The sequence below is a fragment of the Haliotis rufescens genome, unplaced genomic scaffold (assembly GCF_023055435.1).
Source record: "Haliotis rufescens isolate VD_foot unplaced genomic scaffold, xgHalRufe1.0.p SCAF_4, whole genome shotgun sequence".
NCBI classification, from domain to species: Eukaryota; Metazoa; Mollusca; class Gastropoda; order Lepetellida; family Haliotidae; genus Haliotis; species Haliotis rufescens.
In genome coordinates this window covers 40597214-40658161 of record NW_025964112.1, presented here as the reverse complement: position 1 = coordinate 40658161, position 60948 = coordinate 40597214, and the positions used below count along the sequence as shown (strand labels likewise).

At 39.2% G+C, this 60948-nt stretch overlaps 4 protein-coding genes across 4 annotated transcripts; all 4 read right to left on the bottom strand.

Annotated features, from left to right (window-relative positions):
• Window positions 1–15666: 15666 nt before the first annotated feature.
• On the bottom strand, window positions 15667–23748 carry LOC124126643 (procathepsin L-like). The gene is made up of 8 exons (XM_048382310.1): window positions 23534–23748; window positions 22490–22623; window positions 21752–21857; window positions 20825–20977; window positions 19411–19531; window positions 18541–18641; window positions 16879–17150; window positions 15667–15853 (listed from the first exon to the last, which is right to left on the bottom strand). Exons 2-8 carry the CDS (start codon window positions 22621–22623, stop codon window positions 15754–15756), a joined length of 987 nt encoding a protein of 328 aa, XP_048238267.1. The 5' UTR covers window positions 23534–23748; the 3' UTR covers window positions 15667–15753.
• A 2273-nt stretch (window positions 23749–26021) lies between these two features.
• Window positions 26022–36791, bottom strand: LOC124126647 (procathepsin L-like). Its single transcript, XM_046490146.2, has 8 exons — window positions 36704–36791; window positions 32737–32867; window positions 32426–32531; window positions 30445–30588; window positions 28906–29026; window positions 27839–27939; window positions 26966–27237; window positions 26022–26289 (listed from the first exon to the last, which is right to left on the bottom strand). Exons 2-8 carry the CDS (start codon window positions 32865–32867, stop codon window positions 26190–26192), a joined length of 975 nt encoding a protein of 324 aa, XP_046346102.2. The 5' UTR covers window positions 36704–36791; the 3' UTR covers window positions 26022–26189.
• A 15905-nt stretch (window positions 36792–52696) lies between these two features.
• LOC124126645 (serine-enriched protein-like) lies at window positions 52697–54181 on the bottom strand. The gene is made up of 4 exons (XM_046490144.1): window positions 54097–54181; window positions 53601–53853; window positions 53128–53339; window positions 52697–52960 (listed from the first exon to the last, which is right to left on the bottom strand). Exons 1-4 carry the CDS (start codon window positions 54179–54181, stop codon window positions 52788–52790), a joined length of 723 nt encoding a protein of 240 aa, XP_046346100.1. The 3' UTR covers window positions 52697–52787.
• Window positions 54182–57493: 3312 nt separating this feature from the next.
• Window positions 57494–59025, bottom strand: LOC124126644 (serine-enriched protein-like). The gene is made up of 4 exons (XM_046490142.2): window positions 58941–59025; window positions 58451–58703; window positions 57978–58189; window positions 57494–57810 (listed from the first exon to the last, which is right to left on the bottom strand). The coding sequence occupies exons 1-4, from the start codon at window positions 59023–59025 to the stop codon at window positions 57638–57640; spliced, it is 723 nt and encodes a 240-aa protein (XP_046346098.2). The 3' UTR covers window positions 57494–57637.
• Between the last annotated feature and the right edge of the window lie 1923 nt (window positions 59026–60948).

Below are 60948 nucleotides of genomic sequence, written 5' to 3'. Positions count from 1 at the left end.
TTTATAGACAACCGTCATATAACTGGAATATTGCTACGTGCGGCGTTACACAAAGAACAACAAAAACGAAAAAACCCGGATCCTACTTATTTTGTTGATACAATAACAATAAATCAAACCAATAGATCGTTTGAGCTAGCTAAATATAAAAAAAATACTCGATAGTCATATTTCCCTCTGTTGGTCCCACGTGAAATGTTCTTCGTGAATACTGTAAATCATGAAATTAACGCAATAATAAGTCAGCACATTAATGCGAGTATAGAAGAACCCTGGCCTCAAATGCGTCATGACATTTATGAGAGTAGCCTTGCAAAAATCACTGTAGTCTCACAATTTAATAATGTAGTATTGGCTGATAGATGTTCGACCGAATAATATCATTTGTTCAATCAACTGTTCATCTAATTTCCATTAATGTATGTTACATTGATAATATGTTCATGGGTTTCTTCTCTGAATAGATGGAGGACTACTTCAGTTGAGGATAAGTAACATAAATAATGATGATATTATTTTGAAATTATTGTCATTATTATTCCTTCAGATCATTAAAAAGAGTTATTATGTTTCACATTAAACATAGAGAAAGAGGTATGGATATTGTGGAGATTATCTTTTAGCATCGACATTATTAACATAATTCTTAAGGATATTATGTTTTGTTTATGGTCTCATGCCGCACTCAGCAACTTAAGGATATTACAACATACATTTAGGTTCAGTTGTATTATTAAATTTGTTTTATTTTGCATATGTTACAGAGACCTTATAAGTAATATAAAAATGTATAGTCGCTATTCTTAAAAGTAAGCATATGTTAGATTTATTGCACACCAAAGGATAATTATATATCATGACACTATTCTATGTCGAAGTCAACTATATTTGTGTTTGCTATTGCTACATGATTGGTTATGACACGGATACGTCATGATAAAGCAATGAGAAATTGACATTTGATGATATAAGACAGCTGCGCGATAAATCGAAAAGAACAAAGAAGGAAGCGATATTTATTTCACGATAAAACCTTGTTCTATCATTTATGGAGATTCGAACATGCACTCGCAACTTGAGGACGTCGTAACTTTGATGTTATTTGTGAGAGGGAAGTGTCCAGTGAGTTGTTCCTTATAGATGTAGCAGGGGAAGGTAGATAAATGCAATGCCCGAACAATCGCATCAGAAAGTGAGAGCGAAATGTTAATCTGTATTGGGAGAAAAGGTACAGACGAGAAAATTGTGAGAATATGCGGGAAAGACCGAATTCAAACCCTCCTGTTCATAAAATGGATTTATCTGGCATTGCCGCGGTCGTACGTAATGTTGATATCTCATATAAGAAATAAACGAGTCGTGGTCGTTGTTTATCGTACAATAAACAACTCCCACTCGCGGTTTGTTTCTTAATTACATGACCATATACCCTGACATTATATCACAGTTGATTATATCAGTTGACAAAAACAACATAAGCCGTTCCATCATCACAAGAAACCCTTGCAAAAAAAAGCGTCAACTGCACGATTCCGACAACACCAGGAGCATGCATGTTTCATTATTCACCTTATAAAATGATGACACTGGGTGCTCGCAAAAAGGCGAGCTCATCCCGATCCACTAGTGGCACCCGCTACAAACACATGTAAAGGCAAGCCAATTGTTCACCCGAAAAGGCACGGAAACACACGGTACAACTCAAAATAGAGAATTGCATCAGACATCATTTTGGTCATTGATACGTCAAACCTGGATTTGCCAGCTACACGTCCTATACAAAGACCAAGCCAGGACCCGAATCCTCTAAACCCGCCCAAACAACCCCCTGAGCACGAAGCTTGCTTACATTTTCCCTTACCTAAATTAATCTATACTAGTTCTGAAGTAAATCGTATTTACCCGCATGAATCGCCTTATGTCATTTATTCCCGATAAACAGAGCATGCACACTTTCTGACAGTAATGTGGGGTAAGTCACGCACCAAACCTATACTCTCGATTGCTTAAAACACTATTGGGCTAACAAGATACGTATAATAAAGTGCCATGCTTTTCTGATGTGCTATCATTCTAATTCGAAATAATGACATAAATAGTTACCACTCACCCTTCAATATTTTTCAAGGTCGGGTTAATCACAAACATATTTGAATATATACCACATCTATACTTACATGTACTTATCTGTATACTTTAAAGAATAAGTGTGTCTGTCATACAGACCCCGAAACAAATTTGTCCAATACAGCCAAAAATTTGGCAAAATGAAGAAAGTGTCTTGGCTCCTTTTTTGTTATATTTTATAACTATTGTTTAACAACTGTTTTTTTTCTGTAAAATATGCTCATTTCAGAGAATAGATGTTATTCTAGCATCAGGTCTGTGGTACGTTCACTGCATCAGCGTTGACATAAAAACGATTTTTACATATATAAATACATACAGAGGAAATGCTTAGCATTTATCTTTTAAGGAAGAATGTGGGACTTGCTTAATACATATGTATGTGGACATATATGTATGTACATTTGAATGAATATAGATATACCTCCTTATAGATAGTGATCGTAGATGACTGTAGAACGTGCGCGAAGAAAATGGAATAATTATGTGAGTAATCGGGTAAATACCACGTTTAGCAATATTCAGCCATGTTGCGATATTGGTTTCCAACATACAAGACGGACCATGAAATTATGACTTGAATTTGGACCTGGCTTTCTGGTGTGATGTAACACCCCATAATATAATGTAGAAAAAAAAGCTAAACGCACGAATAAAGATCACGAGATGAAACTTATGTATACATCTGGGCATATATTTGCGAAGTGTTACTACGTTAATTCATCAGTATATATGTATTTTGCGCAAAGGATATTGTAGATCGACGCTTACATGCGCATATAAACTATTCACCAGTGCTGTAATATTTAATTCATTTGTCTTTTGATACATATAGATATGAACATGGAGAGTCTGTCTGAAGAAATATAGACATGCATGGGATCTTTTGGATAGTTGTACTTCACGGTTAGACAAACGCTTAGTCTCTGAAAATACATTATTTTAGATAAAACGAGAAACTATATTTAAATTTATAAGGAGCCTGTTACGACGTAAATTGTAATAAAAAGGTAAATTGTAATACTTGCAGCAAATTGTAATAATTTTGACGTTAATTGTAATAACAACGTAAATTGTAATAAAATTTGACGTAACTTGTAATACGCAAATTGTAATAAAAATTGACGTAAATTGTAATAATCTCTACTTGCGGTAAAATGTAATAACTTTTTACGTAAATTGTAATAACATTATAAGTGTAGTGTCAAAGGCGTTAAATGACTAGAACCTATCCTTGTCAGGGTTGGTACAGGGTTTATCGTACAATCGTCATTAAAGTATGGGTGTGGGGGAAGGATTGAGATCGTTATCGTACATTGTTGTATAATTATATGTATATATAAACGCATTGGAATTTCATTTCTATGGTTGTCCAGAAGAGGATTAATTACTAGAATGAACTTAGTTTTCTTATTTATTTGAGAAATACTCTGTGTTTTTTGTACTTAATTGTAACATATCCTATTGACGATTTTCATCATAATTGTTCATATTTAACCTTATGGAATCATATTTCAATTGGTAAAGTAGGTAGTAATATACACATTGGAATAATCATAACGTAACAAACTTACACAAATATATTGATGTGTAAATGTGGAAAGTCTGACTTTTACTGACTGAAGCAAATTTATTTATTTTGCAACTGTATATTTGTACATATTTTATGCGGAGAGGGGTTTACTAAGTTGCAAGAACTTGTCCCCAATACAATTCTCATTTTGTTCTGTGAATAAAAAATGTTTAAACTAAACTACACCAGCAAATGGATGACACATGATGTCATTCTGCAGTAGTCTGTGTGCAAGCTGATTTAAACATGTTCATATACATAATATCAATTTATTATTATTCAAGTTTCAATTTTTTAACGTTGCTCGGAGGATGTAAATCAAATAATGACAATGTCCTGGGCGATGTACATGTGGGTATGTGAACCCGCAAGGACTACCTTTATCAATTATTTTACGTGCAGCTTGTGTCATGTCTGTATTGTTAGAATGATACTCTAGCAACTGTACACAAATTTATGACTGAAAGATCCATCCTCGGGTACGTCTGTACGACAAATATGTTAATTGATTTATCATCCAATAGTAGCTTAGTTAGGAGTCCATTGCAATAACATTGAGTTACGCGTTACCGAAAAGAGCTCTGTGCACCTGGACCCTGAAATTATGTCGATTTGCATTGGAGGTTTACTTAATTTGATAAGGAGCACATGACCGTTTCCTTGAAACAAACGAGACAATTCAATCGTATTTATACATTATATTTTGACGAAGAATTCAAATACAACAAATGAGTGACAGATGTCAAAGGAAAAAAAAACAGTCGTCAGCAAATGCAGCATAGATTCCCCATGCATGGGAAAGGAGAATACTTAATACATAACATTATATACAATGTTTTTATTAATATCAAAAGAGGGGCGTGGATATTCTTTACCTACATTGCATATACTATTAGATATTGTGTATTCTCGATCTGTGATATATATATATATATAATATATATATATATATATATATATATATATATATATTATATATATATATATCGAGCTATATTCGTACCGAAAAATTATATATATCGAGCTATATTCGTACCGAAAAATTATATATACTTCTTCCAATGACAGGAAATATTTTACGTTATATTAATGAACAATATGTTAATTATACATTGCTACAAATATTGAATAAGTTAACATGGTTTGCATTTATTTATTATTATTTCTTTATCTGTGAGAAGTTCACAGAGATCGAAAATACACAATATCTAATAGCATATGCAATGTAGGTAAAGAATATCCATCTTTTGATATTAATAAAAACATTGTATATAATGTTATGTATTAAGTATTCTCCTTTCCCATGCATGGGAAATCTATGCTGCATTTGCTGGCGACTGTTTGTTTTCCTTTGACATTGCACAGGAGATCTGTCACTCATTTGTTGTATTTGAATTCTTCGTCAAAATATAATGTATAAATACGATTGAATTGTCTCGTTTGTTTCAAGGAAACGGTCATGTGCTCCTTATCAAATTAAGTAAACCTCCAATTCAAATCGACATAATTTCAGGGTCCGGTTGCACAGAGCTCTCTTCGGTAACTCGTAACTCAATGTTATTGCAATGGACTCCTAGCTAAGCTACTATTGGATGATAAATCAATTAACCTATTTGTCGAATAGACGTACCTAATGTAATCCATCATTTTTAACCCGAGGATGGATCTTTCAGTCATAAATTTCGATGTGTACAGTTGCTAGAGTATCATTCTAACAATACAGACATGAAACAAGCTGCACGTAAAATAATTGACAAATTTAAAGGTAGTCCTTGCGGGTTCACATACCTACATGTACATCGCCCAGGACATTGTCATTATTTGCTAGAATAATAACTAGAATAATAATAAATAGATATTATGTATATGAACATGTATAAATCGGCTTGTACACAGACTACTGAAGAATGACATGTCATCCATTTGCTAGTTTAGTTTAGTTTAAACATATTTTATTCACAGAACAAAATGAGAATTGTATTGGGGACAAGTTTTTTCAACTTAGTAAACCCCTCTCCGCATAAAATATGTACAAATATACAGTTGCAAAATAAATAAATTTGCTTCAGTCAGTAAAAGTCAGTCTTTCCACATTTACACATCAATATATTTGTGTAAGTTTGTTACGTTATAATTATTCCATTGTGTATATTACTACCTACTTTACCAATTGAAATATGATTCTATTAGGTTAAATATGAACAATTATGATGAAAATCGTCAATAGGATATATTACAATTAAGTACAAAACACACAGAGTATTTCTCAAATAAATAAGAAAACTAAGTTCATTCTAGTAATTAATCCTCTTCTGGACAACCATAGAAATGAAATTCCAATGCGTTTATATATACATATAATAATACAACACCCATACTTTAATGATTATTGTACGATGAACCCTGTACCAACCCTGACAAGGATAGGTTCTAGTCATTCAACGCCTTTGACACTACACTTATAATGTTATTACAATTTACGTAAAAAGTTATTACATTTTACCGCAAGTTGAGATTATTACAATTTACGTCAATTTTTATTACAATTTGCGTATTACAATTAACGTCAAATTTTATTACAATTTACGTTGTTATTACAATTTACGTCAAAAAATTTACAATTTGCTGCAAGTATTACAATTCACCTTTTTATTACAATTTACGTCGTAACAGACGTCAATGCGACAATGCGACAACGCGACAATGTCCCTTCCATAGTGATCCGTGCAAATAAAACTGAGTTATGAAATAGAAGTCTGACATGCCAATTAAAAGATAAGGTGTTGCAGCTTCTGATTTCATAGATCTTCAAGAAGGATTATCAATAATGGGATGGGTGATGAGTTCAACTGCATGCCGAGTCTATACGTTGTGATTTACAATAATGCTCCGAGTCAATACATTTTGTCAAAATGTATGACATGTATTACGTGAATGAACATATTGTTTATACTCGTCCATGTTTTTGACGGACAATATAATTTACATGCTCGGTAAAAGTGAGGACGGGCATCATTGTGTGTTTCCGTGCTTTGTTCAGGTGAACAATTGACTTGTCCTTGCATGTGTTTGTGACGGGTGCCACTTGTGTGGCAGGATACGCTCACCTTTTCCCGAACACCCTTTTCCTGAACCAATTCGGATTTTAATCCAACATCAGTCTGTACACCGTGATATAACTGAAATACTGAAATACTGTAGAGTTGAAAATGGTGTTTAATGCGATTACCGTATTATATACGCGTAGTGTGTTACTGCAACTGTTCAAATGTTGTGCAGTTCTGTTATGTAATATGTAAAAGAAAGCATATTCAATTATCCAATTGATTTGAATAGAATATTCTTGCGTCAATGTATTTTATTAACGCCCCAAACCGTTATTTAAACACATATAATAACAGATCATACAGGTTCTACTACACCAAATCAGTACCAGTTTGGAGAGTGCGGTTTTCGTAGGGAGCCTTCAGTGCAGATCGAGAGATATCTGCAGGCTGTGATTGGAGGATATTCTGTAAGATTTTTATGTCTTTCAAATGTACATCCATCCAGTTATTAAAACTGACCATGTTCTTCTATATTTAGTACTGTCTTTTTCAACATGATGACTTATGCTGAATGTGACCACAGCTATTTTCAAGTAGGTGACATTTGGTGCGAAACTGGGGGTGGTGTGTTTAGCTTCCGGTACTCGGAAAAGGAGCTGGGTAAGCTAGTCATTTTTTTTTTTTTTATTGCTGCTCTAAGGCCAAACTGTGCACACACGTACAGGTAATAGCTGTTGAATGCTTAGTTATTTAAAAAAAAATCATAACGTTACTATAGAAGTCTATGGGAAAACATTTGGTTGTGTGTAACCTGTAGGGTGAGTGCACATTTCAGTAATTCATACTTTACATGCTTTTCTGTTTATATTTCACCATGGATACACCATGGAGGCAAATTTAAAAATAATGACAGTGAAGTTGGGGACATTTTGGGTTGAATGGAGCATTTGGATGGGCTGGAAATGAATGTTGCTTCGTATTGTGGTCGAACTCAGCACGAACCCCCCAGGGTACCTCTGTCCAACAAGCCCTCCTCCTGCCTTCTGAATTTGTTGAAACTGATGAATTTGACAACAAATTAGGATAAAGTCACCACTGCCACAACAATTTCTGCCTTGTGTCAATCGCTTGCCAGTCAAGTTACGCGATGCCGTTATCTTGAATATGAAGCATGTACACTGCTGACAGCAGAATATGTCAAACATCCCCTTATTTATAGTAAACAATGTAGCATACCAATATGTCTTTCTGTTAGGTGCTCTTGTGTGAATGAATGATGCTATTTTTCTATTAAGTTTCTTAAAACAGACTTATTTTTCACTCATATAACTTTCAAATAATTATTTTGTCCCCTCAAGAACTGACTCCTGGCTGTTATATCCAAACTGGTTTGCCATTTGATATTGTCTGAACACTTTTTTCAGCTTTTCACATGCCTGATGTTGACTGGGGAGGTATATGTGCACTCATGCAGAAGAAGTAGGAGTTTCGACATCGAATTTGGCATTTGGAGAAGCTGATCCGAAGTCCGGTGTTGGCAGTGTGTGATCGACAACCCTTGTTTTGCCTCGCTGCGCTTCATTACCTTGTAGAAGTTGTGGAACTTGGACATGTAGGTACAGTAAGTACATTTAAAAACCCCAGTCCACTTGAGGCCCCTCTGTTGCTCACTATCAAGTGCCATAATAAGATCACCCTCATGCACTAGACATTTCTGACAGTGCTCCCTTAATGCCTCACTGTGCAGTTTTTTAGTTTGCAAACATGAAGTAAGGGCTATACACCAGTCCCAGAACCTGCTTAGATGAAAATAATATCCACTGGCTCTTTTGGAATGTAACATTATGGTTCTGAAATCATCTGTAAAGAATGTGATAGTGTTCGACAAAACTAAATTATCTCCCCTGTTTAGTAAAATGCATTGTATCTTTCATTCCCCTATAAACCCATAAATTATTGGAGAGAAACACTATTTTAAGCTGGTATTGCATGACACTGTTAGTTGTGAATAAAAAGAATTACATTTATGTCAGGATAAGCTGTACATTTTCATAATTATATGGAATTTTAACTTTGTTTCATTGAAACTGGCAAATAACTGAAATAAGCAAGTTTAGCCACCTTGAAACATTAAACAGTAAGAATGTTTGATGTCCTGTGAGTATTTTAAAGTCTTAACTAAATAAATCAATAGAGTTAAGTGTAATTTCCTTCCATGTTGTGGTTTCAAAAAGCTTTTTTCTACTTGAGGGTCCATTTCAATTTCTCGGCTTTAATAGGCGGTATGGTTCACTGGTCAGCATTTGAGATTGCTGTTAACAATGCACCCCTTTACTTCCTATTTTCTGGTAAAGTTCATTATCCAGCCTTACATATATGATGACTTTAAAGCTGCTTAATGTGTCCCTTGCTTATTGTTGGCCTGAATTCCATGCTCTCTGTCCAATTTTGAGATTTTTTTCTGATTCCTTTCCATGTGTACTTATGTCATCAGCCTATATCATAGAGGATTATACTTTTGATTTTTGGAGTATATGAAAGCACAAACATTTGTGATAGCCCCTCCATAGATGATTTACCAAATGCTGACAGCCATTTGAGTGTTTAATTATATAAACAATGGATGGTGTAAGTTCGAGCAATCTCAAACAATATCAATCGCATCATGTCATGAGTGTCAAAACCATATTCCATGAATGTAGCAGACTCTGCTATGTTCTGATGATGTCAGCAAAGGAAGGCAAACAACAGACCACTACTCAATTTTAAATATGTATTGTAACTGGTTTTGAGGTTTAAAGATTTGTTCAATTTTTTTAGTCGAAAAAATATTTTAGGGTGATATGATCTATGCAGCCTCAATCATTTATAGAATTGACCCCTGACCACCATCTTTTATGAAATATAAATGAACTTCCATGGTCAGTGCATGAAGGTAAAAACTTCTTTATTAATACAGAAATACCTTTTGTAAAACATTGATGAAGTGTACACCATTAAACTCTCACAACTCTTTCTGTGCATCAAAACTATGTATTCTGGTGCCATATAGACATGCTGGATAGGAACAAGTAGTGAAGTTTAATCCAATTTCCATTTTTTTTCTGAGAAGCTACATATATATACAATATATAAATCACAGATTTGACAAGTGCAAATATATTCTGATTTGTCTACAGGTTCTACTACACCAAATCAGTACCAGTTTGGAGAGTGCGGTTTTCGTAGGGAGCCTTCAGTGCAGATCGAGAGATATCTGCAGGCTGTGATTGGAGGATATTCTGTAAGATTTTTATGTCTTTCAAATGTACATCCATCCAGTTATTAAAACTGACCATGTTCTTCTATATTTAGTACTGTCTTTTTTAACATGATGACTTATGCTGAATGTGACCACAGCTATTTTCAAGTAGGTGACATTTGGTGCGAAACTGGGGGTGGTGTGTTTAGCTTCCGGTACTCGGAAAAGGAGCTGGGTAAGCTAGTCATTTTTTTTTTTTTTATTGCTGCTCTAAGGCCAAACTGTGCACACACGTACAGGTAATAGCTGTTGAATGCTTAGTTATTTAAAAAAAAATCATAACGTTACTATAGAAGTCTATGGGAAAACATTTGGTTGTGTGTAACCTGTAGGGTGAGTGCACATTTCAGTAATTCATACTTTACATGCTTTTCTGTTTATATTTCACCATGGATACACCATGGAGGCAAATTTAAAAATAATGACAGTGAAGTTGGGGACATTTTGGGTTGAATGGAGCATTTGGATGGGCTGGAAATGAATGTTGCTTCGTATTGTGGTCGAACTCAGCACGAACCCCCCAGGGTACCTCTGTCCAACAAGCCCTCCTCCTGCCTTCTGAATTTGTTGAAACTGATGAATTTGACAACAAATTAGGATAAAGTCACCACTGCCACAACAATTTCTGCCTTGTGTCAATCGCTTGCCAGTCAAGTTACGCGATGCCGTTATCTTGAATATGAAGCATGTACACTGCTGACAGCAGAATATGTCAAACATCCCCTTATTTATAGTAAACAATGTAGCATACCAATATGTCTTTCTGTTAGGTGCTCTTGTGTGAATGAATGATGCTATTTTTCTATTAAGTTTCTTAAAACAGACTTATTTTTCACTCATATAACTTTCAAATAATTATTTTGTCCCCTCAAGAACTGACTCCTGGCTGTTATATCCAAACTGGTTTGCCATTTGATATTGTCTGAACACTTTTTTCAGCTTTTCACATGCCTGATGTTGACTGGGGAGGTATATGTGCACTCATGCAGAAGAAGTAGGAGTTTCGACATCGAATTTGGCATTTGGAGAAGCTGATCCGAAGTCCGGTGTTGGCAGTGTGTGATCGACAACCCTTGTTTTGCCTCGCTGCGCTTCATTACCTTGTAGAAGTTGTGGAACTTGGACATGTAGGTACAGTAAGTACATTTAAAAACCCCAGTCCACTTGAGGCCCCTCTGTTGCTCACTATCAAGTGCCATAATAAGATCACCCTCATGCACTAGACATTTCTGACAGTGCTCCCTTAATGCCTCACTGTGCAGTTTTTTAGTTTGCAAACATGAAGTAAGGGCTATACACCAGTCCCAGAACCTGCTTAGATGAAAATAATATCCACTGGCTCTTTTGGAATGTAACATTATGGTTCTGAAATCATCTGTAAAGAATGTGATAGTGTTCGACAAAACTAAATTATCTCCCCTGTTTAGTAAAATGCATTGTATCTTTCATTCCCCTTTAAACCCATAAATTATTGGAGAGAAACACTATTTTAAGCTGGTATTGCATGACACTGTTAGTTGTGAATAAAGAGAATTACATTTATGTCAGGATAAGCTGTACATTTTCATAATTATATGGAATTTTAACTTTGTTTCATTGAAACTGGCAAATAACTGAAATAAGCAAGTTTAGCCACCTTGAAACATTAAACAGTAAGAATGTTTGATGTCCTGTGAGTATTTTAAAGTCTTAACTAAATAAATCAATAGAGTTAAGTGTAATTTCCTTCCATGTTGTGGTTTCAAAAAGCTTTTTTCTACTTGAGGGTCCATTTCAATTTCTCGGCTTTAATAGGCGGTATGGTTCACTGGTCAGCATTTGAGATTGCTGTTAACAATGCACCCCTTTACTTCCTATTTTCTGGTAAAGTTCATTATCCAGCCTTACATATATGATGACTTTAAAGCTGCTTAATGTGTCCCTTGCTTATTGTTGGCCTGAATTCCATGCTCTCTGTCCAATTTTGAGATTTTTTTCTGATTCCTTTCCATGTGTACTTATGTCATCAGCCTATATCATAGAGGATTATACTTTTGATTTTTGGAGTATATGAAAGCACAAACATTTGTGATAGCCCCTCCATAGATGATTTACCAAATGCTGACAGCCATTTGAGTGTTTAATTATATAAACAATGGATGGTGTAAGTTCGAGCAATCTCAAACAATATCAATCGCATCATGTCATGAGTGTCAAAACCATATTCCATGAATGTAGCAGACTCTGCTATGTTCTGATGATGTCAGCAAAGGAAGGCAAACAACAGACCACTACTCAATTTTAAATATGTATTGTAACTGGTTTTGAGGTTTAAAGATTTGTTCAATTTTTTTAGTCGAAAAAATATTTTAGGGTGATATGATCTATGCAGCCTCAATCATTTATAGAATTGACCCCTGACCACCATCTTTTATGAAATATAAATGAACTTCCATGGTCAGTGCATGAAGGTAAAAACTTCTTTATTAATACAGAAATACCTTTTGTAAAACATTGATGAAGTGTACACCATTAAACTCTCACAACTCTTTCTGTGCATCAAAACTATGTATTCTGGTGCCATATAGACATGCTGGATAGGAACAAGTAGTGAAGTTTAATCCAATTTCCATTTTTTTTCTGAGAAGCTACATATATATACAATATATAAATCACAGATTTGACAAGTGCAAATATATTCTGATTTGTCTACAGGTTCTACTACACCAAATCAGTACCAGTTTGGAGAGTGCGGTTTTCGTAGGGAGCCTTCAGTGCAGATCGAGAGATATCTGCAGGCTGTGATTGGAGGATATTCTGTAAGATTTTTATGTCTTTCAAATGTACATCCATCCAGTTATTAAAACTGACCATGTTCTTCTATATTTAGTACTGTCTTTTTTAACATGATGACTTATGCTGAATGTGACCACAGCTATTTTCAAGTAGGTGACATTTGGTGCGAAACTGGGGGTGGTGTGTTTAGCTTCCGGTACTCGGAAAAGGAGCTGGGTAAGCTAGTCATTTTTTTTTTTTTTATTGCTGCTCTAAGGCCAAACTGTGCACACACGTACAGGTAATAGCTGTTGAATGCTTAGTTATTTAAAAAAAAATCATAACGTTACTATAGAAGTATATGGGAAAACATTTGGTTGTGTGTAACCTGTACACGCATGGTGCCTTGACTTACTGCTAACTTTAATAGGCCATCCCGGAATAAAATAGTCCCCCCCCCCCCATGTTTTAGTATGTTTACAAGAAATATATTCCAAACAATATCCTCATTAGATGAGAAGATTCAGAATTACCTCAGTAAGTCAATTACAATGACAGAGCGTCGTATTACATTTACATCAAGTACAATACGTCAAAATGGCCCCCATGTTTTAGTATGTTTACAAGAAATATATTCCAAACAATATCCTCATTAGATGAGAAGATTCAGAATTACCTCAGTAAGTCAATTACAATGACAGAGCGTCGTATTACATTTACATCAAGTACAATACGTCAAAATGGCCGACACGATAAACGTGACGGGAGATATTCCCGAAGTTGTTAATTAACCTGTGGCTATTTCAAGCCTTTGTCATCACTGATCAATTGGCCGATCGTTGAAAGGTGATTGTAAAGATGTGTCAAATAGATACTAAGGTAAATTTTAAAGATTGCTGTAGATTGTCACTACGATAGTTTGAATGTTTTTTTCGTTTGTTTTTTCTCTGGGATGGGTTGTAGCGAGGGTATCCTTAAACGGGCATGCAACCACGCTTCTGTATGAATTCGTACCAGGGAATTCCAAGGGTTACCCCCAGGAATGTGGAAGTAGTCAGTGTTTACGCCATTTCAAGAATACAGTCACGTGAAGAACGTCATTGTAACCAACCTCTCGTCCTAGCCGTATATCTTGTAAACTTCACATTAAAAAATTAGTTATTATTATAACCAAATGAAACACAACCCATTATCCGATAGGGGTAACTGTTCATAGCCGAGGGATATGTTACCACAATAAACTTGGTAACATTGTATGGTTTGACTTCTTGGCGCGTGCCTGAATTCCATTAACATGTTACATATCCTAAAACTGGCTTATCAGCAAATCTCGCTGCACTCCGCGCGACAGATACTAGAGCAAGGCATGCCAGAAATACGAAACCTAAAGCTTTCGAAAGGAAGCCTTAGGAATCACGTGCGTCGGGGGACCAGCGCCATCTGATTGGCCGTTAACAGTTGTACAAGGCGGAGCAAGAAGCATCGTTTTTCCGTCCATTTTACGCTTGACAAACTCGACCCTTTTCTGCACACTTTCTAGAAGCGCACCAATTAATCAATTTTAATGAACTTTTAGTCGTTTTTCCGTCCAATGACCATATACGAAAAAAAACAAGTTTTCGTGTTTGCAGTGTCCTGCCAACCATTACATATAAGTGTAACATAAGTATTTCCCTTTTATCAAAATCAAGTTCACATGGGAGTTGTTTAGGTTGCATATTTCATATAATTAAACTTAAAGGTAGTTAGTATGAAGCACTGTATTCCACCAAACGAATGCATTAAACAAATGACAAATGCATCGACAAATGACAAATCACTCTTTACTGTCACTATCAATAATGAGTGATGTCTATTTTGTCATATCTTTCATTATTGAGAAAAATGTGTTCAATTAAGAGTTTTCAATGACCAGTTTGACCCATGAAGATCCGGATTAGAATAGGTCTTAAGCAACCCATGCTTGCCGTAAAAGACGACTATGCTTGTCGTAAGAGGCGACTAACGGGATCGGGTAGTCAGGCTCGTTGACTTGGTTGATACATGTCATCGTATCCCAGTTGTGTAGTTCGATGTTCATGCTATCAATCACTGGATTGTCTGGTTCAGACTCGATTATTTACAGACCGCCGTCGCAAAGTTGGAATTAAACAACAAACAAAACAAACAAACAAACAAACAGTGACCCCTTACACATGTTCGGTTTTAAAGTATGATGTACAGGTTATGAGTTTTCTTAATATTGCCTTTTTACGAAAAGTAACATGATCTACTCGAAAGCGCATTGTGCATACCCAGCAAGCTTTCTAGTGATTAGGTCCCCAGCAACATACCTATCCTGGTCGGGTTGATTGCGCGTTAGCGTAACCCGACTGGGTGCTAAGTGGCAAATAATATCAGTCACTGGTTTGTCTGGTCCAGACTAGATATTTACAGGCGGGCAACATATAATTGGAATATTACTGAGTGTCATTATCCGGGTTAAAATTGGTTTTCAGCAACCCATGCTTGTTGTAAGAGGCCACGAACGGGATTGGGTGGTAAGGATCGATGACATCGATGACATCGTATCCCAATTGCGTAGATCGATGCTCATGATGTCAATCACTGGACTGTCTGATCCAGTCTCGATTATTTACGGGCGGTCGGGTAGCCTAGTGGTTAAAGCATTCGCTCGTCACGCCAAAGACCCGGGTTCGATTCCCGACATGGGTACAGTGTGTGAAGCCCATTTCTGGTGTCCCCCGCCGTGATATTGCTGGAATATTGCTAAAAGCGGCGTAAAACCGTACTCACTCACTCACTCATTCGATTATTTACAGTCACACAACCACAAACAAACAAAAGCTAGTGAGTACGTTTACGAATAGTATTTCATAACATACATGAGACCGTCAGTTGAAACATTACATGACAACACCGTTTCACGACGTCAGATGTCGTCACAGTATCTACACAAGAGGCAGGATTCCCTCGGTGGCAATCCCACACATGTTGCCATCGTTACGGGCCATGAACACATATCCGTCCTCGCCCCAAGTGGTGCTCCAGCTGGAAGACAGATATGTTGATGTGGTCACATTTTATGCTAAAAGAACTAGAGTGTCCAGTGAGTAAATCAGTTGGATTAACCTATGGTGTCTGCTTACACGTAAGTTAAAAAAAGAGTATAGCTTTCGTACTTACAGATAAGAGATCGTTGTAGAGGCAACTGATGACAGTTGGAGGAAGACCTTCCACGCGAAACCTACTTTGTTATGTGTCATCATGGTACCTTTCTTCATACGATCTTGATCAGGTTTCCATCTCTCCTTTCACCTCACACAAAGGTGTACCTGCAGTTTACCTGCGTAATGCATTTACTCACATATCTTCCCTAACGCGTTCACTCAATTACCTTATCACACAATCATCTTACCTGGTGCGTGCACACCAACATAACCTGATTCACTCACCCACCTTGCCAAATGTGTTTTCTCACTAAACCACATCTCCCCGGGACAAGGGACCGACTGTTAAAACCCTTTTTTCACCCTTGCCGAACTAGGCTGGAATTTCTGGGTTCGTTCGTTGCGCCATCAGTGACCATAACGGTTATGTCCCTTCTATGTCCCTCCTATTGATCAATCAGGTTCGACGTCTCATATCACTTGCATTTCCTTCAAACAAAATGGCGTTGCCCAGGCAGCACGATCTGATCGACAAGCAAGATCTATATTGTAATAAAACGGGTCTTACTTCGCAAAGTGCATCAAATCACGTGCGATCCTTGATTAAAACGTGAAAGATTTTGAAAATATCTCTTGAGGCCGAGTTGTCGGTACACATGCTTTGCAAATCCTGCAATCGACCGAAATCTGCACGGCATTTAACGAACCGGATGTCGATTTCGTTACGCAATTTTGATGGACCATGCATAGACTCGTTAGTCCAGCCAAAATGTAACTCCATAATTCCAGCCTTAGTTCGGCAAGGAAGGAAACTGGACTTTAATAGTCAGTTAACCCCCTTGCCTCAGGAAGATTACTAAAGCAGTACTGCAACAGCTAGCCTGTGACCAATGTGTACATGTGTACCTGTTCTTAAGCAGCCAGTACTCTTGTTTTTTCTGTGCGCCGTAGCCCACCACAGTCACAGCATGGTTGAGTTTGGTGCTGCTGCATTTAGAGGAGCTGAAGATGCCGCTCTTGTACAGCATAAAGGATCTTGAGGAGGCGTCGATACCCACAGAGATGGGTCCCTCTAAGGCCACCGCACTCTTAAGGGCATCTTCAGACTCGGATATGACAACAGCAAAGCCGGCATCGGTCGCGCCTACATTCTCCTGGCTGAAGTTGCAATCTTTTTGCTGTGGGTGGGACGATATTTGGTTATTACATTATTTGGTAATTTATTGCCGTGACCTCATAATTTCAGGATGAGTGAGTTAATATTTAGCGTCACATCGGCAATATTTCAGCCATACCGTGACTAAATTTCAGGATGAAATGATGCTACGTAAATTGCTCGCCTCGAGAAGTTACTTTCGTATTCCAATTGATGCAAACAAAAGTATGACGTCATGGGGATACATATCGAACTAAGCCAGAAACTGTTTTGTTAGTAGCGATGAAGCGTCTTTGCCACGAAGATGTGACCCGCAAATGTGACTGAACGTACGTTTTTATTCAAAAGAAAGGGATATATTTCGTAAAAAATAAATTTAATTTGTTCCCGAAAATCATTCAAAAGAATCGGGTTATACAAAATAATCAGCAATTAATTACTGGACGTGGTTGATGTCCTGACACAAGTTGGTTGTGCTTCCTCATAATTGGTCCTGGTTCCTCCTTTTAGAGAGGACCCGTGAAGATCCGGGGTAGAATAGGGCTTCAGCAACCCATGCTTGCCCTTAAAGGCGAAGATGCTTGTCGTAAGGGGCGGCTAACGGGATCGGTTGGTCAGGCTCGCTGACTTGACTTAGATGGAATATTGCTAAGTGCGGCGTAAAACATCGAACCAACCAACCTTTTTAGAAAGTGAGTGAGTGAGTGAGTTAAAATTTATTGTCGCATCTGCATTATTTCAACCACACAGCTACCTTCTTTTAGAGAAAAAAGCAGTCACAGAAAGAAGCTACAAATTCTCAGGCCTCCCAGAATATTAATCGGCGGGATTTGGCGTATCTAAAGCATACAATTTATCTCTTCCCGAGGCAAGGGGGCTAACCGACAGTAAAAGTCCAGTTTCTGAAAACCGGACTTTTATAGCCAGTTAACTCCCTTGCCTCGGAGAAGATGACTGTTTGTTCATTGTTAAATCTTTACAGTTCATTTAGTTGTTAAAATCTTGACCCAGATATTAAATTCAAATTTTATTTAGTAAATATCCGGCAGCAATGAAGACTCTACCCTGGATAAGGCTGTAAGGCTTGATACTGAAATACATCACAATAGTTGAGGAAATGAACATTGTTACTTTAACTCCTGCTTATATATAACTAAATATTTGCAAATATGTGTAAAGGATATCTCCAATACACTACTCAGTCTCGGCGCGATGAGGTAGCCTAGTGGATAAAGCGTTCGTTCGTCACGCAGAAAGCCCGGGTTGATTCCCCAAATGGTTTCAATGTGTGAAGCCCATTTCTGGCGTCCCCCGCTGTGATATTGATGGACTATTGCTAAAAGCGGCGTTAAACAAAACTCACTCACCTCACCTTCGGCTCAATTATCCCGATTCTATCAATTGCCTCTCACCTTGGCTACGTACGGGTAGGACTCCTCTGTGTCTATGCCTTTATTTTGACGAATGTAATCGAATGCCAACTCCATGTATCCTCCTTCACATCCGTAATTACCTTAATTAATATAGATGGTTGTTAGTCGTTGAATGTTGTGGAGGAAAATATTATACTTTGTCCTTTATAATGAAACAAAAGGATGATGTTAATGTAGGCGACTGCGCTTGTCGTAAGGAGCAACTAACGGGATCGGGTGGTTAGGCTTGCTGACTTGGTTGGTGCATTCATCGTATCACAGTCGCGTTGATCGATGCTCATGACGTCAATCACGTCAAAACAACAAACAAACAAAACAAACAAATAATGTAGGTTTTGGGACAGGTCCACAAGAGTTGTTGTCATGTGTCCCAAATGTGTTGCTTTCCTGTGCTTCCTAGGTAACCTTTTTTGTGTGTTACGTCACACTCAGCAATGTTCCATCTATATGACGGCGGTCTGTAAATAATCGAGTCTGGACCAGATAATCCAGTGATTGATATCATGAGAATCAATCCACGCAATGGGGATCGATGACATGCATCAACCAAGTCAGCGAGCCTGACCACCCGATCCCGTTGGTCGCCTCTTACGACAAGCATAGTTGCCTTGCATGGCAAGTATGACTTTCTGAAGACCTATTCTACCCCGGATCTTCACGGGTCGTTTCGACAACTATCAAGACTGTTTTTTCTCTGTCGTTGATGTTATATTTGATAACACTGTTTTTTCAAAGAATGATTTCATATGAAACATTTTCGGTCACTGACATATAAGATAAGAGTGTATATAAACTATAAGACGTTACAAGATTTGGTACACTGCGTGAGTGGCACTGCATAGTACCCACCATTCCGTGCACAGTCCACAAGGTTCTGTTCCGATAGGGACACGAGTCGCCCTGTCTTCCGGTAGTGCTGTCCTTCTAGAGAACAGGCGGCAGAGAACGCCCAGCACGACCCACACGCACCCTATTACACACACACGGAGTCTATATACACTGACACACATGTAATCTATATACACCGTCACACATGTAATCTTTATACACCGTCACACAGTTAATCTTTATACACCGTCACACATGTCAGCTATATACACCGTCACACATGTCATCTATATACACCGTCACACAGTTAATCTATATACACCGTCACAAATGTCATCTATATACACCGTCACACATGTCATCTATATACACCGACACACATGTAATCTGTATATACAGTTAGACGTGGTCTGTATACACATATACACATGGAGTATGTATACATCGAGCTATATACAGAAATATAACACAGCTATGCGATATATCGCAAAGAACAATGAAGAACGAATCGTGGTTTATTTCACGATAAGACATTGTTCTGTCATGACGTCATTCCTGGAGATTCGTACGTGCGCTCGCAACTTGATGACGTCGTATATTGGACGACGTTATGTTTGAGAGCAAAGTGTCTAGTGAGTTGTTCACATTTGATAGAGCTGAGCAACGCAGATAAACGCTGTGGCCGAACGATCGCATCCAAAAGATGGAGATATTTATATTAGGAAAAAAGGTACAAATAATTGACGTGAGGATTGCGAAAATGTGCGGGAAAGAGCCAATACCAAACCCACCTGTGCATAAAATGGACTTGTCATACATTGCCGAGGTCGGATTTTATTGAGGGAGTCATCATTAAAAAAAGGGTAAATATATTTTAAAGCTTTTACATTTTACCATCATCCTTAAAGTACAATAAAACACTGCAGGGAAAACAAACCATGAGGGACGCGCGCCGAGTGGTTTATTCTCCCTGCAGTGTTTTATTGTACAATAAACAAATCCCACTCGTCGTGTATTTCTTAAATACAGTGTACCCCGTGCTATACCGCACCCCACAGTGGTGTTTTTAACTGTATCCAGACACAGTAACAAGCATATCTTGATAACATGATACTCACGATTTATATGGATTCAAAATTAAGCCACTATTCAGGTTCTGACTGACTTGAGGGGCGGTCGGGTAGCCTAGTGGTTAAAGCGTTCGCTCATCACCCCGAAGACCCGGGCTCGATTCCCGACATGGGTACAATGTGTGAAGCCCATTTCAAGTGTCCTCCGCTGTGATATTGCTGGAATATTGCTAAAAGCGGCGTTAAACCATACTCACTCACTCACTCACTCACTCTATCACTCACTCACTCACCCACCCACCCACCCACCAATCCACCCTCCCACTCACTCACTCACTCACTCCCTCACTCATTCACACACTCACCTGATCCTTGACATCCGTGACGTATCCATCTTTCCGCCAGTCCACTGTGTCCGGTAGATCCGCGGAGCTTACATTCAGGACAAGCGGCGACGGATCGTCTCGAGTTCCCAACTGCTTATAACCGGTCATCAGTTGTAGAAACTCCTCGTGAGACTGCAACAGAAGTTTGTTGTGGACATATATATATGGTGCCTTGTTTTATAACACCACATTGACAGGAGGTTGTAAGAAAAGTTCGCTGTGAAGAGTAACCTCCCTTCGGCGTGTCAGAATCCTTTGATCGCGGGTTTCACAATTCACAATTATTATGATTTTTTGAATGTGCAGCACTATACAACATGCATGAACGTCTCGGACTTTCCCCTCACATGATGAAGCTGACAAGCCGTGTTATCGCACCTCCATGTCAGAATGATGAGATCTGATTGGTCCATGTGATCTTGATAAAGTCAGGTTGCACGTGGATGCCTGAGAGGCAGAATAAATCCCTTATACACCGCTTCGAAGCAAAAAGCCACCCTCATTTTCCGAGTCAATGAAGTCCCTTGACACAGCACAAGCTAACCTCTGCTCTATATCGAACAGTTTTTTTCTTTAACTTGAATTTGTTTTTAATATCCTTTTACCGTGTCATATTAAAACATTTCGGTAAGACAAATTCGGGGTACATGGGATTTTATGCGTCCCGCGTCAGGTTTTATTCCACTAGCCGGATACTGCTACATCTTAACTTCACAATGTAACCGAAATACTGTTCAAAGCGGTGTTAAAACAACCCACTCACTGGTTGTGAGTTCTATTGGTAAATGTGTACCACCACATGGCTGTATCCTAGTCATATATATCATTCTGTATAATATTTTTCCAATCTTACAATTATCTTAGTTCAAACAGTATGCACTTTGAGCTTGAGATCGTGAATCTTACCATGTCAGTATATCTGTTTTGTCCGAGTCTGTAGGTGTGCTGCCCCAGGTCCGCCTCCAGGTTGTGGCTTTCTATCACTCCAACGTTGTCTTCCCATAAGGCTCGTCTGAAACCAGCATACACATACGACACATGGTTGCTTGAAACACACATACACACGACATGTGGAACGTACAGAATCCAGGAAGGGACAGTGTCGCGTTGTCGCATTGTTGCATCGCCGCCCTTCCAAAAACAAGCAAAAAGTGTCAAAATTAACCAAAGCGCGACAATGCGTTGTCACATTGTCGCGCTTTGAACAATCTTTTTTATTTTACCAAAGCGCGACAATGCGGCGTTATCAAAATGCCGCACTGCCGCGTTGTCGCGCATTTTAACGCCATTTTTTCACATTTTTGATGGGGCGACAATGCGACAAATGGCAAATTTGGTTAATTTAGACACTTTTTGCGTGTTTTTGGAAGGGCGACAATGCGACAAGGATTCCATAGTAGGAACACGTGTTCGCCTGAAGCACGCACTCGCAAAACATATTATGTTGCTAAGATGGTTGGGTTTAAAACTAATACGTAAAGAATAATTTTAAAAGATATATGCATATTTTGAATCCTGGGAATGATATATCAGCAATAGTCAGAGGCTTTATCCCCGACTAAGAGGACAACATGGATGTTAGGTCGTTTGGAACGTGCAAGTATGTCCACTCGAAGATGTATCAAACTGATGGCTAGTGCTCACCTATTGGCGGCGTCCACGTCACTGATGTACGCTTTCTGGTGTTGCGACTTAAAGCGTTCCCAGTCCTGGTCGAGATCGATCCGCGAACAGCTGATGGACACCAAAAGTGAGAGCAGCACGCCCAAACGCAACATCTGTAAAATACCAGAGTAAATGAATGAGTATAATTTTACGCCACACTTAGCAATATTCCAGCAATATTACGGCGGGGGATACCAGAAATGGGCTTCACAAATTATACCCATGTCTTGAATCGAACGCTTTAACCACTAACCACTCCGAACGCCCCAAAGAGTCCAGAGCCGATCAGTGTTGTCAGATGAGGCTAGATATAATAATTAAATCATTCATTGAATTAATAAGTTAAATAGCCATAAAACCAAACCGTTCATAAACTGCCAATACCCAAAAAGGTCATTTTCAAATCAAACCAATCAGAAGCATGATGCATCTTAGCACGTAAGTTATTGAAATGACTACTGCCGCTCGGCTGTTGTTGACGTCCTGATATCCACCAGTCAAGTACGTGATTAGAGAAGCATATAACCATTTGATCATTAGTTTTTGAGTAAACACGTCCGTTGTGCTTCAGCTTTTTGTTAACAAGGGGCGAAGTGGGGTCTGAATTTGGGTTTAACGTCGCGTTATTGCACTTAACGGTCATGCCCGGTGTGTGTGTGTGCGTGGCTGCTTGTACAAGTTCGGACTAAGGCCGATTCTATAGGGCTAGCCCATTGAGATACCAAGCCGCAGTTTAACTTGAATAACCCACTCAGACACAGTATACTGAACCCTTGTCCTTGTTTTAGCCCCTGAATGCCGAGCGCCAGACAGGGTAAAAACAAGTACCATCTTTTGGTATGACGTGGCCGGGGATCGATCCCCCGACCTTCCCAACCAACTTATAAAGAGAATACGTCAAATCAACCTTTGATTGAGAAAATACAAAATGTTTCAGACTGAAATCTTTTTTAGAAACCAAATCAATATTTTGATTGTCATAAATTTACAAAAATAATATGGTTGCCTGTGTGGTCTACTCACCAGGTATTTGGATAGAGAACAAACAACAGAAGTTCTCAGTGTATGGATCCAACCCACACCGACGATGGTATTAGAGTTTGTAGTTTTGTTCCCCGTCCTCTTCTGTCGTGGTAATGGTATCTGAAGAACATCAACGAATAACTATTGTCCCGGAACGACCGTTGGCATGTAGTGACAACTGTATCACCTGGTGTCAGCCACACTCCGCCGTGTTCACTGGACACGAAACCTTAACTGATTGTGCGGAGGAACAGATGTTTACTAATCTCTTATCCATAAAATATGTAGATCATGTATAAATCTCGTGCTTCTTTCATAGAAGTTGGAAATACATCAACTGTAAGTACTGTTTGTGGATTGAAATATCGGGTAACAAAGCAATACAATGGACAATGTGTACCGGAGCAAACTCTCCATCAATTGTATATTCTTTCTTGTTTGTTTGTTTGTTTGTTGTTAAATGCCGCACTGTAGTATTTGATTTAGTATTACAGTTAGGGCAGGGCGGAAGGGGGCCCTGGTTTAAGACGTCTAGAAGTTGTAATTTGTGCATATATTTTGTGTTTTGTTTGATTGTTGTTTAACGCTGCACTCAGCAATATTCCAGCTATATGACGGCGGTCTGTAAATAATCGGGTCTGGACCTGACAATCCAGTGATTGACAAATCTTCATGAGCATCGATCTACGCAATTGGGATACGATGACATGCATCAACCAAGTTAACGACCCTGACCACACGATCCCGTTAGTCACCTCTTACGGCAAGCATGGGTTGCTGAAGATTAATTCTAACCCGGATCTTCTCGGGATTATGTATATTGTTTCCAGTTTTCATTCAAACCTACAGATGTTTTTCGGGTATATACCAGTACCAGGTATAAACAGGATGCATCAGGATGGAGGTAGACAGGTAGGGTTTGTGTCAGATACATCGTAGTTCTCAATGTTTGGAACTAGATGGAGAAGATATGTAATAAAAGTAGCATTACTTTAGAACGCTAGAATCTATATAGTGGCTGTTTGTATTGAAATGTACTCAGTTTGTAATTTGAGAACGGTATATTGCCGAAGAGAAGTAACGCTCATCGAATATATTTTTTCTACAATCAACCACGAAGTACTTACTTGGGTATTTGACTGCGTCGAGAATATTAAAAATATACAACAAAATCGATACATATCAATCTTTCCAAGCGTGACAATAAAACAGCATCAACGTAGGTTGCCATATTGTTTTGTATGGACCACGTACATGGACGTCAAAGTAAATCTCATATTCGCACTTGATTTGTCTGCACTTGGTTTATCAGACGGAACACACCTGCAATGTGTGCCATGTGGGCTTTCCACTAATATGGAATAGACAGTCCGTTATATACTACTCAAAAGAAGTTAAAGAAATCCAAATTCTCCATTCCATGTCGATCACTGGATTGTCTGGTCCAGACTCGACTATTTACAGACCGCCGTCATATAGCTGGAATATTGCTGAGTGTGGCGTTAAACAACAAACCAACCAACCAACCATTCTATAATTATTAATTATTGTTATACGAAAGAATCAGGTGTTCTTTAGCTTCTATTGAGTAGTATATATGCTGTCTCACTCACAATAACTCACGCAATGACAATGTTGAATACGTTATGTGCATCCTAATAAATGTCATCAGGTGATCAAAAAGTAGAAGGGTCATATTATTTTTGTAGATGTGTTTTACGTTTAATGCCTCGAAGTGTAATGTTTAAGTTCGCCTGTATTGTGAAATCAACCGCCCCTCCCCTGAACACGTCTTACAAAGTGGACACGGATGGCCGTGTCATTTAACACGAGTTGTGATCATGACTTTTGGCTCCACCAGAAACCTATGATCGTGCATTTGAATTCCAGTTCGCCCCGAATATGTTTCTGGCTATGTCAGCCCCATGCTCGTGGGTTTCACCACAGTGGTAAACGTCTAAGACCTGCATCACTTTGGGCTTTCCTCCAACATGAAGCTGACTCGCCGCGTTAAACCCAACTCGCTCACTCACCAATCGTCTAGAGATTTTCAGGTTGTCTCCCTTCTCCTTGTGTTTTTCATTCTTGTCAAGGCCTAGGGGGACATTGTGATAGTTCCGTTTCCTGTAAGGTTCTTGCTTCTCTTGATGAACCCGTGAAGATCCGAGTTAGAATTGATCTTCAGCAACCCATGGCCATGCTTCCCTTAACAGGCGACTATGCTTGTCGTAAGAGGCGTCTAACGGGATCGGGTGGTCTGACTCGCTCATCGTGTCTCAATTGCGTAGATCGATGCTCATGATGTCGATCACTGGATTGTCTGGTCCAGACTCGATTATTTACAGACCACCGTCATATAGCTGGAATATTGCTGAGTGCAGCGTTAAACAATAAACAAACAAATTTCACGATGATGTTTCACGAACAACACAAATTAACAATGCACGCTCTAATGTGACAGTTACGTACTGTACGCAAACACTGCTTATTATCACGTCTCAGATATACTTTATTGGCACCAGTCTATATACACTTTAGTTACTTGTCATTCAACTTAGATGTACATTTTCAAAATTGTATTACATAAACGCATTGTACAGTTGTAACGTCATGGAATATCGACGCCGTCTCATAACGTTGGATGTCGTCACGGTATCTACACAATGGGTAGGGTTCCATCCGTGGCCACCCCGCACATGTTGCCATCGTTACGGGCCATGAGCACATATCCCTCCTCTCCCCACGTGGTGCTCCAACTGGAAGACAGATATGTTGACCCAGTCATATGTCATTCTGACCACATTTGCGTTTTGAATTAATGCAGAATGACACTGTAACGTCGAAAGATCAGCGTTCAGGTCTACAATGTACATATAGTTTACTATTCGTCAAACAGTCCTTACTTGAGGGGATACGGGTGGCCCAGTCGTCTAGTTGCATACTCTTGGCACGCCATAAACATTTGATCAAATCCCAATGTTCCCCAATTTTATTTCTAGGTTTGTCAGCACCATATCCGTGTTCGTGGGTTTCACCAAAGTGGTAAATGTCTAAGACCTGTATAATTTCGTGTTTTTCCTCACATTAAGGTGAGAGGGTGTGATGTAACTGGAACACTGTTCAAAGCGACGTTTAAGCCAACTCACTCACTCACTGATGTTTAAACTGACAAATTTCACGTTAAGCGGTCAGATATCTTATCTGGTGCGTTATTCGCACATCTTACCTGACGCCCTGGCTAAAACAAAATTCATCAACGCACCTAACCTGATGCGTTCACCCAAACATCATACCGGATGCGTTTGTCAGCACCATACGCTCGTGGGAGTCACCAAAGTGGTAAACGCCTGAGACCTGCATCACTTCGGGCTTTCCTCCCACATTAAACTGACACGCCATGCTATAACTGGAATACTGTTAAAATGTGTGTACCTGTTCTTCAGGAGCCAGTACTCTTGGTTGTCCTGTGTGCCGTAGCCCACGACAGTGACAGCGTGGTTGAGGATGTTGCTGCTGCATTCAGGGGAGCTGTAGACGCCGCTCTTGTACAGCATGAAGGTCATTGGTGCTGAGTCCAGGCCTATAGAGATGGGCCCCTCTAAGGCCACTGCACTCTTCAGGGCATCCTCAGACTCCGATATAACAGCAGCAAAACCGGTATCAGTTGCTCCCACATTGTCTCGGCTGAACTTGCAGGTTCCTTGCTGTTAATGAAGTGGGAAGTGTATTAGACCTGAACAACTTGAAAATTGTATAATATAGTTTGTTGGGGTGACCTGGTCATTCCTTTGATGAAATCTGTAAGACACACAAATGAAAATTACTTGGATTGACGTTTTACTACAAGGAATAAGTATGGGAGAAAACAGTGTGTGAGTGAGGGAGTTGGGTTTAACGCCACATTGAATAGTATTCCAATATATAACGGCGTGTCAGCTTAATGTGCGGGGAAAACTCCGAAGGGAAGCATCCCTTGGACATTTAGCACTTTGGTGAAACCCCCGAGCACGGCTAGATGTTGACAAATCTAGAAACATAATCGCAGCGAACACGAATTCGATTTCACAAACGTAGGAGTGCCAAAGGGGCGCAACCCTGCACAGCGAATAGTAGCGCCTTAGACGACTTTGCCTCTCGTGCCAAGGGAGAAAACAGGGGTGATGCGGGGTTATAAAACTTCTAAATGATAACGAGGAATACAATGCACACATCAGCTTGTACAGCATCAATTCCTTGAACTGTTCTATGACACATATAATTTAAAATTGAACTTTTATTATCACGATCATATCAACTGCCTCTCACCTTGGCTACGTACGGGTAGGACTCCTCCGTGTCTATGCCATCATTCTGACGAATGTAATCGTATGCCAACGCCATGTGCCCTCCATCACATCCAAGATTACCTTAATTAGTAATACAGACTGCTTGTCAGTGGTGTGATCAACTGATTATTTAAATGCTTATTACTGAAGTCGATTAATCGTATGTTATGGATATGAAATTATGCTTTTTCTGCTTACTCTCTTTGTGTCACTTTCTTCAAGGTTTTTTTTAGTATTTTACAAAACTATAGTCAGCATAATTATGGTGAAATAACTCTCACTCAGTTACGATACGAATATTGGAATGCCAGTGATTTTCACGGGCAAAAAGATGTGATTACTTTCTGAACCTACCATACATGGAACAATCGACCAGGTTGCGTTCTGACACGCACCATTCCTGGAACATTCGACCAGATTGTGTTCTGACACGCACCATTCCTGGAAAATTCGACCAGATTGTGTTCTGACACGCACCATTCCTGGAACAGTCGACCAGGTTCAGTTCTGACACCTACCATTCCTGGACAGGCGACCAGATTGTGTTTTGTGACCTACCATTCTTGGAACAATCGATCAGATTGTGTTCTGGCACCTACCATGCCTGGAACAGTCGACCAGATTGTGTTCTCGCATCTACCATACCTGGAACAGTCGACCAGGTTCAGTTCTGACACCTACCATACCTGGACAGGCGACCAGATTGTGTTCTGACACGCACCATTCCTGGAACATTCGACCAGATTGTGTTCTGACACGCACCATTCCTGGAACAGTCGACCAGGTTCAGTTCTGACACCTACCATTCCTGGACAGGCGACCAGATTGTGTTTTGTGGCCTACCATTCTTGGAACAATCGATCAGATTGTGTTCTGGCACCTACCATGCCTCGAACAGTCGACCAGATTGTGTTGTGGCATCTACCATTCTTGGAACAGTGGACTAGGTTGTGTTCTGACACCTACCATTCCCAGACAGGCGACCAGGTTCTGTTCTGGCACCTACCATCCCTCGAACAGTCGACCAGATTGTATTCTGGCACCTACCATTCCTGGAACAGTCGACCAGGTTCTGTTCTGAGAGAGACACGAGTTTCCCCGTCTTCCGGAAGTGCTGTCCTTCCAGGGAACCGGTGGCAGCGAACGCCCAGCACGCTCCACACGCAGCCTGCGTACAGAAATGATGAAATTAACCTTTCAAGATCACGTGGCATTTTGTTAGAGATTGAACATTTTTTTATCGGTCACTGCTTCAAGACATACAACGAAATTATCATATAATGGACAGTGTTATCGATGCGATAAACCGATCCAATAAATATGCAAATGAGGTCACTCGGCAAAAACTACTTTCAAGCGCCATACATAGGTGCAATAAATGCTTGATCATTAAATTATTTCGTGACGTGCCCGTTAAGTTTAGGCAGAGCTTTCCCGATGTGTTGGAGTTCCTGTAGGCAAACGTGGTTGTAACTATGGTTGGCACTATATGATACATGGGGCATCTTTCAGAGGCAAGGGAATTAAGTGAATATAAAAGTCCAATTTTCCCTCTTGCCGAACTAGACTGAAATTTCTGGGCTCGATTGTAGGGCCACCAGTGGCTATTACGAGTTATGTCCCTTCTATGTCCCTCCTATTGACCAATCTGATTCCAACTATCAAATCACTTGCATTTGCTGTAAGTAAAATGGAGACGCCCAGTGAAGACGATCTGATCGATAATCAAGATCTATTTTGCAATAAAACGGGCCTTAATTTGCGAAGTGAATCAAATCACGTGAGCACCTTGATTAAGAACATGGATTTGAAAAAAATATCTGTTGAAGCTAAGTTGAGGGTAAACATGCATTGCAATTCCTGCAATCGACCGAAATATGAACTCATTGTACGAACCGGATGTCGATATTCGTTACGCGAATTTGATTGGACTATGAATAGACTCATTAGTCCGGCCAAGATAAAATTTCTCCATAATTCAAGCCTAGTTCGGCAAGGGCGGAAAGAGTGGAATATTATAATCAGTTAACTCCCTTGCCCCGGGAAGATGACTTGGGGCGGTTCACTCAAACATAGTATTCATACACAGTTCCTAAAGATACTCCATTGAGAACAAATACATCTTAATCATTGTGACCGCCTCAGTAGTCTAGTGGTAGAGCGTCCGCCCGGAGAGCGGAAGGCCCGGGGTCGATCCCCGGTCGCGTCATACCAAAAGACGTTAAAATATGGTACTTGTTGTTACCCTGTCTGGCGCTCGGCATTAAGGGGCTAAAACAAGGACTGTATACTATGTCTGAGTGGGGTATTCATGTTAAACTGCGCCATGGTATCTCAGTGGGCTAGCACTATAGAATCGGCATCAGTCTGGACTAGTACAAGCAGCCACACATACATGTGCATGCGAGTCGCTATATAAGTGCAATTATCTTTGACGCGACGTTAAACCCCATTTCTCCTCACCTCATCTTAATCATTGATCATTAAAAGAGTGACAGTGCAGTCTCATGACCATCCATTGAGTAATGTTTCCTAAAGAGTGACGTCCTGCCCCATTTGCTCGAACAGAGACTCGTCCTGACTGACCTGATCCTTGACGCGCGTGACGTATCCGTCTGTCCGCCAGTCCACTGTGTCCGGCAAGTCCGAGAAGCTGACATTCAGGACACGCGGAGACGGACCGTTCCGAATCTTGTAACCTGTCATCAGTTGTAGAAACTCCTCGTGAGACTGAAACAGATAATGAGTAAGTGAGTGAGTGAGTGAGTAAGTGAGTGAGTGAGTGAGTGAGTGAGTTTGGTTTAACGCCACTTTTAACAGTATTCCAGTTATATCACGGTGTGTCAGCTTAATGTGGGAGGAAAGTCCGAAGAGATGCTGGTCTCAGACGTTTACCACTTTGGTGAAACCCACGACCACGGGTATGGTGCTGCCAAACCTAGAAACATAGTCGGGGCGAACCGGGATTCTAACCCACAATCATAGGTTCCTGGCGTGCCCAAGGGACGCAACTCTGCACGGAGAATCGCGGCGCCTCAGACGACTGGGCCATCCGTGCCCCCGAAACAGATAATGGACTAAAGATACAGACTTCAGTGAAACTCAATCTTCATTAACTCAATGTCCAGAACGCCCAGTCAAGGTCAACATCCAAGGGCCAAATAGTGGCACTGCGCTGATGTCGAAATACGAATGAGTTTATAAATGTTCAGAGGGCTTCAAGCTGCTGAAAATGATTTAACTGTTACATTGCCAAATGTAGGAATACATTAAAAAAATAAAATCTACAAAACCCTTTCCATAATTATAAGGCCTCTCTGCTCAAGGTAGACTCCACTGTACGATTCCTACTGTATTTTAAGCATGTGTTTATTAATCAGTATCCAAAAGTGATAATACCAGGTGTTCGCGGAAAATCCGTCACAAACAAATGCGAAGGCAATTGTTGACCTGAACAAACAAGGAAATATATATTTTGCAACAAAAGTAGGGGATCATGAAATATAACGTTATGGTCAGGTGTCAGTTTTGAAAAGCGACTGCCAGGGAACGGTTTCTCAACCAAAACCTAACGCCCCAACACATCCGAAACATTGCACGTGGACCATGCAATTCCTCCATTCACGTGGGTAGAGGTTGTACTTGATTGTGACACTTCAGTGAAAGGTCGTCAAATTGCTCTCAGCCATTAGTACTCGTTTTTTTATTATCCATCCCAACACGCATGCTCTCTGATCTTGCTTTAATGCAGTATTTGTGATCATATTGGGAATACGTCATCTACAACGTGATGAACGCCTAAGGCATGCTTCAAACTAGTAGAACTCAGTGAGAGGTAGCTAATGTGTTCAGTGTGTGAGTTGCAAACCTTTGGAATAGTTTCTGCAAGTCCAGAACCGACTGATCTGAAAACAATTAATGCTCAAGCACTCAATCAAATATTTGTTCACTTGCGCCACCGGAGTTCAAGTAACTGATCAGCCAATTAGAAGTAACTGTTTAATCTGTATGCCAGGCGACCACGTGTTGTCTTTCAAGACGACATCGCCCGTGCCCAACATGCACGTATCGTAACTGACCCCAGAGTTCTGATCTGTCCCCCAAAAACTCCTGGGATATGATCAGGACATGTGTAAAGGCCACCAGATACGGTAGCCGAACTGGACCAGGCACTGCACGAGGAGTGGACAAGATTCCCTTTAATTGCCATTGTTTGACCAATGATGGGGACATAACCCATTATTAATCTAGTCATCTTAAACATTATTTTTTTACTACACATGCACCCCCTTGTCGTGTTTCTTACATGCTGATACATATTACACCTTATCCTTCAATCTTCTCCTTCCATTACCATCACTCGATACCTCTTTTTATTGAGTTTAGTATATTGGTATTTTAATAGGGAATTGCACCGTACATTATTTTGGTCATGTATGCACAGTATGGAATATACTGTTGACAATATGACAAAATAAATTCATGTTGTGTGTTTCTTTATACACAAAATTAATACATCTTGACAGTATGCAGACTTTGTGTGACCACTTGAGATCTTGAATCTTACCATGTCAGCATATTTGTTTTGTCCGAGTCTGTAGTTGTGCTGCCCCAGGTCCGCCTCCAGGTTGTGGCGTTGTATCACTCCAACATTGTTTTCCCATATGGCTCGCCTGAAACAAACATACGACACATGGTTATCTGAAACACAACACATATTCGCCTGATTAACACATGCCCACAGCACATGGTCATTTTAAACACACATACACAGGAATATGATATCATTAAGGGAGGAGTATTGCCTGTCGTCTTTTTAAAAAATACATTTGAATTTTTAAAAATAATAGTATTGAAAGATACTTCACCACCACTCACCTATCGACTTCCTCGTTATGGCTGTATGCTTTCTGGTACTGTGATTTAAAACGTTCCCATTCCTGGTCGAGTTCAATACGCGAACAGTGAATGGAAACAAGGAGTATGAGAACCACACCAAAACGCAACATCTGCAAAAATACAACCAGGTTTTTCAATAACAATTGTCAGTAAGTGTGTCTTGTATGCAAACATTTAAAATGTTAATATTGTTTTACCGTTATGACGAACATTCATAAAGAAACACGTCCTATAACTATAAACGTAAAGAGATACGCATACGTGACGACACAGTGTCTTCCAGCTGACAGTCCTGAAGCATGTATACGTGACGACATTGTGCCTTCCAGCTGAGGGTCCTGCAGCATGTATACGTGACGACATAGTGCCTTCTAGCTGACAGTCCTGAAGCATGTATACGTGACGACATTGTGCCTTCTATCTGAGGGCCCTGAAGGATGTATACGTGACGACATTGTGCCTTCTATCTGAGGGTCCTGAAGCATGTATACGTGACGACACAGTGCCTTCTAGCTGAGGGTCCTGCAGGAAGTATACGTGACGACATGGTGCCTTCTAGCTTAGGGTCCTGCAGGATGCATACGTGACGACATGGTGCCTTCTAGCTGACAGTCCTGAAGCATGTATACGTGACGACATGGTGCCTTCTAGCTGAGGGTCCTGCAGGATGTATACGTGACGACATGGTGCCTTCTAGATGAGGGTCCTGCAGGATGCATACGTGACGACATGGTGCCTTCTAGCTGACAGTCCTGAGCATGTATACGTGACGACATGGTGCCTTCTAGCTGAGGGTCCATAAGCATGTATACGTGACGACACAGTGCCTTCTAGCTGACAGTCTTGAAGCATGTATACGTGACGACACAGTGCCTTCTAGCTGAGGGTCCTGCAGCATGTATACGTGACGACACAGTGTCTTCCAGCTGAGGGTCCTGCAGGATGAATACGCGACGACATAGTGCCTTCTAGCTGACAGTCCTGAAGCATGTATACGTGACGACATTGTGCCTTCTATCTGAGGGCCCTGAAGCATGTATACGTGACGACATTGTGCCTTCTATCTGAGGGTCCTGAAGCATGTATACGTGACGACACAGTGCCTTCTAGCTGAGGGTCCTGCAGGAAGTATACGTGACGACACAGTGCCTTCTAGCTGAGGGTCCTGCAGGATGTATACGTGACGACATGGTGCCTTCTAGCTGAGGGTCCTGCAGGATGCATACGTGACGACATGGTGCCTTCTAGCTGACAGTCCTGAAGCATGTATACGTGACGACATGGTGCCTTCTAGCTGAGGGTCCTGCAGGATGTATACGTGACGACATAGTGCCTTCTAGATGAGGGTCCTGCAGGATGCATACGTGACGACATAGTGCCTTCTAGCTGACAGTCCTGAATTTAGTATACGTGACGACATAGTGCCTTCTAGCTGAGGGTCCTGCAGGATGTATACGTGACGACATGGTGCCTTCTAGCTGAGGGTCCTGCAGGATGCATACGTGACGACATGGTGCCTTCTAGCTGACAGTCCTGAGCATGTATACGTGACGACATGGTGCCTTCTAGCTGAGGGTCCTGAAGCATGTATACGTGACGACACAGTGCCTTCTAGCTGACAGTCCTGAAGCATGTATACGTGACGACACAGTGCCTTCCAGCTGAGGGTCCTGCAGGATGAATACGCGACGACATTGTGCCTTCTATCTGACAGTCCTGCAGCATGTATACGTGACGAGATGGTGCCTTCCAGCTGAGGGTTCTGCAGGATGCATACGTGACGACATGGTGCCTTCTAGCTGACAGTCCTGAAGCATGTATACGTGACGACACAGTGCATTCTAGCTGACAGTCCTGCAGCATGTACACGTGACGACACAGTGCCTTCGAGATGACAGTCCTACAGGACGTGTACGTGACGACACAGTGTCTTCTAGCTGAGGGTCCTGAAGCATGTATACGTGACGACACAGTGCCTTCTAGCTGACAGTCCTGCAGCATGTACACGTGACGACACAGTGCCTTCGAGATGACAGTCCTACAGGACGTGTACGTGACGACACAGTGTCTTCTAGCTGACAGTCCTGAAGCATGTATACGTGACGACACAGTGCCTTCGAGATGACAGTCCTACAGGACGTATACGTGACGACATAGTGCCCTCTAGCTGACAGTCCTGCAGCATGTGTACGTAACGACACAGTGCTTTCTAGCTGACAGTCCTGAAGCATGTATACGTGACGACACTGTGCCTTCTAGCTGAGGGTCCTGAAGCAAGCATACGTGACGACATAGTGCCTTCTAGCTGACAGTTCTGCAGGATGTATACGCAACGACATAGTGCCTTCTAGCTGACAGTCCTGCAGCATGCATACGTGACGACATTGTGCCTTCTAGCTGGGGGTTCTGCAGGATGTTTACGTCTCGACATAGTGCCTTCCAGCTGAGAGTCTTTCTTTGTTTGCGTTTCATTGTAATAAATGCATGTTTTCATCAAATGTTGAACTGAGCAACGTGATGGGCTACTGCGCTTAGTGGTCTTCACATACTCATACACATTAAAGGTCATAATTTCCCCACTGTCGGAATGGAAATTACACATACCGTCTACGACCATAAGATTGTCATTTACCGCCATTAAACCTGGGGCTTGCCATTATGAAATACCTGGGTATCCTACCTACACACACAGCCGAGATCCCCACATACCTTAAGTGTGTGTGTGTGAGCGGGTTGGGATTGGGACACAGATAATAACACGACAGCTACACGCGTACGTCAATGTACAATACAACTGACAATCTGGTAAATACCAGGGATTCGTGAACTTTTGTTATATCAAGTCTGATGATGATACTCAAATTCAGTTATCATTGTGTATACACTGGGGAGGGTTCACCGTATCATATCACGTCAAATATATTGGAATAATCTTAAACGCAACGTTATACCCCATTTCATCTTTGCTCTGTGCAGAGTTGCGTCCCGTTGGACACGCCAGAAACCTATGATTGTGTGTCCGAATCCCGGTTCGTCCCAATTGTGTTTCTAGGTTTGTCAGCACCAAACCCATGCTCGTCGTTTTCACCGACGTGGTAAACGTCTGAAACCTGCATCACTTCGGGCTTTCCTCCCACATTAAGTTGACACGCCATGATATAACTTGAATACTGTTAAAAGCGGCGTTAGACCAAACTCACTCATTCACTCATCTTAGCTCTCCTGTAATAGCATTACTTCTACCTAAAGACCACATTATGAGGTTACAGTTCGTTGTATTTGAAGCAATCACCTTGGTTAAAGTGATACCCGTTTGTCAATATCTCTATCACAAGTTTTGGTCCGATTTGCCTGGGGATGTCAAAATGAACTAAAACATGTACATTGTGCCATGGAGGTATTTACGTTATATAGAACAATCTTTCATCTACACAATTACCACTTTATAAGGAACAGTACATCGTATCTCAAACGTACTAGTCTGTTAAAATGAAGGCCTATTTCTTCTATAATCTCAACAAAGGCTCTGTCACAAGTGTTTGGTGCAACTTGGTCCGGGCGTTCAAAGTGAACTAAAGCGTCACAGATAAATCATCAAATGTATTTGCAGCTATAGAATAGTATTATATTTACCCGAAAACTTAAGTAGTAATGGAAGGGGTCTTGGGTAATATATAAAGCCATTAACAAACCCAGATTATATAACGTGGTCAGATTTAAACTGAAAGTTTTATGAGCTACAAGCATCCATGTGTGTCATTTCAAACAAAGCATAGTCTCCTATATAACGCTTGAAGTTCACCATCATACCGATGCCGTAACCATTTCATTTGATAATGTTACGAACAGGTTATGAAACCCCCTGAAGTGTCCGTCCACGGGACCAGTGTTCCGTTCTTTGTTTGACAAGACTGTGTATCGCAACCCATAAACCTGGGACACTTACCTTCACACGAGTCCTGTTTCAGAGATAAGCCGTGGATGGATGAAGACCCTTATATAAGATAGTAACGTCGTCATGGGATGGGGAGGCCTGGGTCACGTGTCTTGATATCTCGTTGAAGGATCTACATCTAAGTTCCGTGTTGACAACACTGGTTACTCTATATAAACACTTCTCTGGAACGTCATTTTCTTTTCTCTTTTATGAAGTTTTGGAAATGTTACAAGTTTTACTGTTATATTTATATAGTCAAAAACGTTCGCATGTGAGTGGATTGTTTTTAACCCTTTTAAATATATACTCTCTACAACTAGCATAATTATTATCTCTAAAGATTGGACCTTTAATGCACACATGCAGCCAATCCACTCTCGTCAATCCACCATGACTTCAGGATTGGGAAGAATCCATATTGGGACTAGATTCAGTGAGGGCTGGTTTGACTTACGGATTTCAACTTTCTTTTATCTGTTACATGAATTGTTTCGTTACAGATAATTGTACCTTTATCAAGCAAGGGACACTGGTTACTCTGTATAAACTCTTCTCTACGTTGTTACATTGCATCCTGTTAGTTATGCATACTAGGCATTCTCAACAGCGAGCGTCTAGAGTTTCCAGTCTTTTGTGTCTCTAGAGGGTGTCACTGTACGACAAGGGGGTTGCCTTGTAGTTAGTATGTACATTCTGGCTCAGTTTCAATTCAATATATGGGAATATGCTCTGTACTCATCGTGATAGTATATATCCAAAATTACCTCCATCCCCATCCACTCAAACACGCACATGCACACGCACATCCGCACGCACATACGCACGCACACACTCACTCACGTATGCACGCACGCACTCTCTCGTTTCTACCTATTCTCTCTCTCCTTTTGGGGACCGCCTCCGTGGTCAAGTTGTAGAGCGTCCGCCCCGCCCGCGTCATACCAAAAGACGTTAAGATTTGGTACTTTTTGTTATCTTGCCTGCCCCTCAGCATAAAGGGGCTAAAACAAGGACTGGTCGGCTCGGAGTCAGTATACTGTGTGAGAGTGGGTATTCATGTTAACACTGCGGCATGGTATTTCACTGAGCTAGTACTATAAAAACGGCATTAATCCGGACTAGTACAAGTAGCCATACACACATGTGCATGCGCATCGCTATAAAAGTGCAAATGTCTTGGACGCGACGTTGAATTCCATTTAATCTCACCTCTCCCTTTTGAAAATCTTTAATACTGACGTAAAACCACATTTATCATGTTGCATCATTTCACACGAGGCAATTGTTTTCGATGAAAATATCAGGATCCACAGGCACAGTTGACGCTTTAATTTCTTCCGCATGCGCGCGGCTTCAGTTCAAATCAACGACAGTAGAAGTGCAATTATGAAGGCCGTGCAGCGGAAAACCATATGGAAACGCAAGCACCTCTGTGTGTAGTACGGATGTACATGGTAATATATACACACAACGTAAGCATGTTAAATCCGGGACACGTTTATACAGGCACCCTATATGTGACGACCAGATTATGTCAAACAAAGAACCCTTGAAAATCTGAAATTTAAAACTTTTTGATCTACACAATGCAAATGTTTTCCGTCCTGGTACAACGATGCGTCATTCAAATTAGGTAAACGCTCAACACAGGCATGTCAAGTGTTTGTGTATCCATCCATTTATCTCAAACAAACTCCCACGGGCGAACAAGGTGATCCAGTGCTTAGGCGCCTCACTGTGCTATGCAGATCTGCGTTTTCGGTCGTGCCTGGATCGGAGGATCGAAACCCAGCTTCGCCCTGATTATGATCGTTGGTTTCTTGGCACCATACCGATGCTTTCGGGTTCCTGAAAGTGACAGACGTGCATCCTCTCAACACTTCATCACTGTCCGCTTACATCTTGCCGTTAATAAAATACTGCTCTAGGCGAGGTAAAACCAGCTGTCCCAAAGAATTTAAATGTGTTGTTTTTACTCAATGTTTCCCCGTGGCTTAAGTCATGTCCAATAACATCAGCATTTGCCGGACAAGGGGAACTGACACAGAACCGACATGTTTGTTTGTTGTTTAACGCCACACTAATATCCCAGCTGTCTTTACATAATCGAGTCTGGACCAGACAATCCAGTGAATGACATCATAAGCAAATCATGAGCATCTACCCAGTTGGATTACGATGACATGCATCAACCAAGTCAGCGAGCTTGATCATACGATCTCGTTAGTCGCCTCTAACGACCAGCATAGGTTGCTGAAGATCAATTCTATCTGTGCATAGTCCAATCAAAATCGCGTAACGAACGAAGTCGACATCCGGTTCGTAAACTGCCACATAATTCGGTAGCTTGCAAAGCATGTGTACCACCAAATCAGCGTCAACAGATATTTTTTTTAATCAAGGTGCTCACAGGATTTGAATCACTTCGCGCAGTAAGACCCGTTTTATTACAATATACATTTCGATTATCGCTCAGATCGTCTTGACTGGGCGCCGACATTTTGTTTGAAGCAAATATAAGTGATATGATAGGTGGAATCCGATTGGTCCACAGAAGGGACATAGAAGGGACATAACTCGTAATAGCCACTGGTAACGCTACGTTCGAGCCAAGTAATTCCAGCCAAGTTCGGCCCGGGTGGAAACTAATCTTTTACAGTCAATTAACGCCCTAGCTTCGGAAAAATGTTGCAGTACATAGGATGACCCATATTAGATGAGATACGGTTAACTGATAGTGCTGTACCTTTTATTGTAGCTGCTTTAATTAAAGAATGTCAACTCTTGACATAATGATCGCTTGTCTGTATTTTATACGCATGCAATGTGTAAAATGAAAATATCTCGTTTCCTGATAAACGTCAAACGTTCACACCACATAGAAACTATGGATAATATTGACACCAGATGTTCCTGAAATAGAATATTAGACAGACAACACAGGATCATGACAAGATTTCATTTTTATTAATTTTACTTTTCATAACAGGAAAAACTGGGCAACACCCATATAATGACAACAATATAACAAATAGAAGATCTGTGAGTTTTCAGTGTGATCAGCTTTACCCGAGCCATCGGGATGCTATCAAAAGGCCAGTGACAAAACATGTCTATTGAAGCACTAATGGTTACAGAGTGCGAATGTGTCCAAGAGAAATATTTTAGGAAGTCAGAGCAATCACCGACCTCTAATAATCACAACACTCAAACACGGGTCAAGATTTTCTGAGCTCCCTTCTTCTTAAGATACTGTTGTGTTGACGTCATCAAAGCCCTCTTCTAATCTTCACCTTCACAACGTTAAAATTAAAATTGTTGTGTCTGTAAATATTTTCGTATTTAGTCACAACATGAGATGTTCGTTTTATATCTGTTATTTGATGAGATACATGCACTTCGGAACAAGGAACTGATCGAACATGTTTAATCATTTCGAAATGATGAACGGTGAGATAAATTGCAGATTTTCGGTAATGCAGTTACAAAAGTCGACGCATGTCAGATAAGATAAGGTTGACTGATAATGCTGTACTATATATTGTAGCGGGTTTGTTTAAAATAGAGAATATCTCCAACCCTGGACATAATGATCTTTTGTCGGTATTTTATATGCATGCAATGTGTAAAATGTAAATATTTGCTCTGTCCAAATGGGATACACTTTTTGGCGACAATCCTATCGTTGAGTAGCACCATGCTTGATAAACTTATCACTTTCTCATATACCACTACCCTTTTCTTACTTCTGTAATATTCCTCCATTTCTACTATTTTTCTTTCCACTTTCTCTTACATGGAAATCAGCTTTTAACAATCGGAACAAACAAAGCCCTAGTTACCTTCAGCCACGTAGGCATGTAAGGGCCAATTATAAAGTAGTAGCTTCAAGATGTGATAATAAACTCTGGCCAAAAAATAAAGAAAATTAAAAAAATATTTCGTTTCCCGAAGACTGTCAAACTGTCACACTAAATAGAATAACTAGACAATATTGACACCAGCTCTTCCTGAAATGGAACATCAGACAGAAAACACGGGATCATGACTAGATTTAATATTTATTGGTATTTGACAACAGGAAACAACAGTTTTGAACAACTCCCATATAGGGATAACAATACATATATAGCACATGTACAATCTAACAGACTTATGATATTAAGCAGTATTACACAGTAATATTTCTGCTATAATTCTCTATACAGTGTTACCTGCTTCAGACGTGAGAGGACTCTCTGGTCGTAGTTTCGTTCCGATAATATTCCTTTCAGGCACATTCTCTGCGTCGATTCAATCTTTCCTTCCTCACAAAGCTGACACACGGAAGAATAACTGACACACTATTTAAAGGAGCATTCAATCCAAGTCACTACCTCATTTTCTCGCTTGTGTAAGTTAGATTAGGGATCTCGATCTCTGGCATTGTGCGTCAGCAAACAATCAATAGGAAGTGACATCAGTTTCCGTTCTGGCCATCGGAATGCCAGCCAATGGTCAGTCGTTGAAAATGTATATTGAAGCACTAATGGTTCCACAGTTTGACTGCGTCCAAGAGAAATATTTTAGGAAGCCAAAGCAATTACGGACCTCAAATAATCATAACATGCACAATTGGGATAATATTTTCTGAGCTCCCTTCTTCTTAAGATAGTGTTGTGTTGACGCCATCAAAGCCTTCTTCTGATCTTCACCTTCACACCGTTTCAAGAAGTCCCAGCATGCCTTCTGCAAATCTTTTAGTCCAAATTCTATGGCAGCACAGAATAAACCTGTACAAATAAGAAGCAGCCATTGATATGGTGATGTTATGTATAATAACCTTTTATAAATCAGTGTTGATATTACTGTTTATTATAGAAAAGGGGTAAATGATTCAATATCGAATGTCATAAGCAGAAACCTTTTTTCTTCCTCAAACACATTTACTGCTTACCTGTGACTGTCCCTAGTTGTACTCGAACTCGACCCGAGTGTAAGAAGTTAACAAGACTGGAAAAGACATCATGGTCGTAGTCTGGGACTGGTATCTGGAGTTTGCTGTGCAGATTGACAGTTGACGACTTGGCTCTCATCCTCAGTCGAGATTTGGGTTCCATCGACTCGGTGACCTTCCTCTGGTGATGCAAGATCATCTGATAGAAAACCCTGGAAAGATGAAGGAAAACTATTTATATTTTCCACTACAGATCTCATAGGAAACTCATATCTACTTGTGTGAATAATTATAAAAGTGCCGGGATTAAATGTATGTGTTGAAGCACAGATACTTTTGGAAATCTTTACTGCCAGATAACCATGTTGTTGCATGTGCTTTAATTTGGAATACACACATTAACTTTTACTTCTAAAAGTTTCCGAATAATACGCCATAATACGTGTTTCAGTTGTATGGGATATTTACCTGCTCCTGGTAGCCAGGATTGCTTTAACTCCATGAACGGGAAGCTGCCGGTGGCCAACTAGAAAAGTGACGTCACACAACTCCGGCATACTAGTAATGTACTGCAGACTTTCTGACAGGTCGGTCATGTTGCTGTACACCATTACCTCCTGGTGGCCGCTAGATGACGCTGTGACTTTGGAGGATGGAGTTGAAGGTGGTGACGGGGTCTGGGTGAATGAGTCACACGATTCATAGCCCGACGATCTTGCATCTGAAAATGTTACCTAAATTTAGCCTTTCATTTGACCTGGAGAGTTGTTCCATGCGCAAGTAAGATATATTTTGAAAGAGCTTTGCATAGTTTCATTTAAAAGTTGAATTTAGTTTAAGCTTGCTTCAGAACAACAAGTATTATTTAATGCTGATAGCATACTGAACGGAACAATGATTATTATGTAATTTCATTTATTTGACTTTATCGATTGCATACATAATACCATGGAGTATTAACTCACCTTCGCTATCTCTGTTGTACGTGTTTGTTGTGTTTTCTAAGAGGTCGTTGTCAAGTAGACAGATCTCAGATTCACACCTCTTCATGCTGCTAAGTTTTATGAGTTATCCGGTTACAAGAATGAAAATGAGCTGTATGTTCAATTGCCAGAGAACAGTGATGCCAGGCTCTCTACAAGTCACGTTTTATACCCCCTTTCCAATATCACGTGGCTAAACGCAAAATGACACTGATCACTTTATAATGTCACGCCACCCTCTTAGCAGTATTACGAACGTGACACTGTAATGTTTTCTTTTGCTGCTGTGGTCACGTGACAAGTGCCAAAGAGCATGTTTGGATCGGGGGATTAAAGGTCGTTAAGCATCAAATTAGCGATCAATAGTTAATCCTTTACAAACAATAGAACACAATGAGAGTAGGTAAGGTATTTTGTTCCAGTGATTTTTACTATTCAATTATGCGGATTAACATTCGAAAATCATTTAGACAGATTGAAAACGCTACTGACGTCAGTGAACTTACGGTCATTGTAATTACCGCGATCCCGGGAGTCGTCAATGAAACCTGTGTTCTAACAATCATCTAAAGTGAAATGAAGTTTGTTTGAGTTTGACAGTAAGTAAGTGGCATCCACTCCATCTTATCCAGAATCTGTTCTGGAAAGCCACATCCATCCCGCACACAATTTGTGGATAACGTCACACGTTCCGGAAATGAAGAGTCAAGGTGATGGCTTCTTTCTACAGCAAAGTGCGCCGCTTGAAAAAATACGTTTTTAATTCCAAGAAAATATTATAAAATTGCGTCAAGGGTGGTTAAAATTGATATCTGTCATAAAGATGAACTATTACTATTAACGTACTGTGCCCAGTAGGTTTATTTAGTATTTATTGAAGAAGTATCAAATTAACATATTAAGAAAGGGCTTATTTTCTTACCAAATATCTCATTACATACAGTTTTCGCAGTTAACTATAACAAGTGGTAATGATAACAAGAGAGTGCGGATGATCAACTTCTCTATTACAATTGATAAGTTTAAGATAATTAAATCCAGTCCAACAGTTTCCCTATGCACATGCCTTTGAGTTTATGGCAATGTTATAGAACCTAATAAAGTTATCATACACCCGGCATCCTATAAACTATAACAATCTGTTTACCACTGTAGGTGTATTTGTTTCTTTGTGAAATGGATATTTTGTCTATGTTTAAACAACAGTTGCATTTCAAAGATGCACTTTGTATTGAAGTATGACACAAAGAGCATATATACTGAATAAAGCGTGTACAGAAGCAAAGTGAAATGAATAATTTGCACTTATATAATTATTGCTCCATCACAGCAATTGGGAAATGTTCTTTCCGTGCATGGTATGAAGTGAACAGTGTAGATATTATTGATGGCATTAACAAATAATACAGATAATAATAATATAATTGTTCTCCATAGCATGTCGGGTGCATAAAACAACTGCTGTGTGAGCTCGTGTTTCACTGTATGTTGTGGAAATGTCATTATCGAAACTGGATTCAGATAAACGATGTGGAATTAAACTTTCTGAGAAATGGGGGCATGGAGTCAAACTTGAGTTAAACTTTAAAATGTATGTATACACCTTGAATTGTGAAAACAAATCCAATAGCATATGAAAACACATAATAGAGACACGTTAGGAACGAATATTTCAAGATGTTGCTTTGTTTGCAATGGATTCGCGTTATTATTGTTGTTAACATGTGTGGTATGCCATTTATCACAGTGGTATTGTGTCATTGTACATGAAATATGTACAGAGTATATAAATATGGATATAAATGAAAACAACAAAGCACTGCTTACATATTAAATGGGCAAAACACATGCGACAAAGTATATTCATAAAAAAGTGACTGAATATCGGCATCGGATAATAGGTTTTTTGGGTCAAATACAGTTTCTCTGTAATTGAATAAGTCTACATCTTCTGAGTACATCATTAATTAATGACAACTGATATTTTGTTCTATATGTACAGATACAAGGAATATCTCTGTGACAACTGGCACCATGTTGTGTTTACTCATCATATTTGAATTCCATCACTCCTGAAACCGTCCCACGTCTACCAACATGATGTCATGTTCACTGCCTCTTTTTCACGTCTTCTGACAGATTTACATGCCTACACTGACATGTGAATTAAAATTGTTGTGTATGTAAATATTTTCGTATTTAGTCACAACATGATATGTTCGTTTTAGATCTGCTATTGGATGAGATACATGCATGTCGGGAAAATAAACTGATAGAACATGTTTACTCATTTCCAAATGATGAACGGTGAGAGAAACTGCAGATTTTCGGTAAGGAAACCGACACAACTGGAATGAAGGTTAAGAGTAATGCAGTTACAAAAGGCGACGCATGTCAGATGAGATAAAGCTGACTGATAATGCTGTACTATTTATTGTAGCGGGTTTGTTTAAAATAGAGAATATCTCCAACCCTGGATATAATGATCTTTTGTCGGTATTTTATATGCATGCAATGTGTAAAATGTAAATAATTGCTCTGTCCAAATGAGATACACTTTTTGGCGACAACCCTATCGTTGAGTAGCAGCATGCTTGATTGAACTGATCACTTTCTCATTTATCACTACCCTTTTCTTACTTCTGTAATATTCCTCCATTTCCACTATTTTTCTTTCCACTTTCTATCACATGGTATATCAGCTTTTAACAATCGGAACAGACAAAGCCCTAGTTACCTTCAGCCACGTAGGCATGTAAGGGCCAATTATAAAGTACTGGCTTCGAGATGTGATAATAAACTCTGGCCAAAAAATAAAGAAAATTAAAAAAATATTTCGTTCCCTGAAGACTGTCAAACTGTCACACTAAATAGAATAACTAGACAATATTGACACCAGCTCTTCCTGAAATGGAACATCAGACAGAAAACACGGGATCATGACTAGATTTAATATTTATTGGTATTTGACAACAGGAAACAACTGAACAACTCCCATATAGGGATAACAATACATATATAGCACATGTACAATCTAACAGACTTATGATATTAAGCAGTATTACACAGTAATATTTCTGCTATAATTCTCTATGCAGTTTTACCTGCTTCAGACGTGAGAGGACTCTCTGGTCGTAGTTTCGTTCCGATAATATTCCTTTCAGGCACATTCTCTGCGTCAATTCAATCTTTCCTTCCTCATAAAGCTGACACACGGAAGAATAACTGACACACTATTTAAAGGAGCATTCAATCCAAGTCACTACCTCATTTTCTCGCTTGTGTAAGTTAGATTAGGGATCTCGATCTCTGGCATTGTGCGTCAGCAAACAATCAATAGGAAGTGACATCAGTTTCCGTTCTGGCCATCGGAATGCCAGCCAATGGTCAGTCGTTGAAAATGTATATTGAAGCACTAATGGTTCCACAGTTTGACTGCGTCCAAGAGAAATATTTTAGGAAGCCAGAGCAATTACGGACCTCAAATAATCATAACATGCACAATTGGGATAATATTTTCTGAGATCCCTTCTTCTTAAGATAGTGTTGTGTTGACGCCATCAAAGCCTTCTTCTGATCTTCACCTTCACACCGTTTCAAGAAGTCCCAGCATGCCTTCTGCAAATCTTTTAGTCCAAATTCTATGGCAGCACAGAATAAACCTGTACAAATAAGAAGCAGCCATTGATATGGTGATGTTATGTATAATAACCTTTTATAAATCAGTGTTGATATTACAGTTTATTATAGAAAAGGGGTAAATGATTCAATATCGAATGTCATAAGCAGAAACGTTTTTCTTCCTCAAACACATTTTACTGCTTACCTGTGACTGTCCCTAGTTGTACTCGAACTCGACCCGAGTGTAAGAAGTTAACAAGACTGGAAAAGACATCATGGTCGTAGTCTGGGACTGGTATCTGGAGTTTGCTGTGCAGATTGACAGTTGACGACTTGGCTCTCATCCTCAGTCGAGATTTGGGTTCCACCGACTCGGTGACCTTCCTCTGGTGATGCAAGATCATCTGATAGAAAACCCTGGAAAGATGAAGGAAAACTATTTATATTTTCCACTACAGATCTCATAGGAAACTCATATCTACTTGGGTGAATAATTATAAAAGTGCCGGGATTAAATGTATGTGTTGAAGCACAGATACTTTTGGAAATCCTTACTGCCAGATAACCATGTTGTTGCATGTGCTTTAATTTGGAATACACACATTAACTTTTACTTCTAAAAGTTTCCGAATAATACGCCATTGGCGTGTTTCAGTTGTATGGGATATTTACCTGCTCCTGGTAGCCAGGATTGCTTTAACTCCATGAACGGGAAGCTGCCGGTGGCCAACTAGAAAAGTGACGTCACACAACTCCGGCATACTAGTAATGTACTGCAGACTTTCTGACAGGTCGGTCATGTTGCTGTACACCATTACCTCCTTGTGGCCGCTAGATGACGCTGTGACTTTGGAGGATGGAGTTGAAGGTGGTGACGGGGTCTGGGTGAATGAGTCACACGATTCATAGCCCGACGATCTTGCATCTGAAAATGTTACCTAAATTTAGCCATTCATTTGACCTGGAGAGTTGTTCCATGCGCAAGTAAGATATATTTTGAAAGAGCTTTGCATAGTTTCATTTAAAAGTTGAATTTAGTTTAAGCTTGCTTCAGAACAACAAGTATTATTTAATGCTGATAGCATACTGAACGGAACAATGATTATTATGTAATTTCATTTATTTGACTTTATCGATTGCATACATAATACCATGGAGTATTAACTCACCTTCGCTATCTCTGTTGTACGTGTTTATTGTGTTTTCTAAGAGGTCGTTATCAAGTAGACAGATCTCAGATTCACACCTCTTCATATGCTGCTAAGTTTTATGAGTTATCCGGTTACAAGAATGAAAATGAGCTGTATGTTCAATTGCCAGAGAACAGTGATGCCAGGCTCTTACTTACTTACTTACTTACTTTGGAGATTTAACGTGCGCTTTCCGACTGATGCGTATTTCGCACACGGGCCCGGCCAGGCCATTTAATGTGTTTCCGAAAGGGGCGAAAGTGGTGTGCGCAACCCAAGAGGGGGCTTTAGGGGTTGCTTATATAGAATTTGGGAATTTTGAGATTTGGAATAGATGCCAATGGGGTAGGGGAGGAGAACTAAGGGAGCTGGGTATGGTGGATGTTTGTGTGTTTATGTAATTTTGATTTGGTGGATTATGGTGTTTTTAGATGCGTTTTATTAGTTCCGTTTTGATTAAGAATACGCCTAAGGCCTTGAAGTTTTCTAGTTTATTTTGTGGGTTTAGTATTGCTTCTAGAGTGAGAGCCTTGTTTAGATTGAGGGTGGTTTGTAATGCGGTTCGATGTGTTAGGTAGTGTGTGCAGTAGATGAGTGCGTGTTCTGGGGTTTCTAGTTGTTTGCAGTGTGGGCAGTTACCTGTAGTATGTTTTTTTATTTTTTTTAGGTGGTTATTTAGGTTGGTGTGTCCTGTTTGGAGTTTAGTGATTACTCTGTCGATTTTTTTTGATGGATGGTGAATTTTTGGTTTGGTTAGTGGTTTGCTGAGTACCTTTTTGATTTGGCTATTTGAGTTAAGATATAGGTTATGCCATTTTTTGGTGATTTTTTGCTTATTTACACTTTTAATTTCTGATTTTGAGATGGGTAAGTTTAAGCTTATTTCTGGGATTTTGAGGGATAGTTTAGCTGCCTTATCGGCGTTTTCATTACCGTATATTCCTACGTGGGCGGGTATCCACAAGAAGGTTATTTGTTTGCCTGCGTTAGTTAGGTCGTTGGAGCTTTTAAGTATTAGATTTATTAATTTAGGTCGGTTTTTGGTATTTTTGTTTTGGAGGGCTTGCAGTCCACTTAGGGAGTCGGTAAGTATTAGGATTTTATTGTGGTTTTTGGATTCTTGACTATGGAGGGCTGAGGCCATGCCCATTAGTTCTGCCGTGAATATTGATTGGTTGTTTGGGAGTCGGAAGGATTGTGTAGTTTTAGTTGGTTGTGTGGTATGGACTCCGAAACCTGTGTGTTTGGAGGCCAGGCTCTCTACAAGTCACGTTTTATACCCCCTTTCCAATATCACGTGGCTAAACGCAAAGTGACACTGATCACTTTATAATGTCACGCCAACGCTCTTAGCAGTATTACGAACGTGACTCTGTAATGTTTACTTTTGCTGCTGTGGTCACGTGACAAGTGCCAAAGAGCATGTTTGGATCGGGGGATTAAAGGTCGTTAAGCATCAAATTAGCGATCAATAGTTAATCCTTTACAAACAATAGAACACAATGAGAGTAGGTAAGGTATTTTGTTCCAGTGATTTTTACTATTCAATTATGCGGATTAACATTCGAAAATCATTTAGACAGATTGAAAACGCTACTGACGTCAGTGAACTTACGGTCATTGTAATTACCGCGATCCCGGGAGTCGTCAATGAAACCTGTGTTCTAACAATCATCTAAAGTGAAATGAAGTTTGTTTGAGTTTGACAGTAAGTAAGTGGCATCCACTCCATCTTATCCAGAATTTGTTCTGGAAAGCCACATCCATCCCGCACACGATTTGTGGATAACGTCACACGTTCCGGAAATGAAGAGTCAAGGTGATGGCTTCTTTCTACAGCGAAGTGCGCCGCCTGAAGAAAACTTTTTCAATTCCAAGAAAATATTCTAAAATTGCGTCAAGGGTGGTTAAAATTGATATCTGTCATAAAGATGAACTATTAGATACAATTAACGTACTATGCCTAGTAGGTTTATTTAGTATTTATTGAAGAAGTATCAAATTCATATATTGAGAAAGGGGCTTATTTTCTTACCAAATATCTCATTACATACAGTTTTCGCAGTTAACTATAACAAGTGGTAATGATAACAAGAGAGTGTGGATGATCAACTTCTCTATTACAATTGATAAGTTTAAGATAATTAAATCCAGTCCAACAGTTTCCCTATGCACATGCCTTTGAGTTTATGGCAATGTTATAGAACCTAATAAAGTTAAACACCCGACATCCTTTAAACTATAACAATCTGTGATTTTTACTATTCAATTAGTTGAATTAGTATTCGGAAATGATTTAAACAGATTGAAAACGCTGCTGACGTCAGTGAACTTACGGTCATTGTAATTACTGTGATGTCGGGAGTCGTCAATGAAACCTGTGTTCTGACAATCATCTAAAGTGGAATGAAGTTTGTTTGCGTTTGACACTGAGTAAGTGGCATCCATCTTTTCCGGAATTTGTTCAAGAAAGGAACCTCCTGACTATGCACCATGCAAGGCTCATTCATTCCGCACACGCTGTGTGGATAAAGTCACACGTTCCGTAAATGAAGAGCCGAGATGATGGCTTCTTTATAAAACGAAAAGCGCCACCTGAAGAAAACTATTCCTATTCCAAGAAACAATCCTAAAATTGCGTCAAGGGTGTTTAAAATGGATATCCGTTAGAAAGATGAACTATTAGATACTATGAACGTACTGTATGTACCGTACCAATATGTTTATTTCGTGTTTATTGAAGAAGTAAGAAATCAATATGGTAAGAAACGTGCTCGTCTTCTTACCAAATATCTCATTACATACACAAGTGGCTTTGTTTCCGTAGTTAACTAAAACAACTGGTAATTGATAACAAGATAGTGTGGATGATCAACTTGTCTATTTCAATTGATAAGTTTAAGATCATTAAATCCAGTGCAACAGTTTCCCTATGCACATGCTTTTGAGTTGATGGCGATGATATAGAACCTAATAAGGTTATCATACACCCGATATCCTATAATCATTAAATTTGTTTAACACTGTAAATGTATTTGTGTTCTTGTGAAATGGATATTTTCTCTATGTTCAAACAACAGTTACATTTCATAGATGCACTTTGTATTGAAGTCTGACACAAAGAGCATAAAAAAATATATTATACTTTATATACTGAATAAAGTGTGTGAAGAAACTCAGCGGAAATTATTAATTTGCAGTTGTTGCTCAATCACAACAATTCGGAAATATTCTTTCCATGCATGGTTGGAATTGTACAGTGTATATATTATTGAGGGTTTTGACAAATAATACAGATAATAATGATATGATTGTTCTCCATAGCATGTCGGGTGCATAAAACAACTGCTGTGTGAGCTCGTGTCGCACTGGATGTTGTGGAAATGTCATTATCGAAACTGGATTCAGATAGACGATGTGGAATTAATCTTACTTAGAAATGAGGCATGGAGTCAAACTTGAGTTAAACTTTACGACATTAAAATGTATGTATACACCTTAAATTGTGAAAAAACCCACCAAATAACAAATATAAAACATAATAGAGACACGTTGAGAATGAATATTGCAAGATGTTGCTTTGACTGCAATAGATTCGCGTTATATTTGTTGTTAACATGTGTGGTATGCTATTTATAACAGTGGTAATTTGCATTGTACATGAAATATGGACATAATATAAAAATATGGATATAAATGAAAACAACAAACCACTGCTTATTTATTAAATGGACAAACCATATGCGATAAAGAATATTCTTAAAAAGTGACTGAATATCGGCATCGGATAGTTTTTGGGGACCAAACACAGTTATTCTGTATTTTAATCAGTCTACATCTTCCAAGTACAGCATTAATTAATGATAACGGATATCTTGTTCTATATGAACAGATACAAGGAACATCTCTGTGACTACTGGCACCATGTTGTGTTTACTAATCATATTCGAATTCCATCACTTCTGAAACCATTCCATGTCTACCAACATGATATCATGTTCACTGCCTCTTTTCCCCGTCTTTTGACAGATTTACATGTCTTTTCTGGCATTTGAATTAAATATGTTGTGTATGAAAATAGTTAAAATTTAGTCAAAAACTTGGCGTGTTCGATTTATATCTGTTATTGGATGAGATACATGCATGTCGGGAAAATGAACTGATAGAACATGTTTATTTAATCATTTCCAAATGATGAACGGTGAGAGAAATTGCAGATTTGTGGTAAGAAAAACGATACAACTGGAATGAAGGTTCAGAGTAATGCAGTTACAAAAGTTGACGTATGTTAGATGAGATACGGTTGAATGATAATGCTGTACTATTTATTGCAGCGGTTTTGTTTAAAATAGAGAATATCTCCAGCGCTGGACCAAATGATCTTTTGCCGGTATTTTATATGCTTGCAATGTGTAAAATGTAGATATTTGTTCTGTCCAAATGGGATAGAAGCAGCATATTTGATCAAATTCATCACTTTCTCATCAACCACTATCCATTTACTTCTCTGCTATTCCTTCATTTCTACTATTTTTCTTTCTACTGCTTATCATGTTAAATCCAGCCTTTTGCTATCAGAACAGACAAGGCCCTAGTTACCTTCAGGTACGTAGGCATGTAATGGCCAATTATAAAGTAGTGGCTTCAAGATGTGATAATAAACTCTAGGAAAACATTAAAGAATTAGAAAAATATTCCTTTTCCTGAAGAATGTCAAATTGTCACACGTAATAGAATAACTAGACAATATTGACATCAGGTCTTCCTGAAATGGAACATCAGGCAGACAACACAGGATCATGATTTGATTTAAATTTTATTTGCATTTGACAACAAGAACAAAACGAACAACTCCCATAAAGGGATAACAATACATATATAGCACATGTACAATCTAAGAGACTTACAATATTAAGTAGTGTTACACAGTAATATTCACGCCATAGTTCTCTATGCATAGTTACATCCCTTAGACGTGCCAGGACACTCTGGTCGAAGCTTCGTTCCGATCATATTCCTTTCAGTGATATCTCCTGCGTCAATTCAAATTTTCGTCTCTCACTAAGCTGACACACGGAAGAATAACCGACATACTATTTAAAGGAGCATTAAGTTCAACTCGCTGTCTGATTTTCTCGTTGTGTAAGAAAAATCAGGGATCTCCATCTCTGGTATTGTGTGTCAGTTAACAATCAATAGGAAGTGACATCAGTTTCCACTTTGATCAGCTTCGCCCGGGCCGTCGGAATGCCAGCCAGTGGTCAGTCGTTGAAAATGTATATTGAAGCACTAATGGTTCCACAGTTTGACTGTGTCCAAGAGATATATTATAGGAAACCAGAGCAATTACGGTCCTCAAATAATCACAACCTGCACACTTGGGACAAGATTTTCTGAGCTCCCTTCTTCTTAAGGTAGTGTTGTGTTGACGTCATCAAAGCCCTCTTCTGATCTTCACCTTCACACCGTTTTAAGAAGTCCCAGCATGCTTTCTGCAGATCCTTCAGTCCAAATTCTATGGCAGCACAGAATAAACCTGTTCAAATAAGAAGCAGCCATTGATATGAGGATGTTATATTCATAATAACATATTATAATTCACTGTTGATATTACAGTTTATTACAGTAAAGGAGTAAACGCAACAATATCGAATGTCATAAACAGAAAGTTTTTTCTTCCTCCAAACACATTTGACTGCTCACCTGTGACTGTTCCAAGTTGTACTCGAACTCGGCCGGAGTGTAAGAAGTTAAGAAGACTGGAAAAGACAACATGGTCGTAGTCTGGGATTGGGATCTGGAGTTTGCTGTGCAGATTGACAGCTGACGACTTGGCTCTCATCCTCAGTCGAGATTTAGGTTTCACCGACTCTGTGACCTTCCTCTGGTGATGCAAGATCATCTGATAGAAAACCCTGGAAAGATGAAGGGAAACTATGTATATTTTCATCTACAGATCTCATAGGAAACTCATATCTGCACGTGTGAATAATAATAAAAGGGCAGGGATGAAATGTATGTGTTGAAGCATTGCTACTTTCTTAAATCCTTACTGCCAGATAATCATGTTGTTGCATGTGCTTTAATTTGGAATACACACATTTATCACGGTGTTTACTTCTAAAAGTTTCCGAATAAAAGACAATTGGCGTGTTTCAGTTGTATGGGATATTTACCTGCTCCTGGTAGCCAGGATTGCTTTAACTCCATGAATGGGAAGCTGCCGGTTGCCAACTAGAAAAGTGACGTCACACAACTCCGGCATACTAGTGATGTACTGTAGACTTTCTGACAGGTCGGCCATGTTGCTGTACATCATTACCTCCTTGTGGCCGCTAGATGAGGCTCTGACCTTGGAGGATGGAGTTGAAGGTGGTGACGGGGCCTGGGTGAATGAGTCACACGATTCATAGCCCGACGATCTTGCATCTGAGCATGAAAATGTTACATAAATTTAGCCATTCATTTGACATGGACACTTGTTTCATGCGCAAGTAAGATATATTTAGAAAGAGCTTTGCATAGTTTCATATAAAAGATGAAGTTTTTTATGTTTTCTTCAGAACAAGTATTTTTTATGCTGAGAGCATACTGAACGGAACAACAAATATTATGTGTTCATTTATTTGACTTTATCGATTACATACATAATACCATTGAGTATTAACTCACCTTCGCTATCTCTGTTGTACGTGTTTGTTGTGTTTTCTAAGAGGTCGCTGTCAAGGAGACAGAGCTCAGATTCACATCTCTTCATGCTGCTTAGTTGTATGAGTTATCCGGTTACAAGAATGAACATTAGCTGTATGTTCAATTGCCAGAGAACAGTGATGTTAGGCTCTCTACAAATCACGTTTAATACCCCTTTTCCAATACCACGTGGCCAAACGCAAAGTGACACTGATCACTTTACAATGTCACGCCAACGCTCTTAGCATTATTGGGAACGTGACACTGTAATGTTTACTTTTGCTGCTGTGGTCACGTGACAAGTGCCAAAGAGCATGTTGGGATCGGGGGATTAAAGGCCGTTAAGTATCAAATTAGCGATCAATAGTTAATCCTTTACAAACAATAGAACATAATCAGATTAGGTAAGGTATTTGCGTCCAGTGATTTTTACTATTCAATTAGTTGAATTAGCATTCGGAAATGATTTAAACAGATTGAAAACGCTGTTGACGTCAGTGAACTTACGGTCATTGTCATTACTGTGATGTCGGGAGTCGTCATTGAAACTGACAATCATCTAAAGTGGAATGAAGTTTGTTTGCGTTTGACACTGAGTAAGTGGCATCCATCTTTTCCGGAATTTGTTCAAGAAAGGAATCTTCTGACTATGCACCATGCAAGGCTCATTCATTCCGCGGACGCTGTGTGGATAAAGTCACACGTTCCGTAAATGAAGAGCCGAGATGATGGCTTCTTTATAAAACGAAAAGCGCCACCTGAAGAAAACTATTCCTATTCCAAGAAACAATCCTAAAATTGCGTCAAGGGTGTTTAAAATGGATATCCGTTAGAAAGATGAACTTAGTCTATTAGATACTATGAACGTACTGTATGTACTGTACTAATATGTTTAATCCGTATTTATTGAAGAAGCAAGAAATCAATATGGTAAGAAACGTGCTTGTTTTCTTACCAAATATCTCATTACATACACAAGTGAGTTTGTTTCCGTAGTTAACTAAAACAACTGGTAATTGATAAGAAGATAGTGTGGATGATCAACTTGTCTATTTCAATTGATAAGTTTAAGATCATTAAATCCAGTGCAACAGTTTCCCTATGCACATGCTTTTGAGTTGATGGCGATGTTATAGAACCTAAAAAGGTTATCATACACCCGATATCCTATAATCTATAACAATCTGTTTAACACTGTAAATGTATTTGTGTTCTTGTGAAATGGATATTTTCTCTATGTTCAAACAACAGTTACATTTCATAGATGCGTTTTGTATTGAAGTCTGACACAAAGAGCATAATATACTTTATATACTGAATAAAGTGTGTGAAGAAACTCAGCGGAAATGATTAATTTGCAGTTATTGCTCAATCACAACAATTGGAAAATATTCTTTTCGTGCATGGTTGGAATTGTACAGTGATTATATTATTGAGGGTATTGACAAATAATACAGATAATAATGATATGATTGTTCTCCATAGCATGTCGGGTGCATAAAACAACTGCTGTGTGAGCTCGTGTCGCACTGGATGTTGTGGAAATGTCATTATCGAAACTGGATTCAGATAAACGATGTGGAATTCATCTTACTTAGAAATGAGGCATGGAGTCAAACTTGAGTTAAACTTTACGACATTAAAATGTATGTATACACCTTAAATTGTGAAAACATACCCAATAACAAATATAAAAACATTATAGAGACACGTTGAGAATGAATATTGCAAGATGTTGCTTTGACTGCAATAGATTCGCGTTATATTTGTTGTTAACATGTGTGGTATGCTATTTATAACAGTGGTAATTTGCATTGTACATGAAATATGGACATAATATAAAAATATGGATATAAATGAAAACAACAAACCACTGCTTATTTATTAAATGGACAAACCATATGCGATAAAGAATATTCTTAAAAAGTGACTGAATATCGGCATCGGATAGTTTTTGGGGACCAAACACAGTTATTCTGTATTTTAATCAGTCTACATCTTCCAAGTACAGCATTAATTAATGATAACGGATATCTTGTTCTATATGAACAGATACAAGGAACATCTCTGTGACTACTGGCACCATGTTGTGTTTACTAATCATATTCGAATTCCATCACTTCTGAAACCATTCCATGTCTACCAACATGATGTCATGTTCACTGCCTCTTTTCCCCGTCTTTTGACAGATTTACATGTCTTTTCTGGCATTTGAATTAAATATGTTGTGTATGAAAATAGTTTACATTTAGTCAAAAACTTGGCGTGTTCGATTTATATCTGTTATTGGATGAGATACATGCATGTCGGGAAAATGAACTGATAGAACATGTTTATTTAATCATTTCCAAATGATGAACGGTGAGAGAAATTGCAGATTTGTGGTAAGAAAAACGATACAACTGGAATGAAGGTTCAGAGTAATGCAGTTACAAAAGTTGACGTATGTTAGATGAGATACGGTTGAATGATAATGCTGTACTATTTATTGCAGCGGTTTTGTTTAAAATAGAGAATATCTCCAGCGCTGGACCAAATGATCTTTTGCCGGTATTTTATATGCTTGCAATGTGTAAAATGTAGATATTTGTTCTGTCCAAATGGGATAGAAGCAGCATATTTGATCAAATTCATCACTTTCTCATCAACCACTATCCATTTACTTCTCTGCTATTCCTTCATTTCTACTATTTTTCTTTCTACTGCTTATCATGTTAAATCCAGCCTTTTGCTATCAGAACAGACAAGGCCCTAGTTACCTTCAGGTACGTAGGCATGTAATGGCCAATTATAAAGTAGTGGCTTCAAGATGTGATAATAAACTCTAGGAAAACATTAAAGAATTAGAAAAATATTCCTTTTCCTGAAGAATGTCAAATTGTCACACGTAATAGAATAACTAGACAATATTGACATCAGGTCTTCCTGAAATGGAACATCAGGCAGACAACACAGGATCATGATTTGATTTAAATTTTATTTGCATTTGACAACAAGAACAAAACGAACAACTCCCATAAAGGGATAACAATACATATATAGCACATGTACAATCTAAGAGACTTACAATATTAAGTAGTGTTACACAGTAATATTTACGCCATAGTTCTCTATGCATAGTTACATCCCTTAGACGTGCCAGGACACTCTGGTCGAAGCTTCGTTCCGATCATATTCCTTTCAGTGATATCTTCTGCGTCAATTCAAAATTTCGTCTCTCACTAAGCTGACACACGGAAGAATAACCGACATACTATTTAAAGGAGCATTAAGTTCAACTCGCTGTCTGATTTTCTCGTTGTGTAAGAAAAATCAGGGATCTCCATCTCTGGTATTGTGTGTCAGTTAACAATCAATAGGAAGTGACATCAGTTTCCACTTTGATCAGCTTCGCCCGGGCCGTCGGAATGCCAGCCAATGGTCAGTCGTTGAAAATGTATATTGAAGCACTAATGGTTCCACAGTTTGACTGTGTCCAAGAGATATATTATAGGAAACCAGAGCAATTACGGTCCTCAAATAATCACAACCTGCACACTTGGGACAAGATTTTCTGAGCTCCCTTCTTCTTAAGGTAGTGTTGTGTTGACGTCATCAAAGCCCTCTTCTGATCTTCACCTTCACACCGTTTTAAGAAGTCCCAGCATGCTTTCTGCAGATCCTTCAGTCCAAATTCTATGGCAGCACAGAATAAACCTGTTCAAATAAGAAGCAGCCATTGATATGAGGATGTTATATTCATAATAACATATTATAATTCACTGTTGATATTACAGTTTATTACAGTAAAGGAGTAAACGCAACAATATCGAATGTCATAAACAGAAAGTTTTTTCTTCCTCCAAACACATTTGACTGCTCACCTGTGACTGTTCCAAGTTGTACTCGAACTCGGCCGGAGTGTAAGAAGTTAAGAAGACTGGAAAAGACAACATGGTCGTAGTCTGGGATTGGGATCTGGAGTTTGCTGTGCAGATTGACAGCTGACGACTTGGCTCTCATCCTCAGTCGAGATTTAGGTTTCACCGACTCTGTGACCTTCCTCTGGTGATGCAAGATCATCTGGTAGAAAACCCTGGAAAGATGAAGGGAAACTATGTATATTTTCATCTACAGATCTCATAGGAAACTCATATCTGCACGTGTGAATAATAATAAAAGGGCAGGGATGAAATGTATGTGTTGAAGCACAGATACTTTCTTAAATCCTTACTGCCAGATAATCATGTTGTTGCATGTGCTTTAATTTGGGATACACACATTTATCACGGTGTTTACTTCTAAAAGTTTCCGAATAAAAGACAATTGGCGTGTTTCAGTTGTATGGGATATTTACCTGCTCCTGGTAGCCAGGATTGCTTTAACTCCATGAATGGGAAGCTGCCGGTTGCCAACTAGAAAAGTGACGTCACACAACTCCGGCATACTAGTGATGTACTGTAGACTTTCTGACAGGTCGGTCATGTTGCTGTACATCATTACCTCCTTGTGGCCGCTAGATGAGGCTCTGACCTTGGAGGATGGAGTTGAAGGTGGTGACGGGGCCTGGGTGAATGAGTCACACGATTCATAGCCCGACGATCTTGCATCTGAAAATGTTACATAAATTTAGCCATTCATTTGACATGGACACTTGTTTCATGCGAAAGTAAGATATATTTTGAAAGAGCTTTGCATAGTTTCATATAAAAGATGAAGTTTTTTATGTTTTCTTCAGAACAAGTATTTTTTATGCTGAGAGCATACTGAACGGAACAACGAATATTATGTGTTCATTTATTTGACTTTATCGATTACATACATAATACCATTGAGTATTAACTCACCTTCGCTATCTCTGTTGTACGTGTTTGTTGTGTTTTCTAAGAGGTCGCTGTCAAGGAGACAGAGCTCAGATTCACATCTCTTCATGCAGCTTAGTTGTATGAGTTATCCGGTTACAAGAATGAACATTAGCTGTATGTTCAATTGCCAGAGAACAGTGATGTTAGGCTCTCTACAAATCACGTTTAATACCCCTTTTCCAATACCACGTGGCCAAACGCAAAGTGACACTGATCACTTTACAATGTCACGCCAACGCTCTTAGCATTATTGGGAACGTGACACTGTAATGTTTACTTTTGCTGCTGTGGTCACGTGACAAGTGCCAAAGAGCATGTTGGGATCGGGGGATTAAAGGCCGTTAAGTATCAAATTAGCGATCAATAGTTAATCCTTTACAAACAATAGAACATAATCAGATTAGGTAAGGTATTTGCGCCCAGTGATTTTTACTATTCAATTAGTTGAATTAGCATTCGGAAATGATTTAAACAGATTGAAAACGCTGTTGACGTCAGTGAACTTACGATCATTGTAATTACTGTGATGTCGGGAGTCGTCATTGAAACTTAAACCTATGTTCTGACAATAATCTAAAGTGGAATGAAGTTTGTTTGCGTTTGACACTAAGTAAGTGGCATCCATCTTTTCCGGAATTTGTTCAAGAAAGGAATCTTCTGACTATGCACCATGCAAGGCTCATTCATTCCGCACACGCTGTGTGGATAAAGTCACACGTTACGTAAATGAAGAGCCGAGATGATGGCTTCTTTATAAAACGAAAAGCGCCACCTGAAGAAAACTATTCCTATTCCAAGAAACAATCCTAAAATTGCGTCAAGGGTGTTTAAAATGGATATCCGTTAGAAAGATGAACTTAGTCTATTAGATACTATGAACGTACTGTATGTACTGTACTAATATGTTTAATCCGTATTTATTGAAGAAGTAAGAAATCAATATGGTAAGAAACGTGCTTGTTTTCTTACCAAATATCTCATTACATACACAAGTGAGTTAACTTTGTTTCCGTAGTTAACTAAAACAACTGGTAATTGATAAGAAGATAGTGTGGATGATCAACTTGTCTATTTCAATTGATAAGTTTAAGATCATTAAATCCAGTGCAACAGTTTCCCTATGCACATGCTTTTGAGTTGATGGCGATGTTATAGAACCTAATAAGGTTATCATACACCCGATATCCTATAATCTATAACAATCTGTTTAACACTGTAAATGTATTTGTGTTCTTGTGAAATGGATATTTTCTCTATGTTCAAACAACAGTTACATTTCATAGATGCGTTTTGTATTGAAGTCTGACACAAAGAGCATAATATACTTTATATACTGAATAAAGTGTGTGAAGAAACTCAGCGGAAATGATTAATTTGCAGTTATTGCTCAATCACAACAATTGGAAAATATTCTTTTCGTGCATGGTTGGAATTGTACAGTGATTATATTATTGAGGGTATTGACAAATAATACAGATAATAATGATATGATTGTTCTCCATAGCATGTCGGGTGCATAAAACAACTGCTGTGTGAGCTCGTGTCGCACTGGATGTTGTGGAAATGTCATTATCGAAACTGGATTCAGATAAACGATGTGGAATTCATCTTACTTAGAAATGAGGCATGGAGTCAAACTTGAGTTAAACTTTACGACATTAAAATGTATGTATACACCTTAAATTGTGAAAACATACCCAATAACAAATATAAAAACATTATAGAGACACGTTGAGAATGAATATTGCAAGATGTTGCTTTGACTGCAATAGATTCGCGTTATATTTGTTGTTAACATGTGTGGTATGCTATTTATAACAGTGGTAATTTGCATTGTACATGAAATATGGACATAATATAAAAATATGGATATAAATGAAAACAACAAACCACTGCTTATTTATTAAATGGACAAACCATATGCGATAAAGAATATTCTTAAAAAGTGACTGAATATCGGCATCGGATAGTTTTTGGGGACCAAACACAG

Bases quoted from the DNA above. Each gene is read 5' to 3' on its own strand.
- LOC124126643 (XM_048382310.1), bottom strand. From the start codon at position 22,623: ATGTTGCGTTTGGGCGTGCTGCTCTCACTTTTGGTGTCCATCAGCTGT. The intron at 20,978-21,751 runs GTAAGATTCACG...CTTCTGTTGCAG, and splicing joins AAAACAGATATACTGACATG to TCTCACGAGGAGTTTCTACA. The intron at 19,532-20,824 runs GTGAGTGTGTGA...TGTGTGTAATAG, and splicing joins TCACGGATGTCAAGGATCAG to GGTGCGTGTGGGTCGTGCTG.
- LOC124126647 (XM_046490146.2), bottom strand. From the start codon at position 32,867: ATGTTGCGTTTTGGTGTGGTTCTCATACTCCTTGTTTCCATTCACTGT. The intron at 27,238-27,838 runs GTGAGAGGCAGT...CTTCATTAACAG, and splicing joins CCTACCCGTACGTAGCCAAG to CAAGGAACCTGCAAGTTCAG. The intron at 26,290-26,965 runs GTACACACATTT...TCTGTCTTCCAG, and splicing joins TACTGGCTCCTGAAGAACAG to TTGGAGCACCACGTGGGGAG.
- LOC124126645 (XM_046490144.1), bottom strand. From the start codon at position 54,181: ATGAAGAGATGTGAATCTGAGCTCTGTCTCCTTGACAGCGACCTCTTA. The intron at 53,854-54,096 runs GTGAGTTAATAC...TTTCATGCTCAG, and splicing joins GTACAACAGAGATAGCGAAG to ATGCAAGATCGTCGGGCTAT. The intron at 53,340-53,600 runs GTAAATATCCCA...TCATCTTTCCAG, and splicing joins ATCCTGGCTACCAGGAGCAG to GGTTTTCTATCAGATGATCT.
- LOC124126644 (XM_046490142.2), bottom strand. From the start codon at position 59,025: ATGAAGAGATGTGAATCTGAGCTCTGTCTCCTTGACAGCGACCTCTTA. The intron at 58,190-58,450 runs GTAAATATCCCA...TCATCTTTCCAG, and splicing joins ATCCTGGCTACCAGGAGCAG to GGTTTTCTACCAGATGATCT. The intron at 57,811-57,977 runs GTGAGCAGTCAA...TTATTTGAACAG, and splicing joins ACAACTTGGAACAGTCACAG to GTTTATTCTGTGCTGCCATA.